We start from the raw sequence: 72,089 nt of genomic DNA, 5'->3' as shown, positions 1-72,089 counted from the left end.
CCTAACGCTCCACCCAAGCAGAGCCTTTGTCTCGATATTCCCTCCCGCCTATTGCACAAATATAAAGTAGACATTGTTTAGCTCAAAATGGACTTCTAATTCTAGAGAAATTTCCTTGCACTTTAACTGGAAGCTGGAAGGACGCATCCTAAGCATTCTTGGGGGCACAATGGACCAATCTTGCATATTCGTACTATGAAAATTCAAGATAGGAAAAGGAATTGTACAATTCTTGATAATTTTTCAAATAAAAATTCAAGATCACATCAAATATTCCGAACTGTTTATTACTGTTACATTAGATAAAAACCATGATGGAAAATAAGGCAAAACGGTTATTGAAAAGACACCTTTCTCGGAAGCCTACAATATCAGCTTCAAACTTCCGTGGATCCATCTGGAACATGTATCCCCGTCCTCAGAGCAACACCTTAAATCGCCTACAAAATTTTATAGTTGTTGATCACCACAATAAAAATCATGATGGAAAAATGAGACAAACACGTTATTGAAACTTGAAAGGATGCAATATCAGCTTCGAACTTCCGTGGATCTATCTGGAACAGTTTTCCCCATCCTCGGAGAAACAACTTCAAGTGGTCTTCCTCCTCTTTGGATAATCGGTGACTACAATCAAGTTGGTTTTCACGCAACCATACTACTGAATACAAACGTGGAGGTGCAACGTCATATAGTTGGAGGGTTCTAGTAGTCGGTAAAATAACTCGATCTGAACAATAGTACAATGTTAATTTTGTGCAGTGTAATTTGAAACCGAAAAGAATACACATAATAGAAATCTTAGAAATGTGTTTCCTCTCGTATATTTATTTTTACAACTTTTACTATGGTTGGGGAATTTAGGAACCCTTCAAGCTATTTAATCCGACGGTGGAAAAAATAGTAGTACTGGAAAGTACTGGAAAATAAGTACCGGAAAGTACTGAAAAGTACTGGAATTAATCATTTATTTTAATTTAATAGAAGGGTAGTTATGTCATTTCGTGTTCAGATGGCATCCCTCATCTCTCTAACTTCACTCTCAGCCATGGAGGCGCCGCCGCCCTGTCCCATCCCCGTCGCCGCCCCTCTTCTCCCTTCCCACCGCCACCCCCTCCCTGCCGGCATACTGATTTGCCGCCCATCCACGCTCGCTCACCACCTCCATCCCCTAGCTCCTGAACAAATTACCCTTTCTGGTAGCTCTCCCCGGTCGCCACTCCGGCATCGCCCTGGCCGGCGGCCGCGCCGTGGAGCACTGCACGGGATTCGTCGCCCAAGACGATGTACACCACTCATACCTCACCGTCCGCGAGACATGTAGCTCTCCAACAACCTCCAGTTCACCCCCGTTGGACCACCGGGATGAGGCAGAGGAGGTGGAGCTGGTTGTAGCCGCCGAGCGCGGCGTAGAAGTTGCGGGTGGCCAGTCCCGCCACACGACTAGACGCCGTCGCGACATGTCGGAGGCAGAGCGCTTCTCGGTGGGCCTCGCCAACGTCGCGTGGAAGCTGTTTGACGAAATGCCACACGGGGCATTGGTGGTGTTGAACATGATGGTCAGGTGCTATTTCAGGTGCTTCCAGTCCACTGCAGCACTCTTTTTTGGGTTCAGCCTCCGAGTTGTAAGTGCACTGATGTACATGTGCCCTGTATCTAAAAGTACAAATTCAGTAGGGATGCTGCATATAGTTTCAAACTCATTTTTTGACATTGACAACTACTCTAAATGCCACATGCTTTCTTGAGGAAACCCTGGGAGCAAAAAATGGTGAAGATATGTATGTAACCACTCTAAAGCGTTGGTTAAACACGAATTGATCCCACTACCTGATGGTTGCAGCCAATATAGTCCACTGTCTACTTTAAGAATAAGTTTTCGATAGTAAATAATTAGGCTAACGTAATAACCGTGATGATGTTTAGTGGTTATGTACTAGGCTTTGAGCTTTTTTCTTATGAATTCACTCGGGTCGGGATGAAGGGCCTTAGGGCAAGTACAACGCGGGCGCTAAGCCCTGGGCGCTAGGATGATTTTCCTTGGCGATCGGCAGTTCAGGCTTCAATTCCCGGCGTCCCTCCCGCATCGGCGCAACATCAAGCGTCGACTGCTTGGCTTTTTTTTTCTCTGTATACAGGCGAAGTGCAGAGGCAAAGTACGCACTAGCTAGGGCAGTTGCGCAGCCATGATTAGCATCTGCGTTGGGAGCGCGAGTGCTTAGAAAATAATCTGATTTTGTGCCATTTCTTTTTCAACTCTAAGCGTCCATGTAAGTGTCGGGCGTTGTACATGCCCTTAGAGCACCCACAATGGGGCGCTTATCTACAGGCGCCATGGATAAAATCCCAGTCGTTTCGGGTAGTTCCTGGCTGTTTTTATTGCACCAACTCTTGAGTCTGGCGCCTGAACTTTCTGTGCAAAGCGGGGCTTCCAACCTTCTGGCGCTTAATGATTCCAGTAACCGACTAGATTAACGTCTATATTAGCGCACTGCGGGTGCTCTTAGTGACATTTTTATCTATCTTTCATATTGTCAGATTATTTTCCATCATTTTCTCATATATATATGCATAGGCTGAAGAGCTTTTCCAAGATTTCCTCTTTTGTTCAGTTAGCCTTCGAAATATAATGTAAGCTTGTTTATTGTTCTTCTCGTGCGTAGGATAATAATGTTCAGCAGATCTAGGTATACAACTGCACAGTATGTATGCTGCGATTGGAAGGGAGCCAGAGAACACAAATTACACTCCAGGTTTTACTGGAACATTAGACTATATGTTCTTGTTGGACGGCAGTTCAGTAAAACCTACTAGCCTACGGGATTATGTGGATGTGGAAGGAGGTCTGCCCATCCAGGACCAAGATCAGTACAGGTTATTACCTTACAAGAATATGAAACGGGATCTTGACCATGTAGTACCTTACATTGTGAAACGGAAATTCTTAACCTTCTTATCCTTTGTTGTTGAATGCAGTGTCACTGTTCTTTAGCCCCATTAAAAAGAAGCCCTCCAAAGCTGGTGGCGACAAAGGAAACCGCGGGGATAAGATCAACAAACTAATGGAGAAGCTGAACCGAGACAGTCTCCACTCATAGTCCGCAAACATGCGATTGATCTGTTACCTTACATGTTTTGTAATAGCATAGCTGATTGTACTTTTTTTATGAAATAGAAGTGGAGCATGTACTGTTTATATTCATATATTATACTCCAACAAACACTATATTCATTACCATTGTTATTGCGAGAAATTTACACTATAATGATAACTATATGTGCAAGATAGTTCAAGGTATGATATATATACATCAAGAGTGACTGATCAATTTGCTGATCAGTAGTATTAGTATCCATATCTATACAAGTGCATGTGGTGAACATCTTCACAGATTCAGCCATATACCTAATAAACTATGCAGCAACTGGGTAAGTTTGCTAATTCTGTAACGAATGCGAGAATAAGATCTCCTATGCAAGAAAGTGACTTGTTAATATGCCAAGCCTCCTTCTATCTGTCCCATGTGGTTTCTGACCTGTCAACGCGCTCACTTCTTGCAAGATCTACCAAATGCAGACAGCTGCAGTTAACACTAGCTGACATGTTTTACGAGAATGCACATCACTCGCATCATTGGAACTAATGGGCAGATGAATCCTGCAAGTAGAGCAGCAGAAAGTTGCAAAATAACGTTACAAGTAGTCTAGTATGGACGGATGCATAAAATTGATGTGATGAATGTACTCTGCATTTATTACTCTGCATTTAGTTCCCTAAATTCAGTGAGTAGAGTTTGGCATACGAGCAACAAAGATCTTCAGCAAAAGAAGTACCTAGATTCAGTGATTGGACTTTGGCCAGTACGAACTAAATCGAGATCCTCTATATTACTCGTTCTTCCAGTCTACAATGCCAATTTACTTATGGCTTTGTCCCAACTCCCAAGTAGGCAGAATTGTCATGCAGTTAACTATTAATTGTTCCTATAACATTACTGCAGCCCACCTTGAAAACTACAGAGATCTACCGATAAGGGCATATTCTGATGCCAGCCCTGACAAGCTAGATTAATTTGACTTGCTGAAACAAAGCTATCAGCGCAGATAAATGATTTTCAGAAGAATAGACCAACTGGAATTCAGAGGAGCCATGGCCAGTTATCAAACATCAGTAAAGTTTCTAGCGATAGTCAATTCTCGTGGACCATGTGAATTTTTAACAGCATAAAGTGACAACTTTTCAACTGAAATTGGAACAATGAGTTGCAACATATTTGATTCAACTGTACAAGATTGTGCCGATTTAGGTGGAATGTGTGCCTTAGCTTTGTTTGAGGTGCTCTTCACTGTTAGGTGGAGATCACTGGCGTGGGGGTGGGGGTGGCGGTGGAGTGCATGGTCGACGCTGGCGCGGGGTTCACCTGCCGGGAGCTGCCTAGAGGACGCGAGCGAGCTCGTGGGCGAGACGCGAGGCTGGCCGAGCTCCTTCGCGAGGCAGCCGAGGCGGGCACGGGGCACAAATGTGCATCCGGAGAGCGGCGTGTGCGCTCCAATCTACCCACACCGACACCAATGCGCGCCTCTCGACGGCGCCGGCACCGTCCCCGCAGAGCAGTCCCGACAACACCTAGGCCAGTGCCGAAGAAACCTGCCACCGTTTCCGTGCGCCGGTCCACGGGAGAGGAGAGCTGTAGAAGGGGCAGTTTACCCAAGGGAACGGCACTCCGGCTGTGGGCGCTGTCGCCGCGGGGATTTGGCGGCAGGGGTTCGTCGGCAGCCGCTAGTTCTCGCCGATGCTCACGAGGAAAGAAGCAGAGGTTGGGCAGCGGCCGGGGCACTGCCGTCGTGCGTGGTGGACTGGTGGGGGCGGTTACCTCCGAATTCACCATAATACCCCTAGTAACCTTAATTAAAATTGCTTAATTAACTGGTCAGATCGGACGGACACGATTAATTAGAGCGGTAGTACCCGGTAGTACTGGGTAGTACTCGACAATCACCGTAACACAGCTCATTTATTTTTAATTGTTCGGTAATAACATAGTTCACTTGAATAACTCGTTGTGTAGTTAATGCTGAAGGCACTTCTGCCTTGCTTGGTTGGATGAAGATGGAAGCCCAAGACTCCCTCCTGGTTGAGCCGAAGATCTCTGACGCCTAGCTCTCTTTTCTCCTTTTCTTTTGTCGTTCTGGTGTGGTTCAGTTGTACCCACCCTGCCCTTGTATTCTATTCTGAAAAGTAGAGCTGCTACATCTATTTTATACTAAAAGCAAAATAAGGTTGTTTTTCGAGACATCAGGTTAATCCACATCTGCTAAAAAAATATAAACCGATGATGTAAATCTTAACGTCTGAGATTAAAAAATAAGGAGTGTTACGTACAACAATATATGTGTTCAAAAGTAAACAATGACACGTTCAATATCATGCCTTTTGTTGTACACGATCAGGAAAAAAATAACTTCAAGAGACACACGTTGAAACCTTATAAAAGAGACTGAGTAGAATAAAAATGGAAAGCAGAGAATTTGCATGGACTACGTCGAACTAATGAAAGGAAAGATATACACCGGGTTATGATACAAGGCCTGGAAAATTGAACGTGTGGCTTTCCTCCTCTATATGTGCTCCACGTAAGATTGGCAGCTTACCTACACCGCCTGATTTTCTTTTCGGAGAAAAATACCTATTTCCTTCTTTCATCTAGATTTCTAGAGAAAGCGATCCGCATTTCATCCAATGAAAGTAAATTTAGCTGTAGTCCTAGAACAAATGAAAGCTCATCATTGCTTGTGAGCTCTGTTTTTTGAAATTTTGAAATTCAGAAAAATCTGCGGAAAAAATACGTAGCTACATATGTACATAGAGGTTGTATGCCAAAAAAATTGTTTAAAAATACGTTGTATATTTGGAATTACAAAAAAGGAAAATGCCTGACATAAATAATTAGTATATATAATCGCTATATACTGTCAGAAATTTGTTCTTTTCCATAGACAAAATATTAGGAGTTCTCTATCGAAATTTTACATGGGTACACGGACCATCTATACAAAATAAATTTTGGAAATTTTGAACTTAAAAATACAAATTATAAATTTATAAAAACTATACACAGGTGCGAGGTGCACCAAATTTGGGTCCGAGATCAAAGCACTACTTAGACACACGACCAAGCAATCAAGGTCTAATAGTACTTGAACATGGCATCAGACCTTGGAGCCGATGACTTCCCAGTTTCAAGCAACAAGAAAATTTAATTTGTCATGGCCCGGACAAGACATCATATTAATCTCAAGTGTAAGGACCTTTTAAAAATACAGAAAATTAAGTTGTAATTGGGGATAAAATGTAGGTATGCGTATGAGGAATTAGAATTTCTACAAGCTCATTGTTTTCATATGGAGTTAGCCGATGACTTCACAGTTTCAAGCAACAAGAAAAATTAATTTATCATGGCACGGACAACACATCATATTAATATCAAGTGTAAGAACCTTTTAAAATAGAGCAAATTAAGTTGTAATTGGGGATAAAATGTATTTATGTGTATGAGGAATTAGAATTTATGCATTGGTTGATGTATCTTTTGTATGAGCTGAACTGATTCAATTTGTAACAATCGATGGCGAGTGAGAGTATAGGGCGTCTAAACACAAGAGTGAGGGAACAAATAGCAAAATTAATACAACCTTCAATCCCAAATACAATGTGCCATTGAAAGCTTCCAGTCCAAATTTTCTAGCATTTAACAATGGCTAGAAGAAATGCAAATAATTGAATTGAAATTATTTTTTAATTCTCAATTCGTAATTTTGTTTTTATTTTAAGAAAAATATTTATTTAAAAATGCACCAATGTGTGTTTGGCGTACGTGTCCATATTAGGAATCAAATATATTATAGAACAAGGAGATGCATTTTTAACCGACCAAGAAAACTTCTCATTGTTTAGTCGGTCCAACATCAAGAAAGTAAAATATTTTCTATTTGCATCATTAAAAACACATTTTTTGTTTTCTTTGGAAATTCTCAAACAAATTATACATGCTAAATATGATGGTCTGAACTACTAATGCCGTTTTCATACAAATTCCACATCTAGATGATGCCCTCGCCTATGCGAGGGAACGCGAGGGCCACTGTGCTAGTTTCGTAAAAAAGAAGATGACATATGCGTTCTTTTTGAAAGGAAAAAAGTTGACATATTCAATCGAACTGGTCTGCCTAATGGCTGGGTGTTGAAACGCCCCCGAACCCTAGGCGAACAGCTCAGCCGCCACCAAACGCCTCTCCTCCCTCTGCCGCCGCCGGAGGGCGCCACCGGGCAAAAGCCTGCACGGCGTCGGCGGCGGCGGGGCGGCCTCTCCCTTGCAACCTCTCCGCGCGGGGCGTTTCCCGCGGGGCTCTCCCCCGGCTGGTGAGCTGCTGCTCCAGCGTGGCTTTGGCGCGGCGTGCCCCTGCCCCGGCGTGGTGCTCATCCGCGTGCTGGCGTGGAGGTCGCCCCGTGCCGGCGTGGAGCTGCTCGGCCTCCCCCGTCTCGGTCTCCTCCTTCCGCCTCCGTGCTGCGCCGGCCTCCTCCCGCGGCGGCTGCTCGCAGCGGCCTCCTTGCCGCGGCGGCTGCTCGCGCCGGCGCCGGCCTGTGCGACGCCCCGCGCCCCTGGCGGTGTGGGTGGCGGCTGCTCCCTTCCCTGCTGGTGTTGCTCCACGCGGGGCAGATCTCGCCCGGCAGATTTGGCCTTGGAGCGTCCCGCGGGGGTTGGACCGGCCTGCTGCCCGTCTAGATTGGACCGCTCAGCTCTACGGCCGCTCCCTGCCCCGGTGGCCCGTGTCCATCCTTCGGCCGTGGTTTCCGCTGTTGTGGTGGAGGTCAGCCTGTCTCGACGCTTCGTGTCAAGCTTCGAGAGAAATCTCCGATCCTGGCCTCGCCGGATCTGGCGGTGGCGGCGCTCCCTGCGTCGTTTCCTCCTTGGAGGCACCGTCCTGAAGCTTTGCACGTGTCGGATAGCTATGCCTCTCGTCGTCTCGCCGACCCTTGGCTCGTATCCCTCTGGGGCCAGGTTGTTGTCATGGTGGCGCTTGGACGTCCTAGGGTGGCCTCGGCTTGCGTTGCTCTTCGACCACGGGGGTGGCACACTGGTGACATCGCCCCATACTCGGCTATCCGACGCCCTTCGTCTGTGCTTGGTCTCAGCGGCACAATGCCTTTCGGCTTCGCCGATGGCACACCGGTGTCGTCGCACGGTCTCGGCTATCCGACGCCCTTCGACCGTGCCGGTGACGCTTCTTGATGTGCTCATGTCTGGTCTCCACGTATTCAGCTACCTGTTTCGTTGGGCTACTTCCCTTTGGTGTTGAGGTTCTCACCGGAGATCCTCCTTGGCGGCCGGCTTGAGGTCCTCGAGGTGGCTTGCTGGTTATGACTTTGCTCCGGTTCGTGCTTGTGGCGTGACTCGACTCTGCATCGCCTTTCGGCCACGGGGTCGGCACACCGGTGTCGTCGCCCCAGTCTCGGCTATCCGATGCTCTTCGACTGTGCTTGGTCTCGGTTCTGCAGGTCCTTCGTCGCCGCCCGTCGCTCACCCTGCTAGGTCGTGGTGCTTGTCACTTGGGAAGCTAGCCTCCCGTAGGTTTCGGTTGGTGGTTTATAAATAGAGATCATTAAATATTGATAGATACTCCCCTAGCTGCTCCACAGGACATGGTGGGGTAGTGCTCCATCAATATTGCGGCGATGGAGTTCTTCATGGTGTTCTAGAGATGGTGAAGCTGGCGGCAGTTGTGCGAGACAGTGGCGGCACCGTCTGCACATGGTTTGTACTTTGTAGCAGCGGTAGTGTCTTCAAGGCCGCAGCGCGCACACCTCCACCGCGCCCGCGCGGTGGATGAAATCAACGGATTGACGATGGGAGCCAGAGCTGGCAGCATCGAGCGCGCAGATGAAGGCGCGCGGTTTTTGTTAAATCGGGGGAGCTCGCTGCCGTTGGTGATTTCGATCGTAGCGACGGCCGGCGCGACGCGTCAGCATGCGCGGTGAACTTCTCCACCACGACCACCCCACGTACGTCGCAGCAGCATCCATGGTTCACGTCTAGCGCACCAGCCCTACTATGTCCTCTCCTCGAGCGACACCGCACACAGGAGCTGAGGACACTGGTAGAAAAACAGGCTTCCGTCCAGCCCCATAAGTCGCGAAGCTATAGGAACCGCGACTAATGGGACCTTTAGTCGCGGTTCGGGAGGCGAACCGCGACCAAAGGCCTGGGCCCAGGGCGCTCGGTGGCCAGCTGGTGCACGTGGGGGGCTTTAGTCGCGGTTGGCCTGGCCAACCGCGACTAAAGGTGCCTATATATACTCATCCAGCAGCCAACACTTAGCCATTTGGAGCCATTCTCTTCACAAACTTTACAAGTGGGTGTTAGGTTTGCTTTTGGTTCCTCTTATGCACATAAGGTGTTTGATGAAATGCCCCAAGAGCATGAAACAAACATGATATGAAGTGTTGGAGCCACACTTGAGCTTTCTCATTTATTTTTTCCTCCTCGATCGCGGTTAGCAACTTGAACCTTTGATGTGTCATTGATAAAATATGCATGTGTGTAGTTCATTGTTTAATTTATATTGTTTGTAGCTAGTTAGTTTAACAAATGCATGATGGTTAATTATATATTTTATATTATAATAATGCAGATGAATCGGCAATGGATGTACGGTAACCGACTCTCCGGCGAGTTCAGTACGGGTTTGAAAGATTTCCTCGTAGTGGCTAATGCGAACAAGCAGGGGGGTTTTGTTATCTGTCCATGTGTTAACTGTAAGAATCAGAAGGGTTACTCTTCCTCAAGAGATGTTCACATGCACCTGCTTCGGCACGGTTTCATGCCAAGCTATAATTGTTGGACCAAGCATGGAGAAAGAGGGGTTATAATGGAAGAAGATGAAGAAGGGGATGATTTCATCGATGAAAGCTATCTTGCTCATTTCGGTGATACTTTCATGGAGGATGCTGAAGGTGAAGGGGAAGGTGAAGAAGAGGCACGTGATGATCCCGTTGATGATCTTGGTCGGACCATTGCTGATGCACGGAGACGCTGCGAAACTGAAAAGGAGAGGGAGAATTTGGATCGCATGTTAGAGGATCACAGGAAGGCGCTGTACCCCGGATGCGATGATGGTCTGAAAAAGCTGGGCTGCACTGCTGGATTTGCTGAAATGGAAGGCACGGGCAGGTGTAGCTGACTCGGCATTTGAAAACTTGCTGAAAATGTTGAAGAATATGTTTCCAAAGAATAACGAGTTGCCCGCCGCACGTACGAAGCAAAGAAGGTTGTCCGCCCTCTAGGTTTAGAGGTTCTGAAGATACATGCATGCATCAACGACTGCATCCTCTACCGCGGTGAATACGAGAATTTGAATGAATGCCCGGTATGCACCGCATTGCGTTATAAGATCAGAGGCGATGACCCTGGTGACGATGTTGAGGGCCGAAACCCAGGGAAGAGGGTTCCCGCCAAGGTGATGTGGTATGCTCCTATAATACCACGGTTGAAACGTCTGTTCAGGAACAAAGAGCATGCCAAGTTGTTGCGATGGCACAAAGAGGACCGTAAGTCGGACGGGGAGTTGAGACACCCCGCAGATGGAACGCAATGGAGAAAGATCGACAGAGAGTTCAAAGATTTTGCAGCTGACGCAAGGAACATAAGATTTGGTCTAAGTACGGATGGCATGAATCCTTTTGGCGAGCAGAGCTCCAGCCATAGTACCTGGCCCGTGACTCTATGCATCTACAACCTTCCTCCTTGGTTGTGCATGAAGCGGAAGTTCATTATGATGCAGTGCTCATCCAAGGTCCGAAGCAACCCGGCAACGACATCGATGTGTACCTAAGGCCATTAGTTGATGAACTTTTACAGCTGTGGGGCAAACCTGGTGTCCGTGTGTGGGATGAGCACAAAGAAGAGGAATTTGACCTACGAGCGTTGCTTTTCGTAACCATCAACGATTGGCCTGCTCTTAGTAACCTTTCGGGACTGTCAAATAAGGGATACAATGCATGCACGCACTGCTTACATGAGGCGAAAGTGTACATTTGCCAAATTGTAAGAAGAACGTGTACCTTGGGCATCGTCGATTTCTTAGAAAGGTCATCCAAGAAGAAAGAAAGGCAAGCATTACAACGGCAAGGCGGATCACCGGCCGAAGCACAGGAACTTCTTGGTGCTGAGGTATTTGATATGGTCAAGGATTTGAAAGTCATCTTTGGAAAGGGTCCTGGCGGACAATCAGTTCCGAAGGGAGCTGACGGGCACGCAGCCATATGGAAGAAGAAATCTATATTCTGGGAGCTAGAATATTGGAAAGTCCTAGAAGTCCGCTCTGCAATCGACGTGATGCACGTTACGAAGAATATTTGCGTGAACCTCCTAAGCTTCTTGGGCGTGTATGGGAAGTCAAATGATACAAAGGAAGCACGGCAGGACCAGCAAAGTTTGAAAGACCCTGATGACCGGCATCCGGAACGGTTTCAAGGTCGTGCCGGCTACGCTACGACCAAAGAAGAGAAGGTCATCTTTTTGAATGCCTGAGCGAGTATGAAGGTCCCGTCGGATTCTCGTCCAATATAAAGGGAATAATAAACATGGCGGAGAAAAAGTTCCAAAACCTGAAGTCTCACATTTGCCACGTGATTATGACGCAATTGCTTCCGATTGCTTTGAGGGGCTCTGCGGAAAATGTTCGAGTAGCCATTGTGAAGCTATGTGCATTCCTCAATGCAATCTCTCAAAAGGTAATCAATCCAGAAGTTCTACCACGGTTCTGTAACGATGTGATCCAATGTCTTGTCAGTTTCGAGTTGGTGTTCCCGCCATCCTTCTTCAATATTATGACGCACCTCCTGGTTCACCTAGTCGATGAGATTTTCATTCTCGGTCTTGTATTTCTACACAATATGTTCCCCTTCGAGAGGTTCATGGGAATATTAAAGAAATATGTTCGTAACCGTGCTAGGCCAGAAGGAAGCATCGCCAAGGGCTATGGAAATGAGGAGGTAATTGAGTTTTGTGTTGACTTTGTTCGACCTTAAGCCGATTGGTCTTCCTCGATCGCGGCACGAGGGAGACTAAGTGGAAAAGGCACGATCGGAAGGAAATCAACGATATGTATGGACGGCCATTCTCTCGTGAAGCACACCACACGGTTCGACCAATTCCATCTTGGTGGCTCCGTACTTTGAGAAACACAAGAATATTTTACGCTCGGACAACCCTGGGAAGCCTGAATCCTGGATTAGGAAGGCCCACATGGAGACTTTCGGCAGTTGGTTGAGAAAACATTTAATGAATGACGATCATGTTGTAGATCAGCTGTACATGTTGGCCAAGACACCATCTTCGACTATAACGACTTTCCAAGGGTACGAGATAAATGGGAATACATTTTACACGATCGCCCAAGATAAAAAGAGCACCAACCAAAACAGTGGTGTCCGCTTTGATGCAGCAACCGAGAATGGGCAAAAGGTCACATATTATGGTTACATAGAGGAGATATGGGAACTTGACTATGGACCCTCCTTTAGGGTCCCTTTGTTCCGGTGCAAATGGTTCAAGCTAACAGGAGGTGGGGTAAAGGTGGACCAGCAATACGGAATGACAATGGTGGATTTCAACAATCTTGGTTACCTTGACAAACCATTCGTCCTAGCGAAAGATGTCGCTCAGGTTTTCTATGTGAAGGACATGAGTAGCAAACCGAGGAAACGGAAAGATAAGAAAACGATCAGTACATCATGCGATGATCCAAAGCGCCACATTGTTCTTTCAGGGAAAAGAAACATCGTGGGAGTGGAGGACAAGACAGACATGTCAGAAGATTATAATATGTTTGCTGAAATTCCGCCCTTCAAAGTGAACACCGACCCAAGCATTAAGTTAAATGATGAGGATGCTCCATGGATACGGCACAATCGTAAGTAAGCAGGGACACAAGGGAAGAAATGATGTGTAATAATTTATTGTACCAAACTTTGTTGAATGAATCATGTGAATTATATTACCCGTGATGTGTTTGGTGTCCATTTTCGAATGATTCAATTGACTCGAGATAGCACTGATGATACATGAAATTTGGAGTGATTCAGTCATACTCCTGCATACAGGAAATTTGGAGTGACTAAGTCATACTCCTGCATACATGAAATTTGGAGTGACTAAGTCATACTCCTGCATACAGGAAATTTGGAGTGACTAAGTCATACTCCTGCATACATGAAATTTGGAGTGATTTAGTCATACTCCTGCCTAGGCGTATAATATGCATACTCGTAGTCTTCATAGCCGCCGCCGTTGTACTGGTAGTCGTTGCCTTCTAAGTTGCCGGCGTCGTCGTCGCTGCTGTCGTCGCTGTCGTCGGGCGGCGCTCGTGGCTCGAACTGAGGGTAGCGCAGGCGGGGGATATCGCCGGCCGTGATGTAGTCCATGACGCTCTGCAGAGTCCGGTCGTACCACCATAGCCGACGGCCGGCCTCGTGGAAGTTTCCAGGAGGCATACCGTCCTCCTCATACCTGGCGAGCGCCCTCTCACGCCGATTGATGAAGAAGGTGTCCCAAGTATGCTGGTTATCGGGATGCTAGCGGGGATTCATCCGCTGCCCCGGCGTGAGGTCGAGGTAGTAGTGGTTCGGTACTGCGCGCCGGGAGGGACCGGCACGCCGCCGGCGCTTAGGCTCCAGCCGGCAGGGACGCGGTAGCCCGGTGGGCAAGGGTAGTTCGAGGCGCAAAGCTCCTCCACCTGCTGGTAGGTTAGAGTGGGTGCGGTGGAAGCCATGAGAGAGTGATGAGAGATTGTAGAGATGTGATAATGCTGGCCAAGCCGGGCTACCTATATGTAGTGACAAATGGCGGGAAAAATGGGAGCGGGAAGACAGGAGGCGGGAAGAAAGAGGCGGGAAGAAAGTGGCGGGAAGAAAGAGGCGGGAAGAAAGTGGCGGGAAGAAAGTGGCGGGAAGAAAGAGGCGGGAAGAAAGTGGCGGGATTTATTTGATATATTATTTGTATTTTTAAGAATTTGAATTGAATTAGTTTTATTTTTCTGATTTATTTGATATATTATTTGTATTTTTAAGAATTTGAATTGAATTAGTTTTATTTTTCTGATTTATTTGATATATTATTTGTATTTTTAAGAATTTGAATTGAATTAGTTTTATTTTTCTGATTTTTTTGATATATTATTTGTATTTTTAAGAATTTGAATTGAATTAGTTTTATTTTTCTGATTTTTATTGATGTATTATTTGTGTTTTCAACATTTTGAATTGAATTAGTTTTATTTTTCTGAATTTTTTGATATATTATTTGTATTTTTAAAATTTTGAATTGAATTAGTTTTATTTTTCTGAATTTTTTGATATATTATTTGTATTTTTAAAATTTTGAATTGAATTAGTTTTATTTTTCTGAATTTTTTGATATATTATTTCTATTTTCAAAATTCTTTCATTTTCTAAATGTGAAAAATAAACTGGCCAACCGCGACTAAAGGCCATTTTCCGCGGGAACTGCAAAAGGGGCGAAAAAAAGGCTTTAGTCGCGGTTGGGGTCACCAACCGCGACTAAAGGCTGACCCTTTAGTCGCGGTTGTGACCCCAACCGCGACTAAAGCCCCTCGCCTATAAATACGAGCGGGCGGCGCCTCTTCTCCTCTTCCTCGCCCACTCCGTCTCTGCGCCGATCGAACTGCCCGTACGTCGTCATCGCGTCGTCGCCTTCGCCGCCGTCGCCTTCGCCTTCGCCGCCGTCGCCCTTCGCCGCGCCGCAACCGTCGTCACCGCCCGTACGTCATGTCCATGAATGCGCTCCCCGCGCCGCCCTCTCTCGCCCCGCCGCGCACGTGTACTGCGCCGCGCGCCCTCGCCCGCCGCCGCCCTAGCGCGCCGCCCTCGCCCGCCGCCGCCGTCACCCGTCGCCCGCGCCCTCGCTTGTCGCCGGCGCGCGCGCCGCTCTCACCGGCCCGCCGCCGGCCTCCGGCCACGCGCGCGGCCGCGCTAGTGTACAGAGAGGAGAGATGGAGGGAGAGAGACGAAGCAGGGGCCGTGGCCGACGCCCCCATTTTTTTTTGTTTTTTTTGTTTTTATTAATTAACTCACAAATTTGTTAATTAAAATTGTAAACTAAAATTGTAAAATTTGTTTAATGAATAGTTGGGTTTAATAAACAAAGTTGCCAATATATCTCCATATGTTATAATCAAGATTAATGAGATTCACTACAATTTTCTCCAATTGAATTTGATATCTCGGTGAATTAGGTTCTATTTTAAAAAGAACAAAAATTAATATTTTTTGACCATTTTGTCAAGGCTTAGTAAAAACTCATTTTCAAATTATTAACAACTATAGTCGAATAAGTGAAAAGTAGTTGCATTTGCCCTGGCTGGTTACACAGTGAATATGTAAATGATATTGTTACCAAATAGTTTTGAATCTTCGGTCAAAAGTTCATGCTTCACTCCCGGTGCAACGCACGGGTATTTTTCCTAGTTTGACTTAAGCAGGGGCCGTGGCCGGCGCCCCCTCCTTTTGCCACCGCTATTTCACCACCGCCACCGGTCTCTCGGTCACTTTTAAAATAACTTAACAAAAGTTTGTCACTTTTAAAATAACAAAAATAACTTAACCACCGCGCGTATACGGAGGGGGCACCGCCACCGCGAGGGTTATGTGTCCTCGGCACCGCCACCGCCCTTTCGCCACCGCCCTTTCGCCACCGCCACCGGTCTCTCGGTCACGCGATCACTGCGTCGCCCCTCTCGCCTCCCTCGTTGCCCTCTCTGTTTATATGTAGAAGAGATGTGATAATGCATATACACAATTAATTTGTTTTGACTACATGTTTTCAGGACTGACATATGGCGGACGATAGAGCTGACCCGATTCTGGACAACTATGATCCGGACCTTGAAGACCATATGTTCGGCATCATAAAAGGCGATATTCTATATGTGCCGACCGGACAAGAAGAAGATGATATCTCTTCTTATCTGAACCTTGAGGGTGAAGATGAAGGGCGCCGTCAGCAAGATGATGCCGAAGAAACGTCGATAAACTACGATCTTCAATTGGAAGTAGCAACCACCTCCGGCGCCGAGGTATATATATACATTGAGCCTCTGGTGATACAAACTAACTGATTTGAATAAATATGTGTGTACTAACGCGCGCGACTCTCTTTCTTATTTTAGCCCTCGGCCGGATCGTCGAAAAAATCGAGTACGTCGTCAAAGCGTGGCGCAACCAAGACGATGAAACCAGGAGAAACATGCACCATCGAGGTTGTCGAGGAAGCAACCGGCAGGCCGCTGGAGCCCAGCAAGAACGCCACCAAGTTTATCAGCCAATGCGGAGCCGTTGTTAGAGACAACGTCTCGATCACCGTCCTTTAGTGGATTGAGCCAAAGAAGGCACGTCTTGGTTTCACTTTTGTCGATAAGAGAACAAAAAAAGATTGCTTCAACAAGCTTATGGAACATTTCGTTCTACCTCCGGAATACCGCAAATACGATGAGAAGGGTAACAAGATTGAGGAAAACAAGGAGAGGTGCAAGCTAGTCAAACAGTTCGCTCTTTCTAAGATGTCCAACGCATTCCGGAAATACAAGCAAAATCTAGCCCATGACTTTGTCAAGCAGGGCAAGACTCCGGATTTCAAAGGACAATATGAGAAACTGCAACATGATTGGCCAGAATTTGTGAAGCAAAAGAAATCGGAGCAGTTCCTTGAAATATCGAAAAAAATAAGGATAATGCGGCCAAGAAGGAGTACAATCATATTATGGGGCCAGGAGGGTATCGCTTTTGGCAGCCTAGGTGGGAGAAGATGGAGAACGAGCTGAGGGCGCGAGGAATCCGTCCAGGTACGGAGGGATGGGACCCAAGGGCCAAAAGCTGGTGGTACGGGCATGGGGGATCGCTGAACCCGGAGACAGGGGAGTGTGTTTATCAGGGCAAAATAATTAAACCCACCCAAAAGCTTATTGAGGCAATGAGGGATGCTCAAGAGGGGAGGATCAAGTTCAACAGAGAGAACGACGCCCTGACAAAAGCCCTCGGGAATCCTGAACACGGAGGACGTGTACGAGGCATGGGGCACATTCCGTGGAAAGTAGGGTTCCCCCAGAACAATGACCCGTACGGTTACAGAAGCCGTAAGAGAAAGATGGATCGGGAAGCAGATGTTGTGGCGCGGTTGGCATCGGAAATGGATGTCATGAAGAAAACCGTGAGTGTACTAGTAGCCGAAAGAGATGCAGCTCGGGCGCAGCATGAAGATCATCCATTGGATCTCGGAAGCCAGCAGCGGAGAAGCAGCGTGGCTTCCACGGAGGCCCCACCGGCTGGTGCACCGACGATCGAAATTACTGCACCGGAGCCTTTGGTGGTCGAAATTACTGCACCGGAGCCTCCTCGCTACCCCGTGGACGATATAAAGGAGATGAAAGCATGTCATCTGTATTATCCTATCGGGAACATGTCCATGAAGGTAGCCATTGGCAGTGCTTTACCACCTGGAGCACTCCACCACAACAACCCCATTCAAGATGGCTATGCTTGTGTCACGGTGGAGGACATAGTCCAAGGGTTTGAGGACCTGGACATTGACATTGCTACACCTGAAGGGGCGACAAGACTTGGAGATGTCAAGCGCCAGTTCATTCTATGGCAGAAGAAGTTTATCAAGTTTCCAGGCGAGGCGCCAACAAGTCCACCCCCCTACGGTGGTGGTGGTGGCGGCGGTGGCGGTGGTGGTGGTGGTGCTTCACCTACACCTCCTTCACGTCAGCCGACGCTGCCCCCCAATTCACCTCCGGCGGGTAAGCAGCCGCCGCCCCCTAGTCCGCCCCGGGCGGGTAAGCAGACGCCGCCCCCCAATCCACCTCCGGCGAAGAAGCAGAAGCAGCAGTCCTGGATTATTAACCCGGACCCTTACGTACCTAAGAAAACAAAGGTACCGGAGCCATCACTGAAGCCTCTCCCCACGAGGCCTTGGGAACGTAGTGCCGAGGAAGTCGAGGCGGCCGCGACTGCTGATTTAGAGAAATGGAAGGCGGCCTGCAAGAAGAAAAGAGAGCCCGAGCCCAAGCCAGTATTTTCTGATGAGCAAAAGAAGTGGGCTAAGTCATTTTTGAACGCACCGTCCCAAGCCGCGAAGAATCTGCCTGACGACTATGCACGTGAACTAAAGAATTAGGCACGCATATTCAAGGAGAAGAATGAGGAGGCCGATAAAGCGGAATTACAAAGTGCACAAAGCGGGAAACGAGTTGTTGCCCAGCTCGGGGAACAAAGTAAACAATCGATTGCCCCGCTTATAGTGACAGCCGCCGGTCCGGATGCCCCCGAAATCATAGAAGCTGCGGCAGCACAGGGATTGACTGTAACGAGTGCCAGAGAACAAGCGGCCAACTTAGGTATTACTCTTCGTGAACTGTTAGGCCTTGATGAGGCGCCAGTGAAGGAGGTAGTACTTACATATGTGAAGAATGGGCCTCTCGTCGAGCCTGCGCAGGAAGAGGATCTACCTCCACAAATGAAAGGTCTGCTGAACTGGTACAAGGGTTACATAAAACATAAAAACGCCAAAGATTATATTTATGCAGAAGTTGGATATGAGCATCACTTCAAACAATACTCTGTACAAATTCATCTGAGTGAATTGTTCCAGCTTTTCAATCTGCGCGAGCTCGACAAATCTATCATCAGTTGCTACGTTCTGTAAGTGATTTATTTCTACCCCATCTCGTTCATATTGCCTGCACTATATATATATATATATATATATGTCCTAACTATATTGTTGTGTCCGCTATTATACATGCAGATTGAAGATTAAGGAATGCAGAGTAAGGAGCATCCATGATGTTGGGTTCATTGACCCACACATCGTTAATGGATATACGTTAAAGCATCACCCCGCCGACGTGGAGAAAGACCTGTGGCGGTTTCTTGATAAGCAGGAACTCAAAAGTGATATTCTATTTCCTTACCATTTTGGGTGAGTGTTTATGTCTTGAGCACATTCTCTTTTGTTTACTCCATGCATGGTATGTGGCCGGCTAATCGATGAGTTATGCATGACGTACTGTGCATGTATCGTGTCCGCAGGTTCCACTGGATTCTGCTAGTAATTAAAGTTGACAAATCAGAATGTCTCGTCCATGACTCTCTGGGTATGGATAAGGCGGAGTGGGCCGACATGAGACAAATGATTCAAAAGTAATTGTTTTCATTCATTTGCGCTCTATATCGATCGGCCTATTTCGTTCATTTCCTAATTAAGCTTCAAGTAATTAACTAATAACTCTCTTGTTCATTTAATTTTCTTTGCCTCGTAGGGATTGGAGACGGTTCGCAGATACAAAGGTCGGTGAATTCAAGAAAGAGCTAAATTTCATGCGGTCAAAGGCTAAGAATGGTAGCGATATGCAGCCACCGGGAACCAATCTGTGTGGATACTATGTCTGTGAGATGATCCGGAGATACACCTCTGAGCGCGTTCCGAGTGATCTCAATGCTCAGAGGAATAACCTCCGGATGATGCTTAGTCCAGAAGCTCGCTTCCGACCACTTCAAGAGGAACTAGCTGGATGGTTCAGGAGGGAAGTCCTCCATCCTAAAGGAGAACACCATTGCGACGACGTAGAACTATACATGCATTAAATTATGTATGGAAACTTGTTCAAACTTGTATATGGTCATCCGATGATATTGAATATATATTGTATATTCCTCTTGAATTCTTTTTGGTTCTAATTTCAAATTTGTTTGAAATTGTACATTCATATGCATGTATATATGTAGTACCGTAGAATATGTGAAACTCCTTCAAAATTACAATAAAGCACAAAAGAAATAAAACAATATACAAATTAAACAGAAAATATGTTTAGGGGGGGGGGCAGGTTTAGGGGGGGCCTAAAACCCTAAACCTGCGGCGGCCTTTAGTCGCGGTTGGCCAGAAGAACCGCGACTAAAGGTCCTCCGCCCCGATGGCCGCCTGGCGCCCACGTGGACGGGCCTTTAGTCGCGGTTCGTAAGGAACCGCGACTAAAGGGGGGGCCTTTAGTCGCGCTACTTTGGTCGCGGTTGCGCAACCGCGACTAATGGCAGTTGCGAACCGCGACCAAAGGCCCCTTTTCCACCAGTGGGAGCATCTCCACCGGCAAAGTCGCAGCACGGCAGCGGCGCTACTGTACTGACCGGCGTGTTGTTGCTACTCAACTGCGCGGTGCCGACCGGCCGGCATATCGTCGTTCACGAGTTCCGCGGTGGCAACATCGGCGGGGAGGCATGTGATGGCAGCGAGCCGGTTACCACGATGAGAGCAGAGGCGGTGAGCCAGAAGAGCCGGAGCACGAGCAAGTGCTGCACCGCAATAACTACCTCTCGTTGGCCACGCTCGCTGCCGCGATGAGTTAGGCAACGCCAAGAACATGGCCTTCTGCTAGAACTTCCCGCCGCTAGGATCATGGATGCTGCCAGGGCAAAGATGTAGTGGGCGCTGACCGGCGCTGGCCACTGCGGCCACGCCTCCGCGCAGATGGTATTGAACCAGCCGGCGCGCGGGACCGGCCGGAACACACGAGCGCGCTTGCCGTTGCTAGGAGCGGCAGTCGCGGAGGGGAAGTTGAGCCTGGCCCTGGCGCCGCAGATGGCGCATGGCGTCGTCGTAGTCGAGGATGGAGGGGAAGGTGCCGATCCAGACGCGGACGCCCTTGACGGGGTCGCGGATCCCTGCGCCGCACGCCCCTGTACGGCGTCGGCTTCCTTCAGCGGACGGATTCTTGTTGTTGGAGGAGGCGCGGAACGCGAACGGCGTGCTCTCAGCCACCTCCTTGTGTACCACCATCATGTCCTCCTCTACGAACGGCCCGGTGGGAATGAGCTCGGCAAGGATCGCACCGCCGCACATCTTGGGTTTGCTTTCTCCGTGAGATGCTCTGCTCTTCTTCTTTTGCTTTGTTGCTTTGCGGTGAACTCGCCTGAACGCCGCCGACAGATCTGGGCGGCCGAAAAAATCTCAACGAGCGGCACTAGTGTCGCCCTTCTTGCCCACCACTTGTGACACAGCCCACCACCGACCATTAAATTCATCGAGAGGACTGAGTTACCGAGAGAGGACGGAGGGAGGGGAAGGCAGACCATCTGACATGCTTTAATTGTGGGCCTCATGCGGGTGTATTCAAGCGGTATGTCTAGCTGTATAGAAAAAAAATGCATGCTGCTGTTGTAGACCCCATCTCTACCTCGACCAATCATAGTCTGACTCTTGCCAGGTTCATATGCCCGCCGGTTCAACCTCGACTTTTCCCTTATCCTTAGCCTTATAAGTCGCTTCCGGTCTCCTCCGACAGCCAATGTGGAAATAAACCAAACAAATGATGAGTTTTGGTCCAAAGAAAACTTCAAAACCTCCGCCTCGGTTAGATGAAGATGGGAGTCTAAGACTCCCTCATTTTGGTTAGGCCGAAAATCTGTGGCGCTGAGCTCTCTTTTCTCTTTTTCTTCTTTTATCGTTCTGGTGTGGTTTGTTAGAATATGTGTCGTGTACGTGTTATCATATGTAACCAACCTGAGTTATAAGGGTTTGGAGAGAGTCCTTATCTGTACCGGATCTATTCAAGATCCTTTTCTTGTACGCCACGCCAGGGGTGATTCCTGGCCCATATAAACACGTACACGTGCCCGAGACAAAGGGTAACGCTTCCAAACAAATCTACCAAACTTACATGGTATCATAGCTCCTCTTCTTTGACGAGATCTAGCAATCATGGCGACGCCGGCGCCTCTGCCGAATCTATCTGCGTCGCAAGTCACCGAGAAGTTGACAAGGGAGAACTATCTCCTCTGGAAGGCCCAAGTGCTTCCAGCAATCCGCGGGGCTCGACTCTTCGGGTACCTAGATGGATCGATCGCTGCACCTGAGGAAAAACTCCCAGGGAAGGAGAAGGACTCGTCTTCATCAGCTGAGAATGCAGCATATGTCGACTGGATCGCGATGGACCAACATATTCTTTCGTACTTGATCAACACCCTCTCCAAGGAGGTCCTGACACAGGTCATCTCCAAAACCACGTCTCACGAAGCCTGGAGCGCGCTTGAGAACATGTTCTTGTCTCAGTCAAGATCGTGGATCAATAATCTGCGGATTCAGCTTGCCAAAGGCTCCAAGGGAAACTTGACTGTTGCCGCATACTTTGCCAAGATGACAGGGTTTGCCGACGAGCTCGCTGCGGCCGGAAAGCCGCTCGCTGAGTGCTTGTGACGGTACAGCACGCGCCCGTTGGGAACCCCAAGAGGAAGGTGTGATGCGTACAACGGCGAGTTTTCCCTCAGTAAGAAACCAATGTTATCGAATCCAGTAGGAGTCAAGAAGCACGTTGAAGTTTGTTGGTGGTGGAGTGTAGTGCGGCGCAACACCAGGGATTCCGGCGCCAACGTGGAACCTGCACAACACAACCAAAATACTTTGCCCCAACTTAACAGTGAGGTTATCAATCTCACCGGCTTGCTGTAACAAAGGATTAGATGTATAGTGTGGAAAATGATGTTTGCGAAGGATAGTAAGAACGAGTATTGCAGTAGATTGTATTCGATTTAAAAGAATGGACCGGGGTCCACAGTTCACTAGTGGTGTCTCTCCGATAAGAAATAGCATGTTGGGTGAACAAATTACAGTTGGGCAATTGACAAATAAAGAGGGCATGACAATGCACATACATATTATGATGAGTAGTGTGAAATTTAATTGGGCATTACGACAAAATACATAGACCGCTATCCAGCATGCATCTATGCCTAAAAAGTCCACCTTCAGGTTAGCGTCCGTACCCCTTCCAGTATTAAGTTGCAAACAACAGACAATTGCATTAAGTATGGTGCGTAATATAATCAACACAAATATCCTTAGACATAGCATTGATGTTTTATCCCTAGTGGCAACAGCACATCCACAACCTTAGAACTTTCTGTCACTGTCCCAGATTTAATGGAGGCATGAACCCACTATCGAGCATAAATACTCCCTCTTGGATCAACTTGGCCAGAGCCTCTACTAGCAACGGAGAGCATGCAAGATCATAAACAACACATATATGATAGATTGATAATCAACATAACATAGTATTCCATATTCGTCGGATCCCAACAAACGCAACATGTAGCATTACAAATAGATGATCTTGATCATGTTAGGCAGCTCACAAGATCGAACAATGATAGCACATGAGGAGAAGACAACCATCTAGCTACTGCTATGGACCCATAGTCCAGGGGTGAACTACTCACACATCAATCCGGAGGCGATCATGGTGATGAAGAGTCCTTCGGGAGATGATTCCCCTCTCCGGCAGGGTGCCGGAGGCGATCTCCTGAATCCCTCGAGATGGGATTGGCGGCGGCGGCGTCTCTGGAAGGTTTTCCGTATCGTAGCTCTCGGTACTGGGGTTTTCGCGACGAAGGCTTTAAGTAGGCGGAAGGGCAGAGTCGGGAGGCGTCACGAGGGGCCCACACACTAGGGCGGCGCGGCCCCAGCCCTTGCCGCGCGGCCCTGGCGTGTCGCCACCTCGTGGCCCCACTTCGTATCTCCTTCGGTCTTCTGGAAGCTTCGTGGAAAAATAATACCCTGGGCGTTGATTTCGTCCAATTCCGAGAATATTTCCTTCGTAGGATTTCTGAAACCAAAAACAGCAAAAAACAGCAACTGGCTCTTCGGCATCTTGTCAATAGGTTAGTGCCGGAAAATGCATAATTATGACATAAAGTGTGTATAAAACATGTGAGTATCATCAATAAAGTAGCATGGAACATAAGAAATTATAGATACGTTTGAGACGTATCAAGCATCCCCAAGCTTAGTTCCTACTCATCCTCGAGTAGGTAAACGATAACAAAGATAATTTCTGAAGTGACATGCTATCATAATCTTGATCAATACTATTGTAAGCATATGTAATGAATGAAGTGATTCGAAGCAATGGTAAAGACAATGATTAAACAACTGAATCTTATAGCAAAGACTTTTCATGAATAGTACTTTCAAGACAAGCATCAATAAGTCTTGCATAAGAGTTAACTCATAAAGCAATAGATTCATAGTAGAAAGTTTTGAAGCAACACAAAGGAAGATATAAGTTTCAGCGGTTGCTTTCAACTTCAACATGTTTATCTCAAAGCAATATAACAAGTGCAATAGGTAAACATGTAAGAATCAATGCACATAGTTGACACAAGTGTTTGCTTCTAAGATGGAAGGAAGTGGGTAAACTGACTCAACATAAAAGTAGAAGAAAGGCCCTTCGAAGAGGGAAGCATGGATTGCTATATTTGTGCTAGAGCTTTTATTTTGAAAACATAGAAACAATTTTGTCAACGGTAGTAATAAAGCATATGTGTTATGTATAAGATATCCTATAAGTTGCAAGCCTCATGCATAGATTACCAATAGTGCCCGCACCTTGTCCTAATTAGCTAGGATTTACATGGATTATCATCGCATAACATATGTTTTAACCAAGTGTCACAAAGGGGTACCTCTATGCCGCCTGTACAAAGGTCTAAGGAGAAAGCTCGCATTGGATTTCTCGCTTTTGATTATTCTCAACTTAGACATCCATACCGGGACAACATAGACAACAGATAATGGACTCCTCTTTAATGCATAAGCATTCAACAACAGATAATATTCTCATAAGAGATTGAGGATTGTTGTCCAAACTGAAACTTCCACCATGGATCATGGCTTTAGTTAGCGGCCCAATGTTCTTCTCTAACAATATGCATACTCAAACCATTCAACTCATGATAAATCACCCTTACTTCAGACAAGACGAACATGCATAGCAACTCACATGATATTCAACAAAGGATAGTTGATGGCGTCCCCAGGAACATGGTTATCGCTCAACAAGCAACTTATTAAGAAATAAGATACATAAGTACATATTCAATACCACAATAGTTTTTAAGCTATTTTTCCCATGAGCTATATATTGCAAAGACAAAGAATGGAATTTTAAAGATAGCACTCAAGCAATTTACTTTGGAATGGCAGAGAAATACCATGTAGTAGGTAGGTATGGTGGACACAAATGGCATAGTTTTTGGCTCAAGGATTTGGATGCACGAGAAGTATTCCCTCTCAATACAAGGCTTAGGCTAGCAAGTTTGTTTGAAGCAAACACAAGTATGAACCGGTACAGCAAAACTTACATAAGAACATATTGCAAGCATTATAAAACTCTACACTGTCTTCCTTGTTGTTCAAACCCTCACCAGAAAATATCTAGACTTTAGAGAGACCAATCATGCAAACCAAATGTCAACAAGCTCTACGGTATTTCTTCATTAATAGGTGCAAAGTACATGATGCAAGAGCTTAAACATGATCTATATGAGCACAACAATTACCAAGCATCAAATTATTCAAGACATTATACCCATTACCACATGTAGCATTTTCTGTTTCCAACCATATAACAATTAATGAAGCAGTTTCAACCTTCGCCATGAATATTAAGAATAACGCTAAGAACATATGTGTTCATATGCAACAGTGGAGCGTGTCTCTCTCCCACACAACGAATGCTAGGATCCGATTTTATTCAAACAAAACAAAAACAAGAACATAAAGACGCTCCAAGTAAAGCACATAAGATGTGATGGAATAAAAATATAGTTTCACTAGAGGTGACCTGATAATTTGTCGATGAAGAAGGGGATGCCTTGGGCATCCCCAAGCTTAGATGCTTGAGTCTTCTTGAAATATGCAGGGATGAACCACGGGGGCATCCCCAAGCTTAGAGCTTTCACTCTCCTTGATCATATTGTATCATCCTCCTCTCTTGATCCTTGAAAACTTCCTCCACACCAAACTCAAAACAAACTCATTAGAGGGTTAGTGCATAATCAAAAATTCACATGTTCAGAGGTGACATAATCATTCTTAACACTTCTGGACATTGCACAAAGCTATTGAAAGTTAATGGAATAAAGAAATCCATCAAACATAGCAAAACAGACAATGCGAAATAAAAGGCAGAATCTGTCAAAACAGAACAGTCTGTAAAGACGAATTTTTCTGGGGCACTAAACTTGCTCAGATGAAAATGCTCAAATTCTGAGTTACCTACAGAGAATACTACTCAAATTCGTGACAGCAAGAAATCTGTTTCTGCGTAGTAATCCAAATCTAGTATGAACCTTACTATCAAAGACTTTACTTGGCACAACAATGCAATAAAATAAATATAAGGAGAGGTTGCTACAGTAGTAACAACTTCCAAGACTCAAATATAAAACAAAAGTGCAGAAGTAAAATAATAACATGGGTTATCTCCCAAGAAGTGCTTTCTTTATAGCCATTAAGATGGGCTCAGTAATTTCAATGATGCTCACATAAGGATTATAGTTGAAGCAAAGAGAGCATCAAAAAGCAAGTATGAAACAAATTTAAGCCTAACCCACTTCCTATGAAAAGGTATCTTGTAAATAAACAAGTCATGTAAGCATAATGCAATAAGCATAGAAAGGCAACATAGGCGCAGCTTCAAGGTTCTCAACATAAAGAGGGGAAACTTAATATTATTAAGATGCATATAACCATGTTTCCCTCTCCCATAAAGATTTTCAGTAGCATCATGAACAAACTCAACAATATAACTATCACATAAAGCATTCTTATCATGAGTCTCATGCATAAAATAATTACTACTCCCAACATAAGCATAGTCATTCTTATTAATTGTAGTGGGAGCAAATTCAACAAAGTAGCTATCATTATTATTCTCATCACCATAATCATCAAATGTAGGAGGCATAGTATAATCATAATAAACTTTATCCTCAATAGTAGGTGGCACCAAAATACCACTATCATCATAAATGAGAGGCAAAGTGTGATCAAAGTAAATTTTCTCCTCCATGCTTGGGGGACTAAAAATATCATGCTCATCAAAACCAGCTTCCCCAAGCTTAAATTCTTCCATAGCATTAGCAATAATAGTGTTCAAAGAGTTCATGCTAATAACATTGCTACAACTATTTTGCAAACAAAGTTCCATGGTTTTTTTTAATTTTCTCTTCAAATGCCTCATGTCCTAACTCAAGATAAATACTATAAAGATCTCTAATATTTTTGTTGTTTTCCATTAAGTCTAACCAGTGAAATCACACAACTTAGTGTTCTCAGGAGTATTCATTTTAACAGTAGTAAAAATAAGTAAAGCAAACTAAATAAAGTAAATACAAGTAACTAATTTTTTGTGTTTGTAATATAGAGAACGCAAACAAGATAGTAAATGAAGTAAAACAAGTAACTAATTTTTTTGTATTTTTGATATAATGAGCAAACAAAGAAGTAAATAAAATAAAGTAAAGCAAGACAAAAACAAAGTAAAGAGATTGGAAGTGGGAGACTCCCCTTGCAGCGTGTCTTGATCTCCCCGGCAACGGCGCCAGAAAAAGTGTTGCTTGTGATGGTACAGCACGCGTCCGTTGGGAACCCCAAGAGGAAGGTGTGATGCGTACAGCGGCGAGTTTTCCCTCAGTAAGAAACCAAGGTTATCGAATCCAGTAGGAGTCAAGAAGCACGTTGAAGGTTGTTGGTGGCGGAGTGTAGTGCGGCGCAACACCAGGGATTCCGGCGCCAACGTGGAACCAGCACAACACAACCAAAATACTTTGCCCCAACTTAACAGTGAGGTTGTCAATCTCACCGGCTTGCTGTAACAAAGGATTAGATGTATAGTGTGGAAGATGATGTTTGCGAAGAACAGTAAGAACGACTATTGCAGTAGATTGTATTCGATGTAAAAGAATGGACCGGGGTCCACAGTTCACTAGTGGTGTCTCTCCGATAAGAAATAGCATGTTGGGTGAACAAATTACAGTTGGGTAATTGACAAATAAAGAGGGCATGGCAATGCACATACATATTATGATGAGTAGTGTGAAATTCAATTGGGCATTACGACAAAGTACATAGACCGCTATCCAGCATGCATCTATGCCTAAAAAGTCCATCTTCAGGTTAGCGTCCGCACCCCTGATGCGTGTAGTTGACACGTCCGTTGGGAACCCCAAGAGGAAGGTGTGATGCGCACAGCGGCAAGTTTCCCTCAGTAAGAAACCAAGGTTTAATCGAACCAGTAGGAGTCAAGAAGCACGTTGAAGGTTGTTGGCGGCGGGATGTAGTGCGGCGCAACACCAAAGATTCCGGCGCAAACGTGGAACCTGCACAACACAACCAAAGTACTTTGCCCCAACGAAACAGTGAGGTTGTCAATCTCACCGGCTTGCTGTAACAAAGGATTAGATGTATAGTGTGGATGATGATTGTTTGCAGAAAACATTAGAACAGTATTGCAGTAGATTGTATTTCAGTATAGAGAATTGGACCGGGGTCCACAGTTCACTAGAGGTGTCTCTCCCATAAGATAAACAGCATGTTGGGTGAACAAATTACAGTTGGGCAATTGACAAATAAAGAGGGCATGACCATGCACATACATATTATGATGAGTATAGTGAGATTTAATTGGGCATTACGACAAAGTACATAGACCGCTATCCAGCATGCATCTATGCCTAAAAAGTCCACCTTCAGGTTATCATCCGAACCCCTCCAAGATATTAAGGTGAAAACAACAGACAATTGCATTAAGTATTGCGCGTAATGTAATCAAGTGACTACATCCTCGAACATAGCACCAATGTTTTATCCCTAGTGGCAACAAGACATCCATAATCTTAGAGATTTCTCACTTCCCGCATTCATGGAGACATGAACCCACTATCGAGCATAAATACTCCCTCTTGGAGTTACAAGCATTTACTTGGCCAGAGCATCTACTAGTAACGGAGAGCATGCAAGATCATAAACAACACATAGACATGAATTGATAATCAACATAACATAGTATTCTCTATTCATCGGATCCCAACAAACGCAACATATAGAATTACAGATAGATGATCTTGATCATGTTCGGCAGCTCACAAGACCCGACAATTAAGCACAATGGGGAGAAGACAACCATCTAGCTACTGCTATGGACCCATAGTCCAGGGGTAGACTACTCACTCATCACTCCGGAGGCGACCATGGCGGCGTAGAGTCCTCCGGGAGATGAATCCCCTCTCCGGCAGGGTGCCGGAGGCGATCTCCTGAATCCCCCGAGATGGGATTGGCGGCGGCGTCTCTGGAAGGTTTTCCGTATCGTGGCTCTCGGTACTGGGGGTTTCGCGATGGAGGCTTTAAGTAGGCGGAAGTGCAGGTCAGGGGGCCACACGAGGGCCCCACACCACAGGTCGGCGCGGCCAAGGGCCAGGCCGCGCCGTCCTAGGGTGTGGCCGCCTCGTGGCCCCACTTCGTCTCCTCTTCGGTCTTCTGGAAGCTTCGTGGCAAAATAGGACCCTGGGCGTTGATTTCGTCCAATTCCGAGAATATTTCGTTACTAGGATTTCTGAAACCAAAAACAGCAGAAACAAAGAATCGGCTCTTCGGCATCTTGTTAATAGGTTAGTTCCAGAAAATGCACGAATATGACATAAAGTGGGCATAAAACATGTAGATATCATCAATAATGTGGCATGGAACACAAGAAATTATCGATACGTCGGAGACGTATCAGCATCCCCAAGCTTAGTTCTGCTCGTCCCGAGCAGGTAAAACGATAACAAAGATAATTTCTGGAGTGACATGCCATCATAACCTTGATCATACTATTTGTAAAGCATATGTAGTGAATGCAGTGATCAAAACAATGTATATGACATGAGTAAACAAGTGAATCATATAGCAAAGACTTTTCATGAATAGTACTTCAAGACAAGCATCAATAAGTCTTGCATAAGAGTTAACTCATAAAGCAATAATTCATAGTAAAAGCATTGAAGCAACACAAAGGAAGATTAAGTTTCAGCGGTTGCTTTCAACTTGTAACATGTATATCTCATGGATATTGTCAACATAGAGTAATATAATAAGTGCAATATGCAAGTATGTAGGAATCAATGCACAGTTCACACAAGTGTTTGCTTCTTGAGGTGGAGAGAAATAGCTGAACTGACTCAACAATAAAAGTAGAAGAATGGTCCTTCAAAAAGGAAAGCATCGATTGCTATATTTGTGCTAGAGCTTTTATTTTGAAAACATGAAACAATTTTGTCAACGGTAGTAATAAAGCATATGAGTTATGTAAATTATATCTTACAAGTTGCAAGCCTCATGCATAGTATACTAATAGTGCCCGCACCTTGCCCTAATTAGCTTGGACTACCGGATCATCGCAATACACATGTTTTAACCAAGTGTCACAATGGGGTACCTCCATGCCGCCTGTACAAAGGTCTAAGGAGAAAGCTCGCATTTTGGATTTCTCGCTTTTGATTATTCTCAACTTAGACATCCATACCGGGACAACATGGACAACAGATAATGGACTCCTCTTTAATGCATGAGCATGTGGCAACAATTATTATTCTCATATGAGATTGAGGATATATGTCCAAAACTGAAACTTCCACCATGAATCATGGCTTTAGTTAGCGGCCCAATGTTCTTCTCTAACAATATGCATGCTTAACCATAAGGTGGTAGATCTCCCTTACTTCAGACAAGACGGACATGCATAGCAACTCACATGATATTCAACAAAGAATAGTTGATGGCGTCCCCAGAAACATGGTTATCGCACAACAAGCAACTTAATAAGAGATAAAGTGCATAAGTACATATTCAATACCACAATAGTTTTTAAGCTATTTGTCCCATGAGTTATATATTGTAAAGGTGAAGAGTGGAAATTTAAAGGTAGCACTCAAGCAATTTACTTTGGAATGGCGGAGAAATACCATGTAGTAGGTAGGTATGGTGGACACAAATGGCATAGTGGTTGGCTCAAGGATTTTGGATGCATGAGAAGTATTCCCTCTCGATACAAGGTTTAGGCTAGCAAGGCTATTTGAAACAAACACAAGGATGAAGCGGTGCAGCAAAACTCACATAAAAGACATATTGTAAACATTATAAGAATCTACACCGTCTTCCTTGTTGTTCAAAACTCAATACTAGAAATTATCTAGACTTTAGAGAGACCAAATATGCAAACCAAATTTTAGCATGCTCTATGTATTTCTTCATTAATGGGTGCAAAGCATATGATGCAAGAGCTTAAACATGAGCACAACAATTGCCATGTATCACATTACCCAAGACATTTTAGCAATTACTACATGTATCATTTTCCAATTCCAACCATATAACAATTTAACGAAGAAGAAACTTCGCCATGAATACTATGAGTAGAGCCTAAGGACATACTTGTCCATATGCTACAGCGGAGCGTGTCTCTCTCCCACAAAGTGAATGCTAGGATCCATTTTATTCAAACAAAACAAAAACAAAAACAAACCGACGCTCCAAGAAAAGCACATAAGATGTGATGGAATAAAAATATAGTTTCAGGGGAGGAACCTGATAATGTTGTCGATGAAGAAGGGGATGCCTTGGGCATCCCCAAGCTTAGACGCTTGAGTCTTCTTGATATATGCAGGGGTGAACCACCGGGGCATCCCCAAGCTTAGAGCTTTCACTCTCCTTGATCATATTGCATCATACTCCTCTCTTGATCCTTGAAAACTTCCTCCACACCAAACTCGAAACAACTCATTAGAGGGTTAGTGGACAATAAAAATTAACATGTTCAGAGGTGACACAATCATTCTTAACACTTCTGGACATTGCATAAAGCTACTGGACATTAATGGATCAAAGAAATTCATCCAACATAGCAAAAGAAGCAATGCGAAATAAAAGGCAGAATCTATCAAAACAGAACAGTCCATAAAGATGGATTTTATTGAGGCACCAGACTTGCTGAAATGAAAATGCCCAAATTGAATGAAAGTTGCGTACATATCTGAGGATCACTCACGTAAATTGGCATAATTTTCTGAGCTACCTACAGGGAGGCAGGTCGGAATTCGTGACAGCAAAGAAATCTGAAACTGCACAGTAATCCAAATCTAGTATGAACTTTACTATCAAAGACTTTACTTGGCACAACAAAACACTAAACTAAGATAAGGAGAGGTTGCTACAGTAGTAAACAACTTCCAAGACACAAAATGAAAACAAAGTACTGTAGTAAAAAAAACATGGGTTGTCTCCCATAAGCGCTTTTCTTTAACGCCTTTCAGCTAGGCGCAGAAAGTGTGTATCAAGTATTATCAAGAGACGAAGTGTCAACATCATAATTTGTTCTAATAATAGAATCAAAAGGTAACTTCATTCTCTTTCTAGGGAAGTGTTCCATACCTTTCTTGAGAGGAAATTGATATTTAATATTACCTTCCTTCATATCAATAGTAGCACCAACGGTTCGAAGAAAAGGTCTTCCCAATATAATGGGGCAAGATGCATTGCATTCAATATCCAAGACAACAAAATCAACGGGGACAAGGTTATTGTTCAACATAATATGAACATTATCAACCCTCCCCAAAGGTTTTTTTTTAGCATTATCAGCGAGATTAACATCCAAATAACAATTTTTCAATGGTGGCAAGTCAAGCATATCATAGACTTTCTTAGGCATAACAGAAATACTTGCACCAAGATCACATAAAGCATTACAATCAAAATCATTGACCCTCATTTTAATGATGGGTTCCCAACCATCCTCTAGCTTTCTAGGAATAGAAGTTTCAAGTTTTAGTTTCTCTTCTCTAGCTTTTATGAGAGCATTTGTAATATGTTTTGTGAAAGCCAAGTTTACAGCGCTAGCATTAGGACTTTTAGCAAGTTTTTGTAAGAACTTTATAACTTCAGAGATGTGGCAATCATAAAAATCTAAATCATTATGAGCTACAGCAATGGGATCATCATCCCCAAGGTTGGAAAAAATTTCAGCAGTTTTATCACAGGCAGTTTCAGCAGTTTTAGCAATTTCAGGCAATTTTGTACGCTTTGCACTAGGAGTAGAAACATTGCCAACACCAATTATTTTACCATTAATAGTAGGAGGTGCAGCAACATGTGAAGAGTCAACATTACTTGTGGTGGTAATAGTCCAAACTTTAGCTACATTTTTCTCTTTAGCTAGTTTTTCATTTTCTTCTCTATCCCACCTAGCACGCAATTCGGCCATCAATCTTATATTCTCATTAATTCTAACTTGGATGGCATTTGCTGTAGTAACAATTTTATTTTCAATATCCCTATTAGGCATAACTTTCGATTTCAAAAGATCAACATCAGAGGCAAGACTATCAACCTTAGAAGCGAGAATATCAATTTTATTGAGTTTTTCCTCAACAGATTTGTTAAAGGCAGTTTGTGTACTAATGAATTCTTTAAGCATAGCTTCAAGTCCAGGGGGTGTGTTCCTATTATTAGTGTAAGAATTCCCATAAGAATTAGCATAACCGTTACCATTATTATAAGGATATGGCCTATAGTTATTACTAGAATTGTTCCGATAAGCATTGTTGTTGAAATTATTATTTTTAATGAAGTTTACATCAACATGTTCTTCTTGGGCAACCAATGAAGCTAACGGAACATTATTAGGATCAACATTAGTCCTATCATTCACAAGCATAGACATAATAGCATCAATCTTATCACTCAAGGAAGAGGTTTCTTCGACAGAATTTACCTTCTTACCTTGTGGAGCTCTTTCCGTGTGCCATTCAGAGTAATTGATCATCATATTATCAAGAAGCTTTGTTGCTTCACCAAGAGTGATGGACATAAAGGTACCTCCAGCAGCTGAATCCAATAGGTTCCGCGAAGAAAAATTCAGTCCTGCATAAAAGGTTTGGATGATCATCCAAGTAGTCAGTCCATGGGTTGGGCAATTTTTAACCAGAGATTTCATTCTTTCCCATGCTTGTGCAACATGTTCAGTATCCAATTGTTTAAAATTCATTATACTACTCCTCAAAGATATAATTTTAGCAGGGGGATAATATCTACCAATAAAAGCATCCTTGCATTTAGTCCATGAATCAATACTATTCTTAGGCAGAGATAGCAACCAATCTTTAGCTCTTCCTCTTAATGAGAAAGGAAACAATTTCAATTTAATAATATCATCATCTACATCCTTATACTTTTGCATTTCACATAGTTCAACAAAATTATTAAGATGGGCAGCAGCATCATCAGAACTAACACCAAAAAATTGCTCTCGCATAACAAGATTCAGTAAAGCAGGTTTAATTTCAAAGAATTCTGCTGTAGTAGCAGGTGGAGCAATAGGTGTGCATAAGAAATCATTATTATTTGTGGTCGTGAAATCACACAACTTAGTATTTTCAGGGGTGGCCATTTTAGCAGTAGTAAATAAAGCAAACTAGATAAAGTAAATGCAAGTAACTAATTTTTTTGGGTTTTTGATATAGCAAACAAAGTAGTAAATAAAATAAAGCAAGACAAAAACAAAGTAAAGAGATTGGGAAGTGGAGACTCCCCTTGCAGCATGTCTTGAGTTCCCCGGCAACGGCGCCAGAAATTTGCTTGATGCGTGTAGTTGACACGTCCGTTGGGAACCCCAAGAGGAAGGTGTGATGCGCACAGCGGCAAGTTTCCCTCAGTAAGAAACCAAGGTTTAATCGAACCAGTAGGAGTCAAGAAGCACGTTGAAGGTTGTTGGCGGCGGGATGTAGTGCGGTGCAACACCAGAGATTCCGGCGCAAACGTGGAACCTGCACAACACAACCGAAGTACTTTGCCCCAACGAAACAGTGAGGTTGTCAATCTCACCGGCTTGCTGTAACAAAGGATTAGATGTATAGTGTGGATGATGATTGTTTGCAGAAAACAAGAGAACAAAGATTGCAGTAGATTGTATTTCAGTATAGAGAATTGGACCGGGGTCCACAGTTCACTAGAGGTGTCTCTCCCATAAGATAAACAGCATGTTGGGTGAACAAATTACAGTTGGGCAATTGACAAATAAAGAGGGCATGACCATGCACATACATATTATGATGAGTATAGTGAGATTTAATTGGGCATTACGACAAAGTACATAGACCGCTATCCAGCATGCATCTATGCCTAAAAAGTCCACCTTCAGGTTATCATCCGAACCCCCTCCAGTATTAAGGTGAAAACAACAGACAATTGCATTAAGTATTGCGCGTAATGTAATCAGTGACTACATTCTCGAACATAGCACCAATGTTTTATCCCTAGTGGCAACAGCACATCCATAATCTTAGAGATTTCTGTCACTTCCCCAGATTCATGGAGACATGAACCCACTATCGAGCATAAATACTCCCTCTTGGAGTTACAAGCATTTACTTGGCCAGAGCATCTACTAGTAATGGAGAGCATGAAAGATCATAAACAACACATAGACATGAATTGATAATCAACATAACATAGTATTCTCTATTCATCGGATCCCAACAAACGCAACATATAGAATTACGGATAGATGATCTTGATCATGTTCGGCAGCTCACAAGACCCGACAATTAAGCACAATGGGGAGAAGACAACCATCTAGCTACTGCTATGGACCCATAGTCCAGGGGTAGACTACTCACTCATCACTCCGGAGGCGACCATGGCGGCGTAGAGTCCTCCGGGAGATGAATCCCCTCTCCGGCAGGGTGCCGGAGGCGATCTCCTGAATCCCCCGAGATGGGATTGGCGGCGGCGGCGTCTCTGGAAGGTTTTCCGTATCGTGGATCTCGGTACTGGGGGTTTCGCGACGGAGGCTTTAAGTAGGCGGAAGGGCAGGTCAGGGGGCCACACGAGGGCCCCACACCACAGGTCGGCGCGGCCAAGGGCCAGGCCGCGCCGCCCTAGGGTGTGGCCGCCTCGTGGCCCCACTTCGTCTCCTCTTCGGTCTTCTGGAAGCTTCGTGGCAAAATAGGACCCTGGGCGTTGATTTCGTCCAATTCCGAGAATATTTCGTTACTAGGATTTCTGAAACCAAAAACAGCAGAAAACAGCAACTGGCTCTTCGGCATCTTGTTAATAGGTTAGTTCTAGAAAATGCACGAATATGACATAAAGTGTGCATAAAACATGTAGATATAATCAATAATGTGCCATGGAACACAAGAAATTATCGATACGTCGGAGACGTATCAACCCCTTCCAGTATTAAGTTGCAAACAACAGACAATTGCATTAAGTATGATGCGTAATCTAATCAACACAAATATCCTTAGACATAGCATTGATGTTTTATCCCTAGTGGCAACAGCACATCCACAACCTTAGAACTTTCTGTCACTGTCCCAGATTTAATGGAGGCATGAACCCACTATCGAGCATAAATACTCCCTCTTGGAGTTACAAGTATCAACTTGGCCAGAGCCTCTACTAGCAACGGAGAGCATGCAAGATCATAAACAACACATATATGATAGATTGATAATCAACATAACATAGTATTCCATATTCATCGGATCCCAACAAACGCAACATGTAGCATTACAAATAGATGATCTTGATCATGTTAGGCAGCTTGATACGCGTACAGCACGCGACCGTTGGGAACCCCAAGAGGAAGGTGTGATGCGTACAGCGACAAGTTTTCCCTCAGTAAGAAACCAAGGTTTATCGAACCAGTAGGAGCCAAGAAGCACGTTGAAGGTTGATGGCGGCGAGATGTAGTGCGGCGCAACACCAGGGATTCCGGCGCCAACGTGGAACCTGCACAACATAACCAAAGTACTTTGCCCCAACGAAACAGTGAGGTTGTCAATCTCACCGGCTTGCTGTAACAAAGGATTAGATGTATAGTGTGGATGATGATTGTTTGCAGAGAATAGTAGAACAAGTATTGCAGTAGATTGTATTCGATGTAAAAGAATGGACCGGGGTCCACAGTTCACTAGAGGTGTCTCTCCCATAAGATAAATAGCATGTTGGGTGAACAAATTACAGTTGGGCAATTGACAAATAGAGAGGGCATGACAATGCACATACATGATATGATGAGTATTGTGAGATTTAATTGGGCATTACGACAAAGTACATAGACCGCTATCCAGCATGCATCTATGCCTAAAAAGTCCAGCTTCAGGTTATCATCCGAACCCCTTCCAGTATTAAGTTGCAAACAACAGACAATTGCATTAAGTATGGTGCGTAATGTAATCAATAACTACATCCTCGGACATAGCATCAATGTTTTATCCCTAGTGGCAACAGCACATCCATAACCTTAGGGGTTTCTGTCACTCCCCCAGATTCACGGAGACATGAACCCACTATCGAGCATAAATACTCCCTCTTGGAGTTACAAGCATCAACTTGGCCAAAGCATCTACTAGTAACGGAGAGCATGCAAGATCATAAACAACACATAGATTGATAATCAACATAACATAGTATCCTCTATCCATCGGATCCCAACAAACACAACATATAGCATTACAGATAGATGATCTTGATCATGTTAGGCAGCTCACAAGATCCGACAATGAAGCATAATGAGGAGAAGACAACCATCTAGCTACTGCTATGGACCCATAGTCCAGGGGTGAACTACTCACTCATCACTCCGGAGGCGACCATGGCGGTGTAGAGTCCTCCGGGAGATGAATCCCCTCTCCGGCAGGGTGCCGGAGGCGATCTCCTGAATCCCCCGAGATGGGATTGGCGGCGGCGGCGTCTCTGGAAGGTTTTCCGTATCGTGGCTCTCGGTACTGGGGGTTTCACGACGAAGACTATTTGTAGGCGGAAGGGCAGAGTCGGGAGAGTCACGAGGGGCCCACATGCTAGGGCCGCGCGGCCAGCACCTGGGCCACGCCGCCCTACTGTGGCGCCGCCTCGTGGCCCCACTTCGTCTTCTCTTCGGTCTTCTGGAAGCTTCGTGGCAAAATAGGCCCCTGGGCGTTCATTTCGTCCAATTCCGAGAATATTTCCTTACTAGGATTTCTGAAACCAAAAACAGCAGAAAACAGCAACTGGCTCTTCGGCATCTCGTTAATAGGTTAGTGCCGGAAAATGCATAAATATGACATAAAGTATGCATAAAACATGTAGATATCATCAATAATGTGGCATGGAACATAAGAAATTATCGATACATCGGAGACGTATCAGCATCCCCAAGCTTAGTTTACGCTCGTCCCGAAGCGGTAAACGATAACAAAGATAATTTCTGGAGTGACATGCCATCATAACCTTGATCATACTATTGTAAGCATATGTAATGAATGCAGCGATCAAAACAATGTAAATGACATGAGTAAACAAATGAATCATATAGCAAAGACTTTTCATGAATCTCTTCAAGACAAGCATCAATAAGTCTTGCATAAGAGTTAACTCATAAAGCAATAATTCAAAGTAAAGGCATTGAAGCAACACAAAGGAAGATTAAGTTTTAGCGGTTGCTTTCAACTTATAACATGTATATCTCATGGATAGTTGTCAATGTAAAGTAATATAACAAGTGCAATATGCAAGTATGTAGGAATCAATGCACAGTTCACACAAGTGTTTGCTTCTTGAGGTGGAGAGAAATAGGTGAACTGACTCAACATAAAAGTAAAAGAAAGGTCCTTCAAAGAGGAAAGCATCGATTGCTATATTTGTGCTAGAGCTTTGATTTTGAAAACAAGAAACAATTTTGTCAACGGTAGTAATAAAGCATATGTGTTATGTAAATTATATCTTACAAGTTGCAAGCCTCACGCATAGTATACTAATAGTGCCCGCACCTTGTCCTAATTAGCTCGGATTACCTGGATTATCATCGCAATACATATGTTTTAACCAAGTGTCACAAAGGGGTACCTCTATGCCGCCTGTACAAAGGTCTAAGGAGAAAGCTCGCATCGGATTTCTCGCTATTGATTATTCTCAACTTAGACATCCATACCGGGACAACATAGATAACAGATAATGGACTCCTCTTTAATGCATAAGCATGTGGCAACAATTAATTTTCTCATATGAGATTGAGGATATTTGTCCAAAACTGAAACTTCCACCATGGATCATGGCTTTAGTTAGCGGCCCAATGTTCTTCTCTAACATTATGCATGCTCTAACCATTCTAGCGGTAAATCTCCCTTACTTCAGACAAGACGGACATGCATAGCAACTCACATGATATTCAACAAAGAGTAGTTGATGGCGTCCCCAGGAACATGGTTATCGCACAACAAGCAACTTAATCTTAACTATTAAATTCGGATCGGTTGTTCGTATGTGTACGTCGTCCGTGGCTCCGTGCGCTTCATCCCGCGAACAGCTGGGCCGAGGCCCAACAAAGCTCTGCGAAACGTTTTTTTTTTGCTCCTTTACCTTTCATCGTCTCCACTCTCTGGCTGTGGCGGCGGCTGGATCGGGCTCGCTGGTGCCTGGTGGCCGCACCTAGACTGAGTGCCCGGCGTGCTGGACGTCCTTCACCAAGTCGCGCACCTCGCGCGGGCGGGAGCTTGATGGAAGGGACGGAATCACTCAGGAGTTGTGGATGGTGGATGTGGCTACACGAGAGGTGGAGCAAGGAGGGCTAATTTTTGTTGTTGCTGCTGGCTATCATCCTGATCTGAAGCTGTCGAGAATTGAGAAAAAGATAGGTTGAGCGCCTCTGCTGCTGTGTGAGAGGACGAGAGAGGAAATTGGTAGGGCCATGCGTGCTTTGTTGTTACTGATTGCTTAGCCTTTGGCCTGCTGCTATAATTTTTCTTTTGGCCTGATTGATTACCTCTATAATTTTTTTGGGGGGAAACATTATTGATTGGTAGCTGCTGTTGATAATCTTATTGCTAGGATGGACTAATTGCCTCATGGAGTTGATGAACAACAAAACACCAATGTGAATTGTTATTATGTAAACTCAGATGTTTGTGTTTGAGGTAGTGAGACAAAGAGATTTTAGTTGTACAAAATCAGTACAATATATGTGAGTCGGATATAGATAGTTAGATTTGCCGATTCATCCGAAATGTGGATGCAAACCGAACCGTGATTTCTAAGAGCATCTCCAGTCGCGTTCCCCAAACCGTACCCAAAGGGATTTGGGACGTGCCGGATAAAAAATCGTTTCGGGTCGCGCGCCCCAAAGGTCCTCTTTGTCTGGCGCGATCCAATATGGTGTCGGCGCCCAGAGCCCGTCCCCGCTACACAGGGGACGCTCCGGGCACACCGAACACAACGAAATGAGAGGCGAGGAGGAGCGGGCCCGACGCGTCAGCGGCTCGGACGCTCAACCGCCGCCTACGTAGCAACGGTGTCATTGCCGGGAAGGGGAACCGTCACATTGGCAACCACGTCGACCGACACACCAGCGAACTCCTTGGAAGAGCAACCGCCGCTCTTTTCGACTTCTGCGCCGCCGTTCATCCGCGCTCAATAAGACCCGTACGTAGGCGCTTTCGGATCTTCAACCGGCCGCCATTCATCCAAGCTTCTCACGATGATCTACATATCTGGGCTTCCATCAGACACCGACAGCGATGGCAAGTCTCCAGGTTGGAACCATTGGTTAGACAAAGTCCGGACGCCCAGCAGCGGCGATGATTCCCTACCGCCACTGGACAGTGCGGAGGAATGGCAGGCCGTGGAGGAGGAGGCGGAGGAGGAAGGGTCTGAGGAGGCGATGGCGGCCCGGGCGAAGGAGGATGCGGACGCGAAAGCGAAGGCCAAGGCGCAGCTGGCGACCACCGTCAATGACGAGGAGGACACATGTTCCTCTGACGCGTCGACCGACACCGCCTCTTCGAAAGAGGTGACGAGCAGGAAGCTCCACCGTGATGAGGACGACGAGGCGGGGCCATCAAAGAAGAAAAAGAAGTAGTTTTAAAAAAATTATATGTAATTTGATTATTTTTTTCGAAATTTTTATATGTGATTTATTTATGTTGCACCGATTTGAATATTACAGAGCTTTCTTCTATATATTAAAACTAATTTTTAAGTTCTCGGGGCGTTTGGGGGACGCGGCTGGGGAGCGACGTCCCCCAAACACGGCACGAACGAAACACGTCCCCCAAACGCTCGATCCGGCGCCGTTGGGAGAGGGTTTAGGGGACGTGACCGGAGATGCTCTAACTACACTGAGAGTTAGAAGTTTCTTTGTCCGACTTGCTCTAAGGCAGTGCCATAGTTATAGATGATGTGTATGAGATTGTGGATGACCGCACCATTCAAGTGTCCCTTTCTGTTTGTGTTGTCCATGGTTGTCTCCATAGCAAAGCACGGGTATTATGCTAGTAAGAGATAAAGTGCATAAGTACATATTCAATACCACGATAGTTTTTAGGCTATTTGTCCCATGAGCTATATATTGCAAAGGTAGAGGATAGAAATTTAAAGGTAGCACTCAAGCAATTTACTTTGGAATGGCGGAGAAATACCATGTAGTAGGTAGGCATGGTGGACACAAATGGCATAGTGGTTGGCTCAAGGATTTTGGATGCATGAGAAGTATTCCCTCTCGATACAAGGTTTAGGCTAGCAAGGTTTATTTGAAACAAACACAAGGATGAAGCGGTGCAGCAAAACTCACATAAAAGACATATTGTAAATATTATAAGACTCTACACCGTCTTCCTTGTTGTTCAGACTCAATACTAGAAATTATCTAGACCTTAGAGAGACCAATTATGCAAACCAAATTTTAGCAAGCTCTATGTATTTCTTTATTAATAGGTGCAAAGTATATGATGCAAGAGCTTAAACATGAGCACAACAATTGCCAAGTATCACATTATCCAAGACATTATAGCAATTACTACATGTATCATTTTCCAATTCCAACCATATAACAATTTAACGAAAAAGATTCAACCTTCGCCATGAATACTATGAGTAAAGCCTAAGGACATATTTGTCCATATGCAACAGCGGAGCGTGTCTCTCTCCCACACAATGAATGCTAGGATCCATTTTATTCAAACAAAACAAAAACAAAAACAAACCGACGCTCCAAGCAAAGTGCATAAGATGTGATGGAATAAAAATATAGTTTCACTAGAGGAACCTGATAATGTTGTCGATGAAGAAGGGGATGCCTTGGCATCCCCAAGCTTAGACGCTTGAGTCTTCTTGATATATGCAGGGGTGAACCACCGGGGCATCCCCAAGCTTAGAGCTTTCACTCTCCTTGATCATATTGTATCATCTCCCTCTCTTGATCCTTGAAAACTTCCTCCACACCAAACTCAAAACAACTCATTAGAGGGTTAGTGCACAATTAAAATTTACATGTTCAGAGGTGACATGATCATTCTTAACACTTCTGGACATTGCACAAAGCTACTGAAAGTTAATGGAATCGAAAAATCCATCAAGCATAGCAAAACAGACAATGCGAAATAAAAGGCAGAATCCGTCAAAACAGAACAGTTCTTAAAGACGAATTTTATTGAGGCACCAGACTTGCTCAAATGAAAATGCTCAAATTTAATGAAAGTTGCGTACATATCTGAGGATCACTCACGTAAATTGGCATAATTTTCTGAGTTACCTACAGAGAATTAGGCCCAGATTCGTGACAGCAAAGAAATCTGTTTCTGCGCAGTAATCCAAATCTAGTATGAACCTTACTATCAACGACTTTACTTGGCACAACAATGCACAAAACTAAGATAAGGAGAGATTGCTACAGTAGTAACAACTTCCAAGACTCAAATATAAAATAAAAGTACTGTAGTAAAAACATGGGTTGTCTCCCATAAGCGCTTTTCTTTAACGCCTTTCAGCTAGGCGCAGTAAGTGTGTATCAAGTATTATCAAGAGACGAAGCATCAACATCATAATTTTCACAATTTGTCCCATTGGGGATCTTAGATGCTCCCTTATCTATAGTGGTTTTAAGAGCTTTATCAATTTTAGGCCTATAATAGCTTTTTGGTTTAGGCACCTTAGAGACATACATGAACTTTTGCTCCTTACTCACATAAGCTTTCTCTCTAAACTTTATAGATGAAAAGGTTGAACCCAATGTTCCCATAGCCTCTTCAAGTTCGCTAATCCTTTGGGTTTGATTATCATGAATAGCACAAGATTCTAAGATGGCGATTCTCTCATTAATTCCACCTAGAGATTTATCAAGTTTATCAGTGCTATCAAGTAATGCTCCCAAAGTAGTATCAATACTTGGAAGGTTTTGCTCTATGGTTTCCAACTTTTTCATGACATCTTCAAGAGAGGTTTCAATTTTAACTTCATTAACAGGTGGTATTCCAAATAAACTCTCAATAATGCAACTAGCTTCTAAGGCAGGAGTACCTAGGAAGTTACCTCCCGCGAGACAATCAAGAACATACCTATTCCAGCTAGAGATACCAACATAAAAATTCCTAAGTAGGATAGTGGTGGAGTGTTTCTTAGTGCACCTATTATAGGCATCACTAATTCTATACCAAGCATCTTTTAAACATTCTCCCCCTTGTTGCTTAAACGCACGAACTTCAACTTCAGGATTACTCATTTTAGCAATAGTAAATAAAGCAAACTAGATAAAGTAAATGCAAGTAACTAATTTTTTTGGGTTTTTGATATAGCAAACAAGATAGCAAGTAAAGTAAAACTAGCAACTAATTTTTTTGTATTTTGATTTAGTGTAGCAAACAAAGTAGTAAATAAAATAAAGCAAGACAAAAACAAAGTAAAGAGATTGCGATGTGGAGACTCCCCTTGCAGCGTGTCTTGATCTCCCCGGCAACGGCGCCAGAAAACAGTCTTGATACGCGTACAGCACGCGACCGTTGGGAACCCCAAGAGGAAGGTGTGATGCGTACAGCGGCAAGTTTTCCCTCAGTAGAAACCAAGGTTTATCGAACCAGTAGGAGCCAAGAAGCACGTTGAAGGTTGATGGCGGCGAGATGTAGTGCGGCGCAACACCAGGGATTCCGGCGCCAATGTGGAACCTGCACAACACAACCAAAGTACTTTGCCCCAACGAAACAGTGAGGTTGTCAATCTCACCGGCTTGCTGTAACAAAGGATTAGATGTATAGTGTGGATGATGATTGTTTGCAGAGAACAGTAGAACAAGTATTGCAGTAGATTGTATTCGATGTAAAAGAATGGACCGGGGTCCACAGTTCACTAGAGGTGTCTCTCCCATAAGATAAATAGCATGTTGGGTGAACAAATTACAGTTGGGCAATTGAAAAATAGAGAGGGCATGACAATGCACATACATGATATGATGAGTATTGTGAGATTTAATTGGGCATTACGACAAAGTACATAGACCGCTATCCAGCATGCATCTATGCCTAAAAAGTCCATCTTCAGGTTATCATCCGAACCCCTTCCAGTATTAAGTTGCAAACAACAGACAATTGCATTAAGTATGGTGCGTAATGTAATCAATAACTACATCCTCGGACATAGCATCAATGTTTTATCCCTAGTGGCAACAGCACAGCCATAACCTTAGGGGTTTCTGTCACTCCCCCAGATTCACGGAGACATGAACCCACTATCGAGCATAAATACTCCCTCTTGGAGTTACAAGCATCAACTTGGCCAAAGCATCTACTAGTAACGGAGAGCATGCAAGATCATAAACAACACATAGATTGATAATCAACATAACATAGTATCCTCTATCCATCGGATCCCAACAAACACAACATATAGCATTACAGATAGATGATCTTGATCATGTTAGGCAGCTCACAAGATCCGACAATGAAGCATAATGAGGAGAAGACAACCATCTAGCTACTGCTATGGACCCATAGTCCAGGGGTGAACTACTCACTCATCACTCCGGAGGCGACCATGGCGGTGTAGAGTCCTCCGGGAGATGAATCCCCTCTCCGGCAGGGTGCCGGAGGCGATCTCCTGAATCCCCCGAGATGGGATTGGCGGCGACGGCGTCTCTGGAAGGTTTTCCGTATCGTGGCTCTCGGTACTGGGGGTTTCGCGACGAAGACTATTTTTAGGCGGAAGGGCAGAGTCGGGAGAGTCACGAGGGGCCCACACGCTAGGGCCGTGCGGCCAACACCTGGGCCGCGCCGCCCTACTGTGGCGCCGCCTCATGGCCCCACTTCGTCTTCTCTTCGGTCTTCTGGAAGCTTCGTGGCAAAAAAGGCCCCTGGGCGTTCATTTCGTCCAATTCCGAGAATATTTCCTTACTAGGATTTCTGAAACCAAAAACAGCAGAAAATGACAAGAATCGGCTCTTCGGCATCTCGTTAATAGGTTAGTGCCGGAAAATGCATAAATATGACATAAAGTATGCATAAAACATGTAGATATCATCAATAATGTGGCATGGAACATAAGAAATTATCGATACGTTGGAGACGTATCACAGCTCACAAGATCAAACAATGATAGCACATGAGGAGAAGACAACCATCTAGCTACTGCTATGGACCCATAGTCCAGGGGTGAACTACTCACACATCAATCCGGAGGCGATCATGGTGATGAAGAGTCCTCCGGGAGATGATTCCCCTCTCCGGCAGGGTGCCGGAGGCGATCTCCTGAATCCCTCAAGATGGGATTGGCGGCGGCGGCGTCTCTGGAAGGTTTTCCGTATCGTAGCTCTCGGTACTGGGGTTTTCGCGACGAAGGCTTTAAGTAGGCGGAAGGGCAGAGTCGGGAGGCGTCACGACGGGCCCACACACTAGGGCGGCGCGGCCCCAGCCCTGGCCGCGCGGCCCTGGCGTGTCGCCACCTCGTGGCCCCACTTCGTATCTCCTTCGGTCTTCTGGAAGCTTCGTGGAAAAATAAGACCCTGGGCGTTGATTTCGTCCAATTCCGAGAATATTTCCTTTGTAGGATTTCTGAAACCAAAAACAGCAGAAAACAGCAACTGGCTCTTCAGCATCTTGTCAATAGGTTAGTGCCGGAAAATGCATAATTATGACATAAAGTGTATATAAAACATGTGAGTATCATCAATAAAGTAGCATGGAACATAAGAAATTATAGATACGTTTGAGACGTATCACTGAGGATGAAGTGGTGTCGTAAATTCTGGCTGGACTAGATGGCGACTACAACTCACTGGTCGTCGCCATTGATGCACAGAAGGAGCAGATCACTCTGGATGATCTGTACTCGCGGCTGTCTAATTATGACGCGCGCAATGCTCTGCTTGGAGAAGCAGGGACTACAGAAGGATTCAAGTCTTCGGCAAACGCTGCAGCACGAGGACGCGGCAACTACAGCTACCGTGGTGGATGCGGAGCACAACGTGGAGGCCGTGGTGGCCGCAATGGCGGCTACGGAAATCGAGGAGGCCGCCTCTTCAATAACAACAATCGTGGTGGTCGCAATGGTGGGCGTGATCGACCCGCATGCTAGATCTGTGGCAAATCTGGCCACAATGCTACTGATTGTTGGCATCGTTATGAGGAAGATTATGAACCTGAAGAGAGGGTGGTTGGCTCTGCTAGCACATCCTCATATGGAATAGATACAAACTGGTACACCGATAGTGGAGCTACGGACCACATCACCGAAGAGCTTGAGAAGATGGCCGTCCGGGAAAAATTCAGAGGACAAGAACAAGTGCACAATGCAAATGGAGCAGGTATGGAAATTAGTCATATTGGTCAATCTCTTATTTGCACTCCCCATAAATTTCTGAAAATTAAGAATATCTTGCATGTCCCTAGTACATCAAAGAATCTCCTTTCTGTTCATCGCCTCACTCTTGACAATAACATTTTCATTGAGTTTCATCCATGGTTCTTTTTGATCAAGGATCAGGTCACGAAGAAAGTTTTGTTCAGAGGCAGATGTAGGCATGGACTTTATCCCCTAGTTCCTCGGGATTAGAGATCAATTAAACAAGCCTTCAATGTCACCTAAATCTCCTCGTCAAGGTGGCATAGTCGTCTAGGGCATCCTTCTTTTTCTACTGTTCAACGTGTGCTTAGGAGTAATAAGATTTCATCCTTAGATCATTCTAGTATAGATTCAGTGTGTGATTCATGTCAAAGAGCGAAAAGTCATCAATTACCATATCCTACTTCTAGTAGTGTCTCAAATTTTCCTCTTGAGTTAATTTTCTCTGATGTATGGGGACCAGCTGCCACGTATGCTGGCAGGTTTAGCTATTATGTAAGTTTCATTGATGATTTTAGCACATATACATGGATCTATCTTATCAAAAAGAAGTCTGATGTTCTTAATGTCTTCAAAGATTTCCAAGCACTAGTTGAATGCCAGTTTGGGAGGAAAATTCTCTCCCTTCAATCTGATTGGGGTGGCGAGTACGAAAAACTCAATTCCTTTTTCAGAACTATTGGAATATCTCACCATGTGTCTTGTCCTCATGCTCATCAACAGAATGGTTCAGCAGAACGCAAACATCATCACATAGTAGAGATGGGTATAGCTCTCCTAGCGAATGCAGGGATGCCTCTAAAATTATGGGATGAAGCTTTCCTTACAGCAACTTATTTGATCAATCGACTCCCAAGTAAAACTATCAACTTTGACACACCCTATGAATGTCTCTTTCATACCAAACCTACTTATTCCTCTCTTCGTGTGTTTGGATGTGCATGTTGGCCTAATCTTCGACCTTATAATTCTCACAAGCTTGCTTTTCGCTCCACACAATGTGTGTTCTTAGGCTACAGTTCTCGTCATAAGGGTGTCAAATGTCTAGAAGTCAAAACTGGCCGAGTCTATATCTCCAGGGATGTAGTATTTGATGAAACATTATTTCCGTTTCAATCTCTTCATCCCAATGCCGGTGCACTTCTTCGTAAAGAAATTCTGCTTCTCCCTGAATCGCTTCAACCTACCTCCGTCTTTGATCATGGGGTGTAAATAATGTTGATCAAAGGACTAATCCTACTAATACTATTGCTAGTGCTGGTGTGCAGAATTTTGCAGAAGAAGAAAATGGTGAAAATCTGGCGCAAAACGGTGAAAATCCGGGCCAAAACAATGGTGAAGCAGGCGCTGGATCCGAGGTAGATCCGCCTGTCACACCTGGGCGTCAGACCGACGGATCCCTATGCAGATTTGCCTCGGGATCAACGCAGCCAGGCGGGTCAGGGCGCAGCGCCAGCGGGGGAATCTTCCGCACGTTCCACCAGCAGGAGCGTGACACGTCGCAGTCAAGCACAGCTGCCAACCAGGAAAGCGGTGTGGGATCTGCGAGTGATAACGCGTGAAGCACACGTCCGTTGGGAACCCCAAGAGGAAGGTGTGATGCGTACAACATCAAGTTTTCCCTCAGTAAGAAACCAAGGTTATCAAACCAGTAGGAGATGAAGGCCACGTGAAGGTTGTTGGTGAAGAAGTGTAGTGCGGCGCAACACCAGGGATTCCAGCGCCAACGTGGAACCTGCACAACACAATCAAAATACTTTGCCCCAACTTAATAGTGAGGTTGTCAATCTCACCGGCTTGCTGTAAACAAAGGATTAAACGTATGGTGTGGAGAATGATGTTTGTTTGCAAAGAACAGCAGAGAACAATGATTGCAGTAGATTGTATTCAGATGTAAAAGAATGGACCGGGGTCCACAGTTCACTAGTGGTGTCTCTCCAATAAGAAATAGCATGTTGGGTGAACAAATTACAGTTGGGCAATTGACAAATAGAGAAGGCATAACAATGCACATACATATCATGATGACTACTATGAGATTTACTTAGGACATTACGACAAAGAACATAGACCGCTATCCAGCATCCATCTATCCCTAAAAAGTCCACCTTCGGGTTAGCATCCGCACCCCTTCCAGTATTAAGTTATAAACAACAGACAATTGCATTAAGTACTGTGCGTAATGTAAACAATACAAATATCCTTAGACAAAATATTTTTGTTTTATCCCTAGTGGCAACATCACATCCATAACCTTTGAACTTTCTATCACTGTCCCAGATTCAATGGAGGCATGAACCCACTATCGAGCATAAATACTCCCTCTTGGAGTCACAAGTATCAACTTGGCCAGAGCCTCTACTAGCAACGGAGAGCATGCAAGATCATAAACAACACATATATGATAGATCAATAATCAACTTGACATAGTATTCCATATTCATCGGATCCCAACAAACACAACATGTAGCATTACAAATAGACTATCTTGATCATGATAGGCAGCTCACAAGATCTAAACATGATAGCACAAGAGGAGAAGACAACCATCTAGCTACTGCTATGGCCCCATAGTCCAAGGATGAACTACTCACACATCAGTCCGGAGGCGATCATGGTGATGTAGAGTCCTCCAGGTGATGATTCGCCTCTCCGGCAGGGTGCCGGAGGCGATCTCCTGAATCCCCCGAGATGGGATTGGCGGCGGCGGCGTCTCTGGAACTTTTCTCGTATCGTGGCTCTCGGTAATAGGGTTTTCGCGACGGAGAGAATATATAGGCGAAGGGGCAGAGTCGGGGGAGTCCCGAGGGGCCCACCCCCTAGGGCGGCGTGCCCCCTCCTTGGCCGCACCGCCAGGTGGTGTGGGGCCCCCTCGGCTCCCCTTTCTTTCCTATTCAGACTTCTGGAAGGCTCCGTGGAAAATAAGACCATGGGCTTTTGTTTCGTCCAATTCCGAGAATATTTCCTGTGTAGGATTTCTGAAACCAAAAACACCAGAAAACAGGAACTGGCGCTTCGGCATCTTGTTAATAGGTTAGTGCCGGAAAATGCATAATAATGATATAAAGTGTATATAAAACATGTGAGTATTGTCATAAAACTAGCATGGAACATAAGAAATTATAGATACGTTTGAGATGTATCAAGCATCCCCAAGCTTAGTTCCTACTCGCCCTCGAGTAGGTAAACGATAACAAGGATAATTTCTGAAGTGACATGCTACTATCATAATCTTGATCAATACTATTGTAAAGCATATGAGATGAATGAAGTGATTCAAAGCAATGGTAAAGACAATGACTAAACAACTGAATCATATAGCAAAGACTTTTCATGAATAGTACTTTCAAGACAAGCATCAATAAGTCTTGCATAAGAGTTAACTCATAAAGCAATAAACTCTTAATAGAAGGTTTTGAAGCAATACAAAGGAAGATATAAGTTTCAGCAGTTGCTTTCAACTTCAACATGTATATCTCATGGATAATTTTTCAACACAAAGTAGTATGATGAGTGCAAATAAGCAAGTATGTAGGAATCAATGCACACAGTTGACACAAGTGTTTGCTTCTAAGATGGAAAGGAGTAGGTAGACTGACTCAACATAAAGTAAAACAAAGGCCCTTCGCAGAGGGAAGCAGGGATTACTTATGTGCTAGAGCTTTTTATTTTGAAAACATGGAAACAATTTTGTCAACGGTAGTAATAATTCATAAGTGTTATGCATCAAACATCCTATAAGTTGCAAGCCTCATGCATCGAATACCAATAGTGCTCGCACCTTGTCCTAATTAGCTTGGATTTCCATGGATTATCATTGCATTACATATGTTTCAACCAAGTGTCACAAAGGGGTACCTCTATGCCGCCTGTACAAAGGTCCAAGGAGATAGATCGCATTTGATTTCTCGTTTTTTATAAATCTCAACTTGAGGACATCCATACCGGGAAAACATAGAAAACATATAATGGACTCCTCTTTAATGCTTAAACATTCAACAACAGATAATATTCTCATAAGAGATTGAGGATTAATGTCCAAACTGAAACTTCCACCATGATACATGGCTTTGGTTAGCGGCCCAATGTTCTTCTCTAACAATATGCATACTAAAACCATTTAATCATGATAAATCACCCTTACTTCAGACAAGACGAGCATGCATAGCAACTCACATGATATTCAACAAAAGTGTGATAGTTGATGGCGTCCCCAGAAACATGGTTTCCGCTCAACAAGCAACTTATAAGAAATAAGATACATAAGCTACATATTCTTACCACAATAGTTTTTAAGGCTATTTTCCCATGAGCTATATATTGCAAAGACAAGGAATGAAGTTTTAAAGGTAGCACGCAAGCAATTTACTTTGGAATGGCAGAGAAATACCACATAGTAGGTAGTTATGGTGGACACAAATGGCATAGGTTTTGGCTCAAGGTTTTGGATGCACGAGAAGCATTCCCTCTCAGTACAAGGATTTGGCTAGCAAGGTTGTTTGAAGCAAACACAAGTATGAACTGGTACAACAAAACTTACATAAGAACATATTGCAAGCATTATAAGACTCTACACTGTCTTCCTTGTTGTTCAAACACTTTTACCAGAAAATATCTAGACTTTTTAGAGAGACCAATCATGCAAACCAAATTTTCAACAAGCTCTACAGTAATTATCCACTAATAGGTTCAAACTACATGATGCCAGAGCTTAAACATGATCTATTTGAGAGCTCAAAACAATTGCCAAGTATTAAATTATTCAAGACCATATACCAATTACCACATGAAGCATTTTCTGTTTCCAACCAAATAGCAATGAACGAAGCGGTTTTCAACCTTCGCCATGAACATTAAAAGCTAAGAACACCAGTGTTCATATGAACAAGCGGAGCGTGTCTCTCTCCCACACAAGGAATGCTAGGATCCAATTTTATTCAAACAAAAACAAAAATAAAAACATACAGACGCTCCAAGTAAAGCACATAAGATGTGACGGAATAAAAATATAGTTTCACTAGAGGTGACCTGATAAGTTGTCGATGAAGAAGGGGATGCCTTGGGCATCCCCAAGCTTAGATGCCTGAGTCTTCTTGAAATATGCAGGGATGAACCACGGGGGCATCCCCAAGCTTAGACTTTTCACTCTTCTTGATCATATTATATCATCCTCCTTTCTTAACCCTTGAAAACTTCCTCCACACCAAACTCAAAACAAACTCATTAGAGGGTTAGTACATAATCAAAAATTCACATGTTCAGAGGTGACACAATCATTCCTAACACTTCTGGACATTACCCAAAGCTACTGAAAGTTAATGGAGCAAAGAAATCCATTCAAACACAGTAAAAAAGGCAATGTGAAATAAAAGGGAGAATCTGTCAAAACAGAACAGTCCGTAAAGACGATTTTTTTTGAGGCACTTAACATGCTCAGATGAAGAAGCTCAAATTGAATGAAAGTTGCGTACATATCTGAGGATTACTCATGATTTTTCGTAGATTTTTCTGAGTTTCCTACAGAGAGATCTACTCAAATTCGTGACAGCAAGAAATCTGTTTCTACGCAGTAATCCAAATCTAGTATCAACCTTACTATCAAAGACTTTACTTGGCACAACAATGCAAACAACTTCCAAGACACAAATATAAAACAAAAATTGCAGAAATAAAATAATGGGTTGTCTCCCATAAGCACTTTTCTTTAGGGATTTCTATTTTCGTGCCCTCGGTTCCTTAGTTGTGCTCAGTTTTCCCCAGCTCCTTAGTTTTTCCTCAGTTTTCCCCAAGACCTTGTCTGAAACCATCACAGATGCTGTAACGGCCGGTTGCCCGACGGTTGACCGTTATCTTCTGACTAGTGGGGCCACGTAGAGCCCGCAAAGACACGTCAGACCATCCATCTTTGTTTGACCGTAAGCATCGCTGTATCCCTGACCAAAACACGCACGAGTGGGGCTTCGGTATATCGAATGACAAGTGGGCCATGGCGCTGATACAAGGGGCAATACACGGGTAGGAATAGATTTTTAAACGGAGCTCCACAGCGATGGCACGGAGGAGGTGGCCTGCGGGGTGCCGAGATGAGATCGACGTCCACAAAGAACTGCATGAGGCGAGACCAGATGCATTAGATAGATATGAACTAGACGCGTTTAACCATGCAAAGAAGAGAAGAAATGGTCGACGACATCGACGACTACCTCAAAACTTTGATTGACAGTGTCCGACACGAACGCGAGCAATGTAGAGAAAACTAGTGTCTCTCCTTTCTGGCGTGTATAGATGGGTGCTAGAAGAGTGTGGTGGCGAAGGGAAAGACCTCGCGGTGTTCTGTGGCATCCAGCATAGCGGGGCGGCGTGGCCGTGCCCACATCGGCGTGGATGCATGTTCGGCATTGGCATCAGCATGTACGTTCGGCATTGGCCTCGGCGGTATCTCTGGTGTGTCAGTGATCGAATGAGGGGACGGGATTGAGGGTGCATCCCGACGGTGACCTAGCAGTGGCGGCGAGCATAGCCGTTCTGACCATGCCGATATCGGCATCGGCAAATTTTGGAGGCTGTGGTGCTCGAATCAAGGAGGGATTTGTTTCTTGTACGTCAAAAGTGATTTGAAACAAGTTTCGTGTTGAAGGTTAGGTAACAAAAGTTTGTAACTAAGCCCAAAATTATACTAGCGTCATGGTGAGGTTCTTTTTGATAGAGCTATACGGTTGGGCAGACTTTTTTGACACTTTTTAGATAGGGTTCCTTGTTGTTACACGTATGGCATCATGTATGGCAAATTTGGGGTCATTTGGAGATGTTCGAAAAAATCACTTTGCTTAAACGCATGCCGTTTCGTCTCACTGAAACCAGCTTTTCTAACAAGGTGATTTATTCTACCTTCTCTAAATGACCTCAAATTTCATACAGCTGATCTTCTATACATAGATAGATAGATTGTTTCGTTTTTATATTTTTCGAACTTTTTATTTCCCTTTATAATAACCAATTGATTTTCAGGTCAAAACCTCGAAAAACAGCATCATGTATGGCATCATTTTCGCCATAAATTTCAAATTTTGTGAAACTTTCCCTTTTAGAAATTCCTTGTTGTTATAGATATGGCTTAATGTATGCCAAATTTGGTTAGGTCTCACTGAAACCAGCTTTTGTAAGAAGTTAGGTTTTTTCGACCTTCTCAAAAGGGATTTTTTTCTACCTTCTCTAAATGACCTCAAAAATCATACAGACGATCTTCTATACAAAGATAGGTAGATTGTTTCGTTTTTACATTTTTTTGAACTTTTATTTCCCTTTATAATACCCATTTGTTTTCAGGTCAAAACCTCGAAAGTTAACATAACTAGATGGTGAACCCTTCCAAACTTCAAATACAGAGATAGATAGATTGGTTCGTTTATCATTTTTACCGTGAATAGTAATGGCTACAAGAAATCGGTGATGGTTTATCATTTTTTGCGTGAAAAGTAATGGATACAACAAATCGGTGATGGTTTATCATTTTTTTCGTGAAAATTAATGGCTACAACAAATCGGTGATGGTTTATCAGTTTTGCGTGAAAATTAATGGCTACAACAAATCGGTGATGGTTTATCATTTTTTCGTGAAAATTAATGGCTACAACAAATCGGTGATGGTTTATCATTTTTTGTGTGAAAATTAATGGCTACAACAAATCGGTGATGGTTTATCATTTTTTGCGTGAAAAGTAATGCCTAAAAGAGTTTATAATTTTTAGCGCGTGAAAATGAATACAGAAAACCGCCCTTTAGCATACTTAGAGAGTGGAAGGTAACCGCCGACAGAGAGAGAGAGGGGTTATCCTGCCCGTTAGATCATACGATCAATGGTCGGCGGGCATGATCCGCGTGACAGGGGCTAGACCAATCAGGGCAAAGTTGCACGTGTGAGAGAATTTGTGGAGGGAGAGGGCAAAACTGAGTAGTATGAAGAAACCAAGGGCACCTATGTAATAAACAGACTAAGGGATTCAAATATGAGATTTAAAAAATGGAAAATGCGTGTTTTGTACAGTAAAACCCATCTTGGCCTATCTCAAACTATTTGCAATACAAATATACATGAGTGTGAGAATTGTGGCCTCATTTAGACAAAGTATGTTTTGGGGAAAGCTGTTTTGGGAAGGGCTTATTGTGGAAAACCATGCACCTTCATAGCTACTAGGTGATTTGAGAAGGCCTTTGAGAAGTGGCAATTTGTGGTAAAACTTGATTTATCTATGACTTATCTATGTTTTGAGAACTGGCAATTTGTGGTAAAGACTCCATGAGTATGTGCCACTATTTTCGGAATTTTTTGCACATTAAATGACTCATTTAACTAGTTAATCCCATTTGTTGACTGTCAGTTGACCAGCTACTTGAGGGTAAAATTGAGCATATTGCACTAGCCAGTATTAGCACTCAAGGGGAAAACTGAGCACACAAAAAATGCTAATATAATACTCGAGGTTATACCTGAGTATATCTAAATTTCCAGGGTTAGACTCGATGATGCGTGTTGCGGTGCAGAAATGGAAGACGTGCAATTGTTGACGCGTAGACGCCGGTCGCGGTGCAGAAGTCGAAGACGTGCAATCGTGGACGCGTGTCGCATTGCAGAAGTCCAAGACGTGCAGACGTGCAGCGGTGGACGCGTAGGACGCGGGTCGCATTAACCACCCCTTGACTTTATAGACGCCTCCTCCCACTATCTCTGTCACTCTCACTCGCCTACGCAACGCCGCCTCTCTCACGTCCCATCATCTTCTCCAAAGCAAAAAACCCTCTCCCTCTCCCTCTCCTCTGCCGGCGAGATGGACAAGGAGAATGCCAATCCCATCGTCCAAAGCGCCGTCGGCTCCAAGCGCGACGCCTCCCTCTTCGACGCCGTCCCCTCAACGGACGTCGCCGCCTCCTCCGCCGGTGCATCGGAGGCTGCTGCCGCCGGTGGCGCTCAGATCCCGCCGGGATGGGACCTCTACGAGGAGGTGACGTACGTCCCGCCCCCGAACCCCTACGACACCTCCATGGGGGACCCATGGAACGAGGTAACTACGGTTTGCTTCCTTTTTTGTTCCCCATTCCTTTTTGAACCCTATTTTTGCTGGTGTAGATGGATCTGTGGATGGATGAGTATTGGGCTAATATTTGCGCTGATTTTATTCCATTTTGCTTTGATCCCTCCTTGATTTCGTTTAAGATTTGGGGTTCGGCCGTTCGGTTAATTTATGCAAGTAATAATGGGATCTCAATCAGTTAATTTATGCAAGTAATCATAGGATCTCAATCAGTTATTTTATGCACGAATCAAAAGATATCAACCGTTTAATTTTGCAAATAATCTGGAATGTGTTCAAGTTCAGATCTGGAATCTGTTTCTTTGCCTATGATGAATCAGTGGGCACAGATTTTTACAGGGAGGGTTCAGCGAACCATTTCTGTGTACAAATCTGTTGCGCATGAGCTTTGGTTCGCTTACACCGTCTCTGTAGACATATAATCGTGTCCACTCTGACTGAGGTTGCCTTTGTTTTTTCTAACTTTGTTATCATGCAAGTTAGTCATCGTTGCAACTCATTCACTAATAGTTCCCGTTTGATATGGATCAGCTGTCTGGCAGCGACGTCGGCAGCGACGACGAGCACCATGACATCAAGACTCGCCAGGTGCTGTGGAGGCTGCAGGTCGGCCAGTACGTCTCCTACTTCGCCAAGGGTGTCTACAGGTGCCCATTCTGCACTAGGAGGCTCGGTGGCACTGACTTCAACTGCATCCTCATGCATGCCGAGAACATCGGAACACCAACCCCAAGGTCGGCGCGTCGGTGAACCCCCACTCCTTCCGCGCCAAGCACATGGCGCTCGGCATGCACCTCCGCAACATCCAGCGGGTGGAGATCTCCGCCGGGCGCATGCCTCTACTCAAGCCCAAGGCTCCCAAGGGGAGCAACAAGTGGAGGCAGAGGCAGATGGGGTAGGCGGAGTCCTGGACGTGTGCTGCTGCTGCCTCCTCCATTTTGTTGTTGGGATCCCTTTGTTGTTAGCTAGGGATCCCTCGTTGTTATGTTGTTAGTATGATGGTGCTGTGAAGAACCTCGAACCCTACTATGTTTGGCTGCTGAATGCAGCTTATTATCTAGGGAGGGATCCCTATTATCTATCCCTATTCTACTGTATGACCTTGTGAATTTATCGTACATTCCCTGTAGATTTGCTTCTAGATTTAACTACATACATATGGACCAGATGGAGTACTAGATTGGGCTCCCTACTAGATTTGCTGCCATATTGGGGAAACAACGAGGGCCAAAAGGCTCAAATAATAATTGAAGAAAGACAGAAATGCAAGCTTCTCTAGATTTGATACTAATTAGGTGAAAAAAGCAGAGAGAAGGAGGCAGAAAAGGTACTCTTAAAAGGGAAAATGCCAATTTGGGCCGAGAGAGACAAAACCCAGCTCCTGCTCACGTGCAACCAAACGCTATCTCGTCCTGTCCCACGCGGTCCCTTTCTACCAGCCCCACGCGATGCGGGCCCACATGACGCGGCCCCACACGTCAGCACGGAACGGTCAACTAAACGGGAATCCTGCCGTCTGAGCTGCTTCTGCGCGTTTCAAACAAGGACTTGGGGAAAACTGAGGAAAAACTAAGGAGCTGGGGAAAACTGAGCACAACTAAGGACCCGAGGGCACGAAAATAGAAATCCCTTTTCTTTAACGCCTTTCAGCTAGGCGCAGAAAGTGTAAATCAAGTATTATCAAGAGATGAAGCATTAACATTATTACCAGGGGCTTTGCGCCTACCCTTCTTACTCTTTGATTTAGGGAATATATGACCGCATCTGGGTGTAGAGGTAAAATTTAGAGTGCCTTTCCCCACATCTATGATTGCTCCCAAGAGTTTCAGCAGGGATCTTCCAAGTGTGATTTGTCCTGTCCCTACACATTCAATAACGAGATAATCCGTTCTTCCAAAAATGGTTGTGAACACACCTTCAGCGATACCCTTAGGAATTATAACAGAGTTATCAGTAAGAGTTATTCCTTATCCTCCTTCAGTAAGTCCCCAAAGTGTCAAAGATTCATAAATACTTTTAGGCATAAGGCAAAACTCAGACATAATATCACAACGGGCATAAAAAGTTTCACCACAAATAGCAACTTTAATAGTAGGGTCCCACATTGAAGGTTCAAAGTTTACTGGGACATAATCAAAATGCTCACGAATCTTACTATACCCTTCTTTTAAACAAGATATATTTGTGTCGAGAGTGTTTAATCTATTATAAATACTAGCAAGAGATGGATCAAAATTATTAGCTGAGCTAGATGATGTAACCAATTTTTTTATGGCATTAAAAGCTGGATCCCCATCGCAATGAAGGAAATCTCCTCCAACTACAGAATCCAGGGCATATCTATAGCGAAGAATAAGCCCAAAATAAGAGTTACTAAGAAGCAGGCTTAGAGTCATTTTAGGTTCAGTTTTACCATAAGAATCAAATATTCTAGACCAAGCTCCCTTAAAACTCTCCTCATCCCCGTGTTTAAAGGTAAAGATCAATTCCTCAGGTGACAAAGTAACAGCTACAGGACTAGTCATGATAACAAAATAAAGTAAATGCAAGTAACTAATTTTTTGTGTTTTTGATATAAAGAAAGCAAACAAAACAGGAAATAAAGTAAAGTAAAGCAAGACAATAAACAAAGTAAAGAGATTGGATGTGGGAGACTCCCCTTGCAGCGTGTCTTGATCTCCCCGGCAACGGCGCCAGAAAAAGAGCTTGATAACGCGTGAAGCACACGTCCGTTGGGAACCCCAAGAGGAAGGTGTGATGCGTACAGCAGCAAGTTTTTCCTCAGTAAGAAACCAAGGTTATCGAACCAGTAGGAGATGAAGGCCACGTGAAGGTTGTTGGTGAAGGAGTGTACTGCGGCGCAACACCAGGGATTCCGGCGCCAACGTGGAACCTGCACAACACAATCAAAATACTTTGCCCCAACTTAACAGTGAGGTTGTCAATCTCACCGGCTTGCTGTAAACAAAGGATTAAACGTATGGTGTGGAGAATGATGTTTGTTTGCAAAGAACAGCAGAGAACAATGATTGCAGTAGATTGTATTCAGATGTAAAAGAATGGACCGGGGTCCACAGTTCACTAGTGGTGTCTCTCCAATAAGAAATAGCATGTTGGGTGAATAAATTACAGTTGGGCAATTGACAAATAGAGAGGGCATACAATGCACATACATATCATGATGACTACTATGAGATTTACTTAGGACATTACGACAAAGAACATAGAGCGCTATCCAGCATGCATCTATGCCTAAAAAGTCCACCTTCGGGTTAGCATCCGCACCCCTTCCAGTATTAAGTTATAAACAACAGACAATTGCATTAAGTACTATGCGTAATGTAAACAATACAAATATCCTTAGACAAAACATTTTTGTTTTATCCCTAGTGGCAACAGCACATCCATAACCTTAGAACTTTCTGTCACTGTCCCAGATTCAATGGAGGCATGAACCCACTATCGAGCATAAATACTCCCTCTTGGAGTCACAAGTATCAACTTGGCCAGAGCCTCTACTAGCAACAGAGAGCATGCAAGATCATAAACAACACATATATGATAGATCAATAATCAACTTGACATAGTATTCCATATTCATCGGATCCCAACAAACACAACATGTAGCATTACAAATAGACTATCTTGATCATAATAGGCAGCTCACAAGATCTAAACATGATAGCACAAGAGGAGAAGACAACCATCTAGCTACTGCTATGGCCCCATAGTCCAAGGATGAACTACTCACACATCAGTCCGGAGGCGATCATGGTGATGTAGAGTCCTCCAGGTGATGATTCGCCTCTCCGGCAGGGTGCCGGAGGCGATCTCCTGAATCCCCCGAGATGGGATTGGCGGCGGCGGCGTCTCTGGAACTTTTCTCGTATCGTGGCTCTCGGTAATAGGGTTTTCGCGACGGAGAGAATATATAGGCAAAGGGGCAGAGTCGGGGGAGTCCCGAGGGGCCCACCCCCTAGGGCGGCGCGCCCCCCTCCTTGGCCGCGCCGCCAGGTGGTGTGGGGCCCCCTCGGTCCCCTTTCTTTCCTATTCGGACTTCTGGAAGGCTCCGTGGAAAATAAGACCCTGGGCTTTTGTTTCGTCCAATTCCGAGAATATTTCCTGTGTAGGATTTCTGAAACCAAAAACAACAGAAAACAGGAACTGGCGCTTCGGCATCTTGTTAATAGGTTAGTGCCGGAAAATGCATAATAATGATATAAAGTGTATATAAAATATGTGAGTATTGTCATAAAACTAGCATGGAACATAAGAAATTATAGATACGTTTGAGACGTATCAGCGAGCCAGGGGGACTATGCGGCAGCGGCAGACCCTGGCAGCACTGGATCTTCTGCACATACAGATTCTGTGCAGTCTTCAGCAGACACATGATCCTCTGCGGATCAAAATGCTGCAGCTACGCGTATGACTACCAGGTTACAAAAAGGGATAAGTAATCCGAAGAAATTATTTCCTGGTATGATCAGATATGCTATGCTAACGTCTACAGGTGAACCTGAAAACTTAGATGATGCACTCAAAAGTGAAAAATGGAGGAAGGCAATGGGAGAAGAATATGAAGCCTTGATGAAAAACAAAACCTGGCATTTGGTACCACCAAGCAAAGGTAAAAATTTAATAGATTGCAAATGGGTCTATAGAATCAAGAAGAAAGCAGATGGTACTGTTGATAGGTACAAAGCTCGTCTAGTTGCCAAAGGTTTTAAGCAACGGTATGGTATTGAATATGAGGATACTTTCAGTCCTGTAGTTAAAGCTGCTACTATCCGTCTGGTTTTATCTATTGTTGTTACCAGGGGATAGAGCTTAAGACAGCTAGATGTTCAGAACGCGTTTTTGCATGGTGTTCTGAAAGAAGAGGTATATATGAGGCAACCACCAGGATTTGAGGACAAGAATGTACCTTCATATGTGTGCAAGCTTGATAAGGCGTTATATGGCTTGAAACAAGCCCCGAGAGCATGGTATTCACGATTGAGTTCTAAGCTTCTTGATCTTGGTTTTGTGTCATCCAAGTCTGATACATGACTGTTTATTTATAACAAGTCCGGTATAATCATCTATATGCTAGTTTATGTTGATGACATAATTGTCACTAGTTCCTCACAGAATGCAATTACAGCATTATTAAAGGAATTGAGCTCACATTTTGCTCTTAAGGATCTTGGAGACTTAAGCTTCTTTCTAGGGATAGAAGTGAAGAAAACTAAAGAAGGAATAGTTTTGACACAGCAAAAATATGCAACTGATTTGTTGGCTCGGGTTGGTATGAAAGGATGTAAGCCTTCACCGACTCCCCTTTCAACTACGGAAAAACTGTCTGCCTATGAAGGAGAACCTCTTGGATATGAGGATAGTACAAGGTATAGAAGTATTGTTGGAGGACTTCAATATTTAACACTTACCAGGACGGATATTGCTTTCTCTGTGAATAAGATTTGTCAGTATCTGCATGCACCTACTACTGTTCATTGGACAGCTGCAAAAAGGATTTTGAGATATATTCAGCATACCTCTAGTTGGTTTAGTCTTTAATAAAATGTCGTCTATGTTGGTAAGTGCCTTTTCTGATGCAGACTGGGCTGGATGTTTGGATGACAGACGATCAACATGAGGATTTGCAATATTTCTAGGGTCCAATCTGATCTCATGGTGTGCAAAGAAGCAACCAACAGTGTCCAGATCAAGTACAGAAGCTGAATATAAGGCATTAGCAAATGCAACTGCAGAAGTTATCTGGGTTCAGTCATTGCTTGGTGAGCTGGGTATTAAACAAAGAAAGATACCTTGTTTATGGTGTGATAATCTTGGAGCAACTTATTTGCCTGCTAATCCAGTGTTTCATGCTAGAACAAAACATATAGAAATAGACTATCATTTTGTCAGAGAAAGAGTTGCCAACAGACAGTTGCAGATCAGATTTGTTCATTCTGGAGATCAAGTTGCTGATGGATTTACAAAAGCATTGCCAACAAGAAGCTTAGAAGAGTTTAAACGTAATCTCACCTTAGTAAAGTTGTGATTAAGGGGGGCTGTTAGAATATGTGTCAGTGTACGTGTTATCATATGTAACCAACCCGAGTTATAAGGGTTTGGAGAGAGTCCTTATCTGTACCGGATCTGTTCAAGATCATTTGCTTGTACGCCACGCCAGGGGCGACTCCTGGCCCATATAAACACGTACACGTGCCCGAGACAAAGGGTAACGCTTCCAAACAAATCTACCAAACCTACATGGTTCAGTTGTACTCTTCCTGCCCCTGTATTATGTTCTGTGGCTAGATCATCATCAGCTTAATGGATGAGAAGTACCGCTGCTACATTTCGTTAGAAAAGTTGACATTCAGTGGAACTGTTTTGCATGATGTCTGGATGTAGAACTACTAGTGGTGTCCTGACTCCTGAGCAGTTTAATATTTTAAAAAATCAACAAAGAAGAGTGCAGAAGCTAGTGAAGCTTGGATTCCAAAAGATTTCTACACATGCAAATGGAACTTGAAGATCTCCGGTTAAGTGCTTGATATCCGATTTCACAATCACATTACAAACTTACTGCGGAACAAGTGCATACGGGATTCAAAAGTGGAAGCAGATTAATAAATTGTGTTTCCTCTTTGCTGCTGAAAGCCTTCAAGATTGGTTGGCCTGGTAGCTGCAACAATATTATTCTCTTAAAAGAGCTATTATTTTCAACTAGGCACTCAAGAAGAAAGGCTCTAGGAACAGCAAAAATGCGTTGGTGAACCTGCGGCCGCACCCACCCCAAATCCCACCCTTGACTCACCATCGAGAACCATTGGTTATTGGTACTAGCGATGCAGTTATGATGTTGTATTATACGAAAGTACTTGTATTGCAGCTGTATCAAATTATTTTATGAAATACAGGGACCCCACAACCTGATGTCATAGAGAAGGATCTGGTCCGCATTTACTCACCGCATAGGCAAGTTGGGCCGGTCACATCTCTCCTTCCCCATCCCCAATTCCTGTGGCGCCATGGCGGCCAGATCCACATTGTGCTGGTATGAAGTAAACTGAGCACGCGGTCTTCTTCTTCTTCCCCTCCGACGTCAACGGCCGTAGCTTCCATCCGACGCCACTATAGGGAAGTAGACCGCTCCGGCTTCCCCGTGCCGCGCCTAAGCTGCCTACTCCGTGCTTTCCTCGAAGAAATCTGTGGTCATCAAAAAAAAAATTCTATGGTGCTTTGGTTGATCTGACTGCTACACGAGCAACAAAAGTTTCTCTGTTCTCTCTCACCTCACTGGATATTTCGCTATTCATATCATATATAATGATCTTGCTTTGTTCGTGGTGGCAAAAATTGGTCTATGATGTTTGATTTGTTGAGATTGCACCTACGAAATTTTGTTTCTTCCCTCAAGTGTTCTGTTTCCGTCCAATTGTTACTGGATTCTGTTATTTCATGTTTTTACCACCGTCCTGTTCATGGATTTTGGATCTCCAAAAACTTGCTATGGTTCTTTGTACTTCATATAAGATTTTTTGATAATGTCAAAAATTAATTTGTAGTTCATATAAGGAATCCATCAATATCAATTACAAATTTCTGGATCATATCAAAAAAAAAGTTGTGGCATGAGATAGAAAGAGCAGAAATATAAAATTGAATTTCTCTACCAATTTTCCGGTTCTAATTGATTTATTGAATGATGCATGTCATATTAACTACCCAAGCCACGACTCTGTACCAAGCTGTAACAATGACGCCATCAGAGTCCCATTAAATGCGAAGCAGCTGATTATTCATAGTCTAGATGGACGTATTCTCAATTATTTCTGTTTTTCAGCTATATTAATGTTACCTTGTCCACGGATCACAAAGCAACTAATGAACGTGCAGATATGGGGTGGGGGCGTGGATGAGAGCCAAAAGTCCGGGTCACTAGGAACAGCTCCTTGATTTGCTTCTTATTCTGATCATCTGGTGCACCAAAACCATGGCACCCTTGGTAGATACAATGTGATATTCGGGCCAAATTCATGCACACCTTGAAGAAAGGTGGAGGACATTGGTGGTTGCTGAATGCATCTTCGTTCATCGACTTCCAAGCATATATCTATCCCAAGATCTTGCATGGCTTTACGAGATTCTTGCTCATCGCAAGTATTTTCCGACATGTGGATAGCTATGGAGGATGGTGCATCCCCTCTCTCCAACTCAGCCTGCAATTTTTATCATAAGGTACATATGAAAACAAGATGGATTAAAAAAACGGTTTTGCTATGTCTCAGTCAACTGAGAATTCAGTCACCCACAAAAATGAACTTGAGTTGCACTTTTCTGTCAAAAAAGTACAATTACACTTTTCTACTTGAAAAGTGCAACTGATCCGAGTTGCACATTTTTTTGAACCGCAGTTACACTTTTCGGAGGTGACTGAGATCGACTTAAGAAAATCTCAGTCAACTGAGACATTGGCACACCCTTAAAAAATATTGGGCAAGCTGGGCTTCAATAAAATTGATTCAAAATTCACGGATAACTAGAGATCCTTATACATACAGAGTTTGTTGCCGAGTCATTGCATAGACGGAAAATTAACGACGCTGACCGAACTGATGTTGGGTAGCTTCCTATTTGATCAAGAGACTTTGAGGTGAGTTCCATGTTGAGCATTGGAAACGCGTGCAGGAGCAGAACTGGCCCTGAGGACGAAACCCATCCATTATCCAAGTACTCGTTCAGGGTTGGTATGTGGTTTCCATAGTACGTACCATTTTGCTTCCGCCAAGAATGCCTTGGACAAGTCGTGCCACTACAGTTAAAATAACTAATTGGTTAACTGATCTATCGTATTGTGTAAACTGATGTGTTTAACTACACAAATTCAATAATTTATGATAAATATACGAGCGAACTTAAATCCCCTTACCGCTTTCTGAAGGAGAAAACACACATTGCAACCATGTGTTTTCAGAGCATGGTCAGCCACCTCATTGGAAGTGTTGTAGATAGCGGAGTAAAGTGCTTGCATGTATTCTGGGAGCATTTTACAAGGACTCTCTTCCCACCTGATGGATCAACAAATTACCGTCTGTATTTTACTACCTCCGTTTTAAGGAATAAGGCGCACGCGTATTCCAAGACGAACTTTGACCATAAAAGTTGAGCAACAAAATTTTGATTATATTATATGTATATAGTATCGTTGAATTCGTATTGAAAATCACGTTTTAATGATGTTAATTTCATACAAACAATTTTTATCTATTTAAAGTAATTCTTGGTCAAACAAAAAGCTCGTAAAACGAGGGCGCCTTATTCCTTAAAATGGAGGTAGTAGTGTACACAATAAACTATACATATTTTTACGTGCATGTGACATATACGTAGTATTGATAATTAACCTTTCGAGGTCTAGTGAGGTGGTTTCGAGGTTGATTTTTTGTATTGCTTCTTGTAAGGTTTGCGAATAATCTAATAAAAAGTCATGTGCATCCTTTAGATGCAGAAGCAGGGGCGATTTTTTCCCCTTTTCGGAGAAAAAAAAGACAATTAACCTTTCCATGGCATCAGTGAAGAGGACGAGCTCATCTAGAGTTCCATAAACATCATAGACATCATCCAGGTGGAGTATTAGATTCATGACTTTAGCAAGTGATTCCCGACATGCCCCATGCTTTGGTTCCCGGAAAATGCCAGTTGCATATACATGATGATAAGGCTGGTGCCAATGCATCACCCCACTATAGCCTCGCCACGTCAGCTTTTCCCTCACTCTCACCCCACTCTCACCTCACTCTCACCCCACGGTGCCAGTGCACGGGCTATAGTGCCAGCTCTCACTTCTCTCTCCTCCCTACCGCCTCCCTACCGCCCCCACTAGCACCGCTATCGCCTCCCTGTCGCCCCGCTCTCGCCTCCAACGCGGGCTATAGGCGGGCGGTACCGCGCCCTAACGCCGGGCGCCCGCGCCACCGCCCGACGCTACCGTCTCGCCCCGCTCTCGCCTCGCTATCGCCCCGTCGCGGGCGGTAGCGCCCCTCCTAGCGCCCGCGTTGGCACCAGCCTAAGTAAATTACGTGCGATGGTCTTATATTCTCTCAATTATGAATGAAACAAAAAGGAAAAAATGAATAAATCAAATGTTCTTGTTGTTTTCGTTTAATTGACTACCTGGGGAGACTGAAAAAACCTTCTCTCTGAGCAATCTGAACCTCAAGGCCGCAAAAGAGAGATCTTTCTTAGCGTGATGAGGGTTTTTGTGGATGGAGCTGAGGATGTCGTAGATTTCTTGCTCAAAGTGGTAGGCAATGCCGAGTCGTTGCACCATGTCAATGAACTTAAGCTTACAAGAAGATTGGTCGTGTTTGCTCATCATCATACTCTTCATGAGGTTATCAAAGCTTGATGAGACGACCTGTGGCACAATTTCACTTTGGGACAAAAGACAAAACAAATTGCATTGTTTTCTTTTTGAAGTTCTTATTGATTTTCAAGCATACCTTTGCAATTTGTAAAAGCTCACCACTAACACCCCCCCCCCCCCCGCAAACTCATGGTGGATTAACAACACTGAGTTTGGAGAGAAAGAAACCATGATGTGCTCTGGTCTGAGCCTTCGTGAAGAAATCAACAAGCTGTACCTCAGAAGGCACATAATGAGGGGCCACAGCCTGTTCCTGCACAGCATGACGCACGTAGAAGGCATCAACAAACCATGATGTGCTCTGGTCTGAGCATTCGTGAAGAAATCAGCAAGCTGTACCTCAGAAGGCACATAATGAGGGGCCACAGCCTGTTCCTGCACAGCATGACGCACGTAGAAGGCATCAACACCTATGTGTTTGGTGAGCTCGTGCTTCACCGGGTCACGCGCAATGCTGATGGCACCAGTACTGTCCGATAAGAGAGGAGTCGGAGCATCAGCAGAGACACCAAAATCTGCAAGTAACCAGCGTAACCAAGTCACCTCAGCCGTCAAGAGAGCCATCGCTCGCAACTCAGCCTCAACACTCGAACGAGAGACTGTAACCTGCTTCTTGGTCTTCCAAGCAAGGAGAGAGCCACCAAGAAAGACACAGTAGGCATAAAGAGACTTGCGATCCTCTGGATCACTAGCCCAGGTAGCATCTGAGTAGGTCTGGAGCTGGAGCGAGGAAATAAAAGCCGACGGGAGATAGTGCCACGAAGATAGCGAAGGACACGAAGAAGATGACTATAGTGGACACTAGTGGGAGCCGCCATGAACTGACTCAGAATGTGGACTGGGTAGGAGATGTCAGGACGTGTGACAGCAAGGTAGACAAGACTCCCAACCAAGTGACGATAGCGAGTCGGGTCCGGAAGAGGATCACCATCAGTGCAACGGAGGCGGACATTGAGCTCCATAGGAGTCTCGATAATGTGCTCATCAGCAAAAGCGGCACGAGTGAGAAGGTCCTAAATATATTTCTCCTGGGAGATATAGAAGCCATCGGAGGTAGAGGAAACCTCAAGCCCAAGAAAGTAGCGGAGATGACCAAGATCTGTCATGAGAAACTGATCGCGCAGACGGGCCTTGACAAAGGCAATGTACTCAGGGTCGTCGCCTGTGATGATCATGTCATCAACATAAAGAAGAAGCAGAGTCCAACCACAAAAGGATGTGTGGACAAAGAGCGCAGGGTCAGGGCATCTCCAGCGGCGCGGACGCTAAAATGACCATTTTTGTCCGCGCGTCCGTTTGCGTCTGGGGTCTGCTCCAGCGGGGCGACACATTATTTTTTTTTCCTTTTTTCCCTCCTCTCCATTAATTAAACATAGTTTCAAATATTACATTTTGAAACATGATTTTACACAAACTAACACATAGTTTGGAACATGGTTTACACAAACTAACACATAGTTTGAACCATGGACGACACAAATATTTTTTTTAAAAAAAGAAGCCAGTTGTGTTGATTTCCGTATGTTCGCTGCCAAGAAAAAACATTCGAGGGCACACCCAATCACCGAAACTGGAAAATCCAGCGGGAGGATATGGTGCCCTTGTTGGTTCTACCGATGAGGCGAACATCCAGAAACCTCGACTACTGGCTTCATCTAGCCCGTAGCCAGATTCGCTGCAAAGAAAGAACACTCGACGTTCTAACTATCGGTGTCGGAGCTGGAGTCGTCGGTGTGGTAGTGCCTGCGGCAGGCCATGTCGTCGAACACCTTGACGATCATCTCGCCGTCCCCCTCATAGAGGAAGGTGAGCTGGCAGCCAGGCTCGAGGTCGAGGTCATGGGCGAACTTGTCCCACCCCGTGTGCAGGTACATCTTGCCTTGCCCGTCGAACAGGACCTCCACGGTCCAGCGGTAGAAGTTGCAGCTGGCCTCCCGTAGCTGCAACTGCGCCGGCTCGACGCCATCGACGAACTCGGCGAACTTGTCCGGTAGCTGCTTGATGGCGAGTGGGTCATCGTTGATGCAGAGGAGGAACTCGAAGCAGCGCTCCTCCTGCGAGGACGAGGAGGGCGCAGGTGACGGCGAGCGTGGGGCCGTAGCTGCTCCACCACGGCGGCCCCTGCCCTGACCACGGGGGCGCCCAGGGCCGCGGCCTCGACCGCCTCGCCGGACATGGACTTCCTCGCGGGCTTGGCTGCGTTGCAGGAACACCTAGACGGCTCTACGGTCGAGCTTTGTGGCGGCTAGGATTTCTTTTGGAGGAGTAGATGAGGAAGAAGAAGGCGCGCCCCTTTATATAGGCCGGCGGCATGCGGTGGCCGCGGGACGCATGGCGTCGCCATTAACGTGGTTGGCGGAGGTGGGCGGCCGCTCGGCAGCCGAGGCATCGTCGCCATTAACGTGGCGCAAAGTGCCGAAGCGACGCAGCGGCACAGTCGCTGGCGCGTTTGAGAAGATGCATCGACGCAGGGTCGCTGCCAGGCGGGCCCGACGAAACGTCCGCCAGACGCGAGCGGACGTTTCCGGACGTCCGCAGAGACGCATCCGAGGCGCATATTTGGGCCAGGTTTGCGTCTCCGCGGACGACCCGATCACTTTGCGTCGCCCCGCTGGAAGTGGTGCCAGACGCATTTCCGGTCACGGCGGACGAAAACGGTCGCTGAGCGACCGTTTGCGTCGCGCCGCTGGAAATGCCCTCATGTGCGCTAGGGACGAAACCAGTAGCGGTGACCACAGAGGCAAAACGCTGAAACCAGGCGCTTGCTTAAGGCCATAGAGAGAGCGCCGGAGACGACAGACCATACCATTGGGAACAGAGTAGCCAGGAGGTGGCTGCATGTATACCTCCTCAGTCAACTCACCATTAAGAAAAGCATTCTGCACATCAAGCTGACTGGCAGACCAGTGACGAACAGAAGCAACGACAAGAAGAGTACGAACAATGGTCATGTGAGCCACTGGAGCAAAGGTCTCGTCATAGTCACAGCCATGCTCCTGCTGAAAGCCGCAAGCGACAAGTCGAGCCTTGTAGCGCGCAAGAGAACCATCGGAGCGAGTCTTGATTTTGTAGACCCACTTGCAAGTGATGGGACGAACAGAGGAAGGAGGAGTGACAACATCCCAAGTGCCAATACGCTCAAGAGCAGCAATCTCCTGAGCCATCGCTAGCTGCCATTCGGGATGAGCAAGGGCATCCCGATAAGAGGTCGGCTCAATGGCAGCATAAAGACCGTAGTGAGTGGGAGAATAGCGATCAGGAGGAGGACGAGGACGAGCACAAAGATGATGAGTCGGCTCGGACTGAGAGGGCATCGCATCAGAGGTAGAGGGCATGTTAGGAGAAGCAACATCATCCTCACGGGGACGACAGGAGTAGTGAAAAGGATAGGGAGGGACGACCGTAGTCGAGGAAGGTGACATGGGAGAGGAAGGTGTGGAGGGTGGGGACGGTGGTGAGGGAGGAGAGGGAGGTCTGGCGGGTGGAGGAGGAGAAGGTGGTGAGATACTCTGCGGAGCAGGGACGGGAGGCACAGGAGGAGGTGAGTCAGTGAACATGAGAAAAGAGATATCATCCACCGAGAAGGAAGAGGAGGAGGGACGCAGGTAGAAAGGACGGGACTCATCAAAAGTGACATCCCGAGATATGCGCATCCGACGACCAATAGAATCCCAACACTTATATCCTTTGTGCTCAGGGCTGTAGCCAAGAAAGACACACTCAACAGATTGAGCACTCAGCTTGGTGCGTTCGCGTGGAGTAAGAAGTACATAGCACACACAACCAAAAAGACGAAGGGTCGAGTAATCAGGAGTGTGACCAGTGAGACGCTTGATGGCGTGTAACTCACACGTTCGTTGGGAACCCCAAGAGGAAGGTATGATGCGCACAGCAGCAAGTTTTCCCTCAGAAAGAAACCAAGGTTTATCGAACCAGGAGGAGCCAAGAAGCACGTTGAAGGTTGATGGCGGCGGGATGTAGTGCGGCGCAACACCAGGGATTCCGGCGCCAACGTGGAACCTGCACAACACAACCAAAGTACTTTGCCCCAACGAAACAGTGAGGTTGTCAATCTCACCGGCTTGCTGTAACAAAGGATTAACCGTATTGTGTGGAAGATGATTGTTTGCAGAAAACAGTAGAACAAGTATTGCAGTAGATTGTATTTCAGTAAAGAGAATTGGACCGGGGTCCACAGTTCACTAGAGGTGTCTCTCCCATAAGACAAGCAGCATGTTGGGTGAACAAATTACAGTTGGGCAATTGACAAATAAAGAGAGCATGACCATGCACATACATATCATGATGAGTATAGTGAGATTTAATTGGGCATTACGACAAAGTACATAGACCGCCATCCAACTGCATCTATGCCTAAAAAGTCCACCTTCAGGTTATCATCCGAACCCCCTCCAGTATTAAGTTGCAAAGCAACAGACAATTGCATTCAGTATGGTGCGTAATGTAATCAACAACTACATCCTTAGACATAGCATCAATGTTTTATCCCTAGTGGCAACAGCACAACACAACCTTAGAACTTTCTGTCACTGTCCCAGGTGTCAATGCAGGCATGAACCCACTATCGAGCATAAGTACTCCCTCTTAGAGTTACAAGCATCTACTTGGCCAGAGCATCTACTAGTAACGGAAAGCATGCAAGATCATAAATAACACGTAGATATAACTTTGATAATCAACATAACAAGTATTCTCTATTCATCGGATCCCAACAAACGCAACATATAGAATTACAGATAGATGATCTTGATCATGTTAGGCAGCTCACAAGATCCGACAATGATAGCACAATGGGGAGAAGACAACCATCTAGCTACTGCTATGGACCCATAGTCCAGGGGTAGACTACTCACACATCACACCGGAGGCGACCATGGCGGCGTAGAGTCCTCCGGGAGATGATTCCCCTCTCCGGCAGGGTGCCGGAGGCGATCTCCTGGATCCCCCGAGATGGGATCGGCGTTGGCGGCGTCTCTGGAAGGTTTTCCGTATCGTGGCTCTCGGTACTGGGGGTTTCGTCACGGAGGCTTTAAGTAGGCGGAAGGGCAAGTCAGGAGGGCACACGAGGGCCACAGATGACAGGGCCGCGCGGCCCAACCCTAGGCCGCGCCGCCCTGTAGTCCGGGCACCTCGTGGCCCCACTTCGTTTCATCTTCGGACTTCTGGAAGCTTCGTGGAAAAATAGGCCCCTGGGCTTTGATTTCGTCCAATTCCGAGAATATTTCCTTACTAGGATTTCTGAAACCAAAAACAGCAGAAAAAGAATCGGCACTTCGGCATCTTGTTAATAGGTTAGTTCCAGAAAATGCACGAATATGACATAAAGTGTGCATAAAACATGTAGATAACATCAATAATGTGGCATGGAACATAAGAAATTATCGATACGTCGGAGACGTATCAGCATTCCCAAGCTTAGTTCTGCTCGTCCCGAGCAGGTAAAACGATAACACAGATAATTTCTGGAGTGACATGCCATCATAATCTTGATCATACTATTTGTAAAGCATATGTAGTGAATGCAGCGATCAAAACAATGTATATGACATGAGTAAACAAGTGAATCATAAAGCAAAGACTTTTCATGAATAGCACTTCAAGACAAGCATCAATAAGTCTTGCATAAGAGTTAACTCATAAGGCAATAATTCAAAGTAAAGGTATTGAAGCAACACAAAAGAAGATTAAGTTTCAGCGGTTGCTTTCAACTTGTAACATGTATATCTCATGGATATTGTCAATATAGAGTAATATAATAAGTGCAATAAGCAAGTATGTAGGAATCAATGCACAGTTCACACAAGTGTTTGCTTCTTGAGGTGGAGAGAAATAGGTGAACTGACTCAACATTGAAAGTAAAAGGATGGTCCTCCATAGAGGAAAAGCATCGATTGCTATATTTGTGCTAGAGCTTTGATTTTGAAAACATGAAACAATTTTGTCAACGGTAGTAATAAAGCATATGCATCA

At 44.7% G+C, this 72,089-nt stretch overlaps 1 protein-coding gene, 1 long non-coding RNA gene and 1 pseudogene across 2 annotated transcripts; 1 reads left to right on the top strand and 2 right to left on the bottom strand.

The window, feature by feature from the left end:
- Nucleotides 1–1,008: 1,008 nt before the first annotated feature.
- On the top strand, nt 1,009–3,315 carry LOC127311609 (uncharacterized). The gene is made up of 3 exons (XR_007857775.2): nt 1,009–1,625; nt 2,664–2,874; nt 2,977–3,315. It is a non-coding gene; the product is annotated as an uncharacterized lncRNA (long non-coding RNA).
- A 17,345-nt stretch (nt 3,316–20,660) lies between these two features.
- LOC127316298 (ethylene-responsive transcription factor 7-like) lies at nt 20,661–20,972 on the bottom strand. The gene has a single exon (XM_051346695.1). It carries the CDS (start codon nt 20,970–20,972, stop codon nt 20,661–20,663), a length of 312 nt encoding a protein of 103 aa, XP_051202655.1.
- A 42,570-nt stretch (nt 20,973–63,542) lies between these two features.
- LOC139833492 (tricyclene synthase TPS4, chloroplastic-like) lies at nt 63,543–69,262 on the bottom strand (annotated as a pseudogene).
- Nucleotides 69,263–72,089: the final 2,827 nt, after the last annotated feature.

Source organism: Lolium perenne, chromosome 7 (assembly GCF_019359855.2).
Source record: "Lolium perenne isolate Kyuss_39 chromosome 7, Kyuss_2.0, whole genome shotgun sequence".
In the NCBI taxonomy this organism is placed as follows: Eukaryota; Viridiplantae; Streptophyta; class Magnoliopsida; order Poales; family Poaceae; genus Lolium; species Lolium perenne.
Note: the sequence above shows the minus strand (reverse complement) of the source record. Positions and strands in the feature narration are given on the sequence as shown.

What these genes read in the sequence shown, in the direction of transcription:
- LOC127316298 (XM_051346695.1), bottom strand. Translation starts at nt 20,972, where the DNA reads ATGTGCGGCGGTGCGATCCTTGCCGAGCTCATTCCCACCGGGCCGTTC.